This window comes from Chenopodium quinoa, unplaced genomic scaffold (genome assembly GCF_001683475.1).
Source record: "Chenopodium quinoa cultivar QQ74 unplaced genomic scaffold, ASM168347v1, whole genome shotgun sequence".
Classification (NCBI taxonomy): Eukaryota; Viridiplantae; Streptophyta; class Magnoliopsida; order Caryophyllales; family Amaranthaceae; genus Chenopodium; species Chenopodium quinoa.
Window position 1 is genome coordinate 425,596 of NW_018743448.1, and position 65,576 is coordinate 491,171.

Below are 65,576 nucleotides of genomic sequence, written 5' to 3' on the forward strand. Positions count from 1 at the left end.
CAAGGGTCGTTTTCTTCGCAGGGATGTTCATGGCGAAGTTGGAGGCAAATAAGTAAGCAAGTGTCCTAAAGCTATTTACACAACCAGTCGGCAGGTTGCCGAACCATTGCTGTGCGATTCCTTTGAGAGTCGCTGGGAAACACTTGCACCAAGTGGGATCATCCAACCCTTGAAGGTACATCAGGTTGGTGAATGCCATCAGATGGTCTTCTGGGTTAGTAGTGCCGTCATAGGCGCCTACTAGTACATTTTTTACTTTGGCCGGCTGAGCGGCTTCAGTAATTTCCTTGGAGAAGGCCGACGGCTGTTCACCAAGTCTAAGCAACCGTAGCTGCCAGTCCATAGGTTGGACGTTTTTTGCTGCAGGTCCACCAAACAGAGGTGGCTGCAAAAAATACTGTTGTTGCGGCACAAATGGTAAGTTTGGTACCGCCTGGTCGCTATGAAAGCCGGACTGACGGGAGGTGCCGCCTGACTGACTCTCATGATACGACTGAGTATGCCTCATCGAGGCATTTCGCAAACTGTCTTGAAAGTTTGAAGTAGAGGCCGACTCTGACAATCGGTCACTCTCCTTCTGCTCTAGCAGTAGCCGAGCATCTGTGAATGTTTGCTTCGACCCGTCCGCCTGAATATGACGAACAGGTTTCCTGTTTCCTGTAGGATAACGGAATTTTGTGAAATCAAGGGCAGGTGGCTCCCGCTTCCTAGATTTAGGATGAGGAGTCGCCTCTCGCCCTTGAACTGGCTTCCTTTTCAGTGAAGTGGAGGGTTTCTTGGCCGACTGCTCCTTGACTGGAACATCCGGCTTCTTGTTGATCAACTCTTGAATCTCTCCCCTGAAGTCCCTCATGAAGGTCATGAGTTCGTTCCTTGTGATGGGAGCAGACCCATCAGTCGGCTGTTGCCGAACAGGCGGTGCGCCTGCTGGCTCGCTTCCTGTTTGAAGATGCTCCCGTTCCCTCCTTTCGGTATGACGGGTACGTCGGGCCCTTAGGGTCCCGTCTGAAGCTGTATGAGCTTCAACTTCAAATTCACTTTCGGTATCATGGTCCGACTGAACTTGAGGGTCGTCTAGGGGACGCCTCTCTTCAGGAGTCGGTACAGACTTGGATGCCATCTCAGAAGTACTCTCCCCACAGGCGGCGCCAAATGTTTCGGGGTTTCCTGATGTCCTGCGGGAGAGTTACAATTCCGAGACTGGAACCGGACGCCTGTACCTGCAAAATAACGGAGACTCCTGTGAGCTCCGCCTCCAACGGTCAAGTTAGTACCTGATTAAGGAGTAATTAATGCGGAAATTAAAGTGATTAGGTCTCTCTAGGTGAGAGTGTTTAATGTAGGTAATCTGCTTTGTTAGCGAGATCAGCCGATTATTACTGTGTGTAATTAATGTGTTTTTTCGTAATGTTTTTGTGTTCTTTTTTGTAATCCCCCTTAATGAGGATTAAGGGAGGTATTTATAACCTTGGGAAACGTGCCCATCCTAGGTTTAGGTAAACCTAGGGCCGATTCGGCTTCCCTCGAAAATTGGGCCTGGGTGGCCGGTTTCTCCATTAGGCATGGAGTATGCCACATGTCGTGACATAACAGGTCCAAGGTGGACGAATAAGCGCATGCCACGTGGGAAGCCCTGGCTGTTCCAACTGGGGGACACTTGGCAGGACCTGATTGGTCCACGTGGCGCATTCCGATTGGTGGGAGCAAAATCCCCTAATCATTCACTACTCAGGTGGCTGTAGGTCATTTTTCAAGTAGTAACCTGATATAGCAGGTTCACTCCCTAAACATTGGTATTTTTTTTTCTTCATATTTTTAAATTTAACAATCTAATCATACATTTGTAAGCCAATGAGAACTCTAAATTTAAATTCTAAAACTAACTAAATTTTTGACTTGAAAGGAAATTATTTATTTATTTTTTCCTTTGCACTAGTTTGGTTCGTATTTTTTTTTTATTTATTTATTTTTTATTAGATGATCCATATACATTAACATCAGAGTAAAAAGAATGACTTACCAAATCAATTAATCAGGAATCAGATTGTTCTTCGAACAAGATGAGCATATTCATTGTGTGCCATTATATATCACATAGTAATTAGTTTGAATATTTGATTTATTATACACATTAAACTCAACAAAATTTATAATTAGCAAACTTTAGCAGAGAACATAGTACTAAAAATCCCTTATCGTCTCCTTAAAAAAAAAATCCCTCATCGTCGTATAAATTTGCAGTTGCGTGCGCTGATTAAAAAAAAATAAAAAAAAAAAACTACTTAAAATTCCAATTTTTTGTGATATGATCATGATCCTGAAAAAAGTTTAGAATTTTTTGTGATGTTGAAATTAGGATTTTTCAATAGCAGTTGTTTACTTATATTAGTACGTGGCTATATAATTTTCTAACTAAAAAGCCCAAAAACACAAAATTTAAAAAAAAAACCAAAAATATAAATAAAAAACCAAAAAAAAAATTGAACTAAACCAATTCAAAGGAGATGAATAAATAAAAATAAATAAATAAATAACTTCCTTCCAAATCAATAATTTAGCTAGTTATGGAATTAAATTATATAAATAGCCATTTTGGTAAATATTTTAATTAAATTAGCCATTTTGGTAAAAGATCCGTTGTTTTAATATTTTGTCACTACTATATATATATATATATATATATATATATATATATATATATATATATATATATATATTTTGACAAGAGCTAAAGTAGACTGAAAATAATTATTAAAGGAAGACAAACTAGAATTAGCTATTTATTCAAAAAAAAAAAAGACTTTGCTATAGTAGCCATTTTATTTTCATTTTTACAGAATAATTCAATTTTTATTTTATTTTATTTATTGTGGGAGCTTTCTTCACTTTTTATTTTACAAAATAATAACAGAGTATCGAAAATGCATTGGAGTATATATATAGCCGTTGTTAGAATTTTTTTTATATAATAGTCGATTTTTAATATTTATTATTATTATTATTATTATTATTATTATGGCTAGTTAATTAAAAATCATGTGAGGAAGTTTAGGGAGCTATAGGAAAGTTTAAAGTGTGCACTAACTTTTATGTCAGAAAGTTTAGGGAGCTCTACAAATTAACTTGTAAATGAAGGTCACAAGAGGTTACAGTGAGTAACTTGCAACTTTTGAAAGTTCAGTGAGCTAACTGTAACTTTTGGCTAAGTTTAGGGAGTAGTTGTGCTCTTTACTCATTCATTTAATGTATTTGGCGCCACATGAGCAATTGACATGTCAAGACTTATTTCATCTATACTAAATACTAAAAATCAATGCAATAATGCAAATTTATGATTGAGTTATAATTTGAATCATTAAATTTAAGAACGACATTTATGATTAAACTATCAATACCTCCTAATACTTATTGTGCTTAATAGAATGGATTAAACTACACATTGTAGCTTTCTAATTTGACCGTCTCCTTATTTCGCAACTTTGTATTAACTACTCAATATATTATTTCAATTAAATAAGCAAATATCAAATCATGTTTTAATTTGAACCACTTTATTTCACTATTGAAATTTTGTAATTGTTGATGGGCATCAAATATTCCCACCATAAATTTCTTAGTTTCCTTCCTCTAATATCTAATCAAATTGACAATTTTTTTTTTTTAAAAAAAAATAAGGATTTTTTTTTGAAAAATTACCTTTTAAAAACAACATTTTGTGAAAAACTACCTATTATAATATATATTGTAAAAAACTACCTATTTAAATTCGTAATGTTGTAAAAGACTACCATAGACCGGGAACTCACCGTTGGCTTTTTAATCCAGTGTTGACCAGACCATGTGGCCTTTCCTAACCCCCCTTGCTGCCCCATTTTTCACCCATAAGCTTTTCCGGCCACTCCCCTCCCTACCCCCACTACCATTTCTGGCAGCCCTTTCCCTACCAACCTCCCTTTACTGCTCATCCCTTCCCCGAACACCTCGAAACCTCTTCCCTTTCCCTCGCTTCTTGATTTCCGGCCACCCCTCAAACAAATTATCGATTTCCGACCAATTTCATCCCACCATGCATATCTCACCCTCTAAATCCCGCCCACCCTCCTTCGACCTCCTCGAAAACCAGAACCCTATTGGATTTCTGGATTTTGGGTTTTTTTTAGGTTTTTTGAATTATGGGTTTCAAAGACATTGAAGTGGGTTTCGAGGGTGGTTTCGGGGAAGAAGTGGAGGGACGGCTAGGGAAAAGGAGGGCTGCAAGAAGGGGTAAGGACGGCTATGGAAAAGGAGGGCTGCAGGGGGTGGGGATGGTCGGAAATTGGAAAAAGGAGGCAGAGGGGCAACAAGTGCGGCAGCCGGCAGGGGTGGGAGTAGTCGAAAACTGGACAAGGGAGGGGGAGGCGACGGCGAGGGGGTGGGGGTGGTCGAAAACTGGAAAAGGGAGGAGGAGGGGCAGCAAAGGGGTTAGTAAAGGACGCCACGTGGTCTGGTCAACGCTGGAGTAAAAAGTCAACGGCGAATTTTCGGCCTATGGTAGTCTTTTACAATATTTTGCATTTAAATAGGTAGTTTTTAACAACATATTTTATAATAGGTAGTTTTTCACAAAATATTGTTTTTAATAGGTAGTTTTTTACAAAAAAAATCCTAAAAATAACTATAATCAAAATATAAGCATTACCCGAGAGTTGAGACATTGTCCGATCCAAAAATTAGTTTTTACCAAAAATAATAATAATAATAAAAAAAAAACTTTTCAATTTAACACTTCCACAAAACCTTCTATCGATTTCGATGGTAATGAGTAATATTTTCATCTTGAAATTGCTTCCAGTAGAAAATTTAGTTTCATAGTCAATAAAATCATTTAAATTAAATCTCAAGTTTCTCCAAACACCGATAATTGGATACACATTGAGTCATTGTTGTGAATTTAGGTTTACTCAGTTAAAAATGAGAAGCAACAAAATCAGGAGAATTAGTTGTGAGGTAATATTTTTTTATTTTATTTTAATTGTAATATTTTGATTTTTTGAGTTCACTATGTGCTTAATGTAGTTGCCTTTTTTTTTTTTTTTTTTTTTAAGTGGAAACTAGAAAGTAAGAAAATTTAGTACCCCATATTTGCGCTTTGCAACAATAATGGGTTTTCAGAAGTTGGAATTTGAACCATTGCTAATCGAATTATTAACTTGGTTATCCTATTTTTACTCTAAATTATTAGCTTAATTATTGTTGGAATATACGAAATACTTGTATAATTAGTTTTGTATACTTGTATAGTTTTAGTAGCATAAGTATAGTAGTATACTAGTATAGGTTTAGTAGAATATAAATAATGTAATACTGTAATATTTTTGTATGCAATTTTTCATTCTACCAAAATAATATACTGACTTTCTCTCTCTTCCTCTCTTCTTCTCTTCCATTGTTTAAGCTCCATTAATGGCTTCCCTTTCTCTCTTCTCATTTCTTCCACCTTGAACTCCCAAATTTAACAATTATATATGTTTGTTGCTTCAAAAAAAAAAAAAAAAAAAAATAAAATTACATATGTTTGTTGATTTTTAAGTTTTTGGTGCACTATTTATTTGTTCAATTATGAAATTATTTTAGATTTTTTTTTCTCTTGTGCGCATTTTTTGTTTGATTATTTACAATCTAGATATTTCCTCAAAAAAAAAAAAAAATTACAATCTAGATAATGTAGTTTTGAGTTTTTGGTGTATATTGTATAATCTAATTAATATCTCATAAATAGAATTGCACTTTTTTTTATTAGAGCCTAATTTTTAGAATTAAAACAAGGCCCCTAATATGTTTAAGCCGACCCCTCTCTCTCTCTCTCTCTTTCTCTTTCTCTTCCATAGTAGTTGAACAAATTCCCTCTATTTTTTATAAGTGACATACTTTTCTTAAACAGTTAAACCTCATTTTAAGTGACAAATTTTTCCTTCTATGAAACATTTCACTATATATAATCTTCTATAAATATAACTAAAGTAATAACCGCTGACATCATCATTATCTAAGTCTTAATTTCTCATAAAAAAAATTTCTCCAAAAATTTTGGTAACGTCAATTTTTTCAAGATAAATAAAGGTTTAAAATTAGTAGGTTAATTGCATAATTCCCTAAAATATTTTTTGATTAAATTAAATTGACTAACTACACCATTTTCCATAGATTAAAAATAAAATTAAAAAAAAATGGTGGTTGGACTATTTCATTTTTCTAGAAATTTTTTTATTTATGGTGATTGTATGTTCTTAATTGGCCTGGGGTTTTCATTCTTTATTTTTTCTTCAAAACAATTAATGAAAGATAAACCAGTAAATAAATGCTGACATCTTAGAAATAAGTTTTAAATTTTATTTAAATTATGAGGTGTATAGTATAATATATGATTATAATACTTCGTATTTAACATCATATCTTTCGTTATAACTCAAGTTATCAAATAAGAAGGTAAACGGTTTATTATGTTTTTCTTAAATACGTATTACACACAGATAAGCAAAAAAAAAAAAAAGTATTGTTTAAATCGTGCATTGCACGGGACTAACGTAGTTTTTAATTAGGAAAATTTAACATAAACAAAGCAACCTTTGAGCGATTGTCCCATAATGGACCAACCTTTAAACCTTTCCAAATTAAACATAAGTTTCATTTTTTTCTCCCAAAATAACCCAAATGACCGGTAACTTGAAAAACCGATCATTTTTTAAATTTTCCTTTAATTATTATTTTTTTTAATTAAAAACCTCTATAAAAAAACAAAATAATTACAAGACAAAAAGAATTAACCCCTCTCCTTCCTCCAATCTCCCAAGTGAACCAGTCCCCACCACCACTGGAACCCCCTATAACTACCTCTTCCTCGCCGGAGCAAACCCCCTTCTCCGTTGGCCCCACTCCCCTTGCTTCCTTGTCGGCCCTTCCCTTTCCACCATAGAAAGCGATTTGGACAAATGGTTTGGTTTAGGGGTTGGACTGGTTCAGTTTTGGGGTGTGAATTCGCTGTCTGGGGTTAAAGATGTGAAAGATGGGATGATTCCGGAGAAAAAGGTGCGGTGGTGGTTACGGGGTGGGTATGGGATAGATTCGCGGTGTGGACAAGAGTTGGGTGGGGTAGGTGGGTTTCGGATCTTGGTGGTGGTGAGAGGATGGTTATGGCAGGCTTCGGGTAGGAAAAAAGTGGGTTCTTGGATTTAGGTGGTAGTGGGGTGGGTTGGTATGGTGGTTTCGTTGGTTGTTATGGTTGCTGGTGGTGTACATTGGTGGTGGTGCAGTGGGTGGAAGTAATGGTGGTGAAGGTTAAGGTGTAGGTGGCGATAATTACGGCGACATTGAAGGTGGCCAGCGGCGGGGGAATTGGTTGGGTGCCGACTGCTGGTAGGGGAAGTGGTGGCTGGTGGGGAGGGGGGCTAGCAGTGGTGGGAAAGGGTGATTTTGGTTTTTTGTTTTTGTTTTTTTTTTTTTTTTTTTTTGTAAAATTTATGAAAATTAAAAATAAAAAATAAATAAATAAAAAAAAACTTGGCCAATGACTTAATGACAAGTGGATTTTTACCTTGTATAACAGGTAAGGTGACCTGTTGGGTTCATTTTGGAGAAAAAAATAAAACTTGTGTTTAATTTGGGAAGATTTAAAGGTTGGTCCATTATGGGAGAATAGCTCAAAGGTTGGTTTGTTTATGTTAAATTTTTCTTTTAATTATATGATTATATCTATCCCTCTTTTTCTCTTTGGGAACATTTTACTATTAGTTCTCTCTTCTCATGGTCCTAAATCCTAATCCCTACACACTATAAATTAATTCTCTCTTCTCGTGTTCCTCACTCCTAAGTTTTTTTTTTTTTTCCAACAAATCTTTCCACCTCTACATCCTATATATATTTCCTAAAATTCCATATAGAAACTAGTGTGTCACTTTTAAGAAGTATATTTACAACATTTCACATGATTGTATATCTTTTTACATTTAAAAAATTCATAATGAATTTATCAATATTTCATTGAAAAGTGCTCCATGGAGTAGAAAAAAGTCGTGGAAATTTTTATTTTCAATTTAATCAATTTTTGTTATAGTATTCTTATATTAGTGAATAATAATTGCAAATAAACATGCTTAACTTAACTTGACAGTCTAGTCATGCTTTGACACACTATTTACAACCCAAACTTTGACAAGCTTTTATGATTTATAGATACGATAAAACATAGTCATGTTAGATTTTGTTCGAATCGTCTCAATGTAAATTTTATTAATATCCATTTTTTATAATTTTACAATGTTGATAATTTTTTTTTTCCTGGTATTTTCAATATTGATAATTACAATGTTGATAATTTGAGGTATTAATTGTTAAAAGTGCGTTGACAAGCGTGATAAAGTGGCAACTTAAAAAAAGGTAGTATATTCTTTTTTATTTATTACATTCACTCTACTTGGTGAGTGTAAGTAACGAATTAAAAAAAAAATATTCCTCTAGGTTTTGCCTTGGGAGGGTTTCGCTAGTCTTGGTACTAGGGTTTCTTGTTAATCAAGTTTTCTTCTCGATCTTGGGTCGAGTCGTAGGTTTGGAAGATTTTGCTTGGTGTTTCGAAGAGTGTTGGTAATTATGGGCGATAAGAATAATATTATTACGATTGGTGGTGCTGAGCATCTTTCTCCATTGATAAAAGAGAAGGCTGGAGGGGAGAGTAGTGCTTCGAAGAATAAAGATTGTGAAGATGGGGATGATGCGATCGTGTGGGAAGATATAGGAGAGGAGGACGAAGATGCGAGGGTCGAGCTTCCCCTAATAGGGAGGATATGGACTGAAAGAAAGGTCAATGTGAATGCTTTCATTGCTACAATAAAAGGAGTATGGCAACCCAAATATGGTGTTGATATTACGAGTATTGGAAAGAATTTGTTCTTATTCCACCATTGGCGTGATAAAAGTAGGGTAATAGATGATCAACCATGGCACTTTGACAAATATGCTTTGCTCCTTGGAGAAGCTTCGGACTCGGTAAAACCTTCTGACATTCAACTCTTTTATTTGCCAATGTGGGTGAGGGTGTACAATCTTCCTTTGAAGGGTAGGTTAAATGCAAATAATATTGAAAAAATTGGAGATAAATTGGGTATGTTTGTGAAATTAGACCATGAAGCTAGGGTGGGCATCGATAAATCGATAAGAATTCGAGTATTGGTGGATGTGAGGAAACCTTTAGCAAAACATGTGAAGCTAAAGCTAAGAGAGGGAATTGAGGAATTTTTTGAGGTAAAATATGAGAAGTCACCGCTATTTTGTTATTTCTGTGGACGTATAGGGCATGGTCTTAAAGATTGCGAAGGGTATAGGGAAGAGGAGGATTCAACAATTCACTACGGAGATTGGATGAAAGCTTCTCCGTGGAAGTATAGTCTGAAATATAAGGGGAAGAGGAGCTGGAGAGGGTCGGAGGAGCGCGAGAGCCTTGTTCATTACTAAGCCAAAACAGAAAGCTTCTTCTGAAGAAGGCTACGAGAAAATTAATGAGGTGACGCATAGGATGGAGGATGTTGGGTTGAACAATGAAGAGTATGGTGACGCTGGAAAGGTTGTGAGGGAGGAAGGAGAGGAGACAGTGAAGGGAGAGTGTGGTAACAAAAGTAGTGCAGCCATAATGATACCCTGTAGCGTGACTACAAGTGCTCCTAAACTGATGGCGAAGACAGAGGGGAAGGAGACAGAGAAGGATTTTTTATCTTTAGGGGTAATGTTGATGTTAATTCAATTCAGAATACAACCATTTGTGAAAAAGAAGTAGGGGCAGATGGAGGAGGGGATGCGAAAAGATGGAAAAGAAGGCAGAGGGACACAGACCATAGTATGAGTAGTGGGGTGAACATGGCAGGAGAAAAAAGAAAAGAGTGCGAAAGGAGTGGGGATGGGGAGGAGATGTTGTTGGGGAATGCAATACAAGAGAAAAAGAAGAAGGTAATTCATGTTTTTGCTGAAAGAGTGGCGAGCCTCACCAATAAGGCTCTCGGTGATAAATGAGCTACGTTCTAGCTTGGAACTGCAGGGGTTTGGGGAGCATCGCTGCAGTTAATGTGTTAAAACGCATTGTGTTTCTTGAGAATCCCCAAATTGTTTTCCTTTCGGAAACAAAACTGAAATCCTTTGAGATGGAAAAAATAAAGCAGAAAATAAAGTTCGGTGGTTGTTTTATAGTGGAATGTGAGGGGGAAGGCAGAAGAAGAAAGGGTGGACTAGCTTTGGAATGATTGTCTGGAGGTAACGGTGAAATCCTATTCGGTAAACCATATTGATGCATGGTTCGTTTCGAGGCTTCAAGGAAAGTGGCGCTTCTCTGGTATATATGGATACCCCGATGACAAAAATAAACACAAAACTGGGGTACTCATGGAAAGCCTAAGGGGTGTAGGGGAGGATCCATGGTTATGCGGAGGGGATTTAAATCTCATGCTTCATTCAGGCGAGAAGCAGGGTGGGCAAGAGTTTAATACGGAGGAGGCCGAAATATTGCGTAAGACCATGGATTGTTGCTGGTTGGAAGACCTTGGGTTTATAGGTCATAATATTACATGGTCTAATAATAGGGGTAGGGTGGAAAATATCCAAGAGAGGCTAGACAGATTCATGGAAAACAGAGCTTGGAGAGACACCTTTAAGGGATCCTTTGTGTCACACCTTATGAAGAGGAAATCCGACCATCTACCCATTCTTCTTTGTATTAAAGACGTGAACCCAAAGTAGAAAAAGAAAAAGAAGGAAAAACTGTATAGATTTGAAGTGATGTGGCTGAGGGATGAGACTTGTGCTAGTATCATTTCGCAGGCTTGGGAGCGTGAAGGTGACTTGTGCTCGAAAATTGCCTTTACATCTACAAGGCTTAGCGCTTGGAGTAGGGAGAAGTTTGGGGATTTCGTTAAGGAGATGAATGAAATTCTTAATGAATGCATGAAAGGCTCAAATGAAATTCTTAATGGGAGAGAATCAGACGGAGGAGGTGATAGCCCAAATGAGAGCCATTGATGAGCGCATGGACGAGCTAGAGAGGAGAGAAGAAATGTATTGGAAGCAGCGTAGTAGGCAAGAGTGGTTAAAGCATGGGGATAAAAAAACATCTTTTTTCCATCATAAGGCAAAGCAAAGAGAATCCTGAAATAACATATCCCAAATTAGAGATGAGGCTGGGAATGTGTACATGGAGGAGGAGCAGATTGCCGAGAGCTTTGTGAATTTTTTTGAAGACTTGTTTGCGAGAAGTAGCAGCATTGAAGTAGAGCCCGTGATTGAGAAGGTAGTCCCGACCATTGATGAAAGACAGTATGCAAGCTTGGCTGCCCCATTCGGTGCCGAGGAAGTACGAGTTGCACTCTTTCAAATGCATCCTACAAAGGCCCCCGGGCCCAACGGTATGTGCAATTTTTTTCCAAAAATTCTGGGATATAGTTGGGAATGATGTAATTAAGAGAGTGTTAGATATTTTAAATAACAATGGGGAAATAGGTTCTATTAATCAAACTCATATTGTTTTAATTCCAAAAAAAAAAGAGTGTGAGTCACCAGTGGATTTTAGACCTATCATCTTGTGTAATGTGCTGTACAAAATTGTGACTAAAGTGCTAGCTAACAGATTAAAATTAGTCCTCCCGTATATTATTCATGAGTCACAGAGTGGTTTTGTTCCGGGACGGCTAATCACTAATAATGTTTTGGTGGCCTATGAGTGCTTTCATTACCTCCGGAAGAAGAAGAAAGGGAAGAAGGGTTACCTTGGGCTCAAGCTTGATATGAGCAAGGCTTATGACAGGGTTGAATGAATTTTTTTACAGAAAATGATATTGAAGTTGGGCATGCCGGAAAGCTTTGTAGGTTTGGTGATTAATTGTGTGAGCACTACATCTTTTGATGTTCTTGTGAATAGGCAGCCTTCGAGGAAATTCAAGTCTACTCGGGGACTTTGACAAGGAGGCCCAATATCTCCCTTTTTGTTTATTTTGTGTGCAGAGGGCTTGTCGACATTGCTTTGGGATGTTGAAGAGAAGAAGCTCATTCATGGGGTGAAGATTGGGAGACATGTAAAACCGATTTCTCATCTTTTCTTTGCAGATGACAGCCTCCTTTTTGTGAGAGTGACGGAGGAAGAAGTGGAGAATGTTCTTGGGATTCTTTCTACTTATGAGATGGCTTCGGGGGAGAAATTGAATATGGATAAATCAGAGGTGTCTTTTAGCTGAAACATTGAGCAGGAACGGAAGAATATGCTTCAGATGAAGTTATCCTTTAACGCTGTCGAGAGACATGAAAAGTATCTTGGTTTACCAACGTACATTGGTGGATAAAAAAAAAACAGATTTTCCAAAATATTCAAGATCGAGTCTGGAAGAAACTCAGAGGGTGGAAAGAGAGGTATCTATCTCAATCCGGGAAAGAGGTACTAATTAAATCAACGCTCAAGCAATTCCGACTTATGCAATGCAATGTTTTTTTTATTCCGGCTAGTATTCTTGAGGTGGTGGAAAGACTATGTAGAAAAATTTTTTGGGGACAAAAGGGGGAGGAAAATAAGATTTGCTGGGTTGCTTGGGAGAAGTTGTATGTTTCTAAGGATCATGGGGGGCTTGGTTTTAGGAATTTGAAGAATTTTAATAAGGCCCTGTTGGCTAAACAGGCTTGGCGTATACTCACAAATGAAGATTCTCTTATGACTAAAGTTCTGAAAGGAAAATATTTTCCTAAGTCGTCTTTTAGGGAGGCAAAAATTAAGGCGAACTCGAGTTATACTTGGAGATCTATCCTAGGGGCTCGGGAGGTTGTATTGAAGGGTGCTAGAAAGAATATTGGAGACGGTGCTTCAACTGACATATGGCGGGATCCGTGGGTTCCAAACCTTCCTGATTTCAAGATAATATCGAGCCAAAGGGAGGAAAGCCAATGCCCTGTATATGTGCGGCAACTATGGGTTGATAGGGCTTGGGATGTTAATATCCTTAATACCCATTTCTCGGTGGAGGAAGTCATCATGATACGGAGGATTCCCATTCCTTTGTATGATAGTAAAGATGTGTGGATGTGGCATCACACTAAGGATGGTAGATTCTCAATTAGAAGCGCATATAACCTTGTCACGGTGGAACAAATGCAAGACACTGCCTCCTCATCAAATGTGGGAGCTATGCGTGACTGAAAAAAGGTATGGAAAGTGGAGGTTCCACAAAAACTTAAGCTGTTTGCGTGGAGATGATCTAGAGATGGAATTTCTTGTTGTGATAATCTAGTGTGGAGAGGTGTAAATACTGATTCAATGTGCCCCATGTGTGGTGAAGCAAGGGAGAATATTCTCCATATGTTGATACGATGCAATGAGGCCAAGATCATATGGTATACGTCTCCTTTGAGGTTGGATGTGGAAAAATTTCAAGGGGAGAACTTTGGAGAGTGGTGTTGCTCGGTTTGGAAGGCTATCAAAGACCTGAATTGGTGGGGGTTTTTTTGGTGTATTGCGTGGGGGGTGTGGCTAAGACGAAATAGATGGAATTTTGAGAAGAAGAGGATAGAAGGGGCTGATGTGATACGCAAAGCAGTAACTTTAGTGGGTGAGTATGAGTTAGCAAAGGAGGTAAGCAATGTGAGTATCCCTGCCATGAAGCTCGAGACTAGGTGGAAGCCGCCAATAGTGGGAACGATCAAAGTAAACTCTGATGCAGCTATCCTCTCGCCTAATGAGGTGGGTTTGGATGGAGTGATGAGAGATTATGTGGGAGATATGGTGGCTGCAACTTACCTCAAGATGGAAGGGGGTTTTGATGTGGATGTAGCGGAAGCGTTGGCTATGAGACATGCTTTACACATCGCAATGGAGGCGGGTTTCTTGCGGCTTTGCTTAGAGACAGATTGCATGAAATTATACAATCACTTGAAGAAAGGTGATGTTCCCCCTACTCCCTTTGGGAAGATTATCAATGATATTCTAGCACTAGTCCATTTGTGTGAGTGTGTGGCTTTCTCTTTTGTAAAAAAGGAGGGAAACCGGGTAGCTCATGGCTTAGCAAAGGCGTGTAACCAATTTTATAAACTTAGAGTATGGCTAGAGGAATATCCTAGTGATGTAACGGAGTTTGTTATGGCTGATTTAAGCCACGTTGAAGTTTAATAAAATGCTTTTGCTTTCGGTTAAAAAAAAATGTAACGAATTAAAATACATACTTTCTATTAAATATCTATTGAATATCTATACTTGAAATAATTATTAGCTCGTTTATGTAATTATTCTATAAATAATTAAAATAACAAATTTTTCACCAGGTATACCCCTAGGGTTTAACATAATTCACGAGATACCCCTTTCTTTTTTAAAACTCACCAAATGTCCTTGAGGTTTATGAATAATGTACCAAATATCCCTAATAAATCATGTATCTTAATTTTGCTATTTTTTTCCTTAGGAAATAATTTTTTCTAATTTTTAAAACCTAAAGTTAGTCAACTTATAGCTTCGTTCACCTACTAACCCACAATTTGCAAAGAAAGTCCTCTAATAGCAATATGAGATGCCTTGAATCAATGATAAAAATGAAATTAGTTGGCCAAAGTGTCTTTTAAACAAATGTAGGGCAACTGATTTTGAGTCAATTTATTTAGAAAAATTTGCCATGATTAATCCAAATTTGGCTCCGTCCGCCCAAAATAACCCCAACTTTACACTCCATCCGCCCAAAACAGTCCCAACTGGTCATCTAACTTGTTATTACAAGTTACCGGACACGTGTCATCCTACGATTGGTTAAAAAAATAAATAAAATAAAAAATAAATTAAAAAAAAAACCACCAGCCTTCAACCCAGCCACCCCCACTGCCACACAACGCCCAACCCAACCCTCTGCCTCCCAGACGTCGCCCGCCGCCCAGACACTCTCCCCCGGCGTCGGCGCTGGCCCCAACCACACTCTTTCTTCCCCTTGAACTACCATTTCCCAACCTAAAACCCCACAATAAAACCTTAAAAAACCCTCCCCTCCCCACGCCCGACCGCCCCTCCCCCCACTCTCGAAAGGGGGAGGGATGGTCGGGCGTGGGGAGGGTTTTTTAAGGTTGTTTTGTGCGGTTTTGGGTTAGGGATATGGTAGTTTAAGGAGAAAGGAAAGGGCTGACGGCCGGGAGAAGGATAGGGGCGGCGCCGACCGTGGGTAGATAGGTCCGGCGGCGGCAAGGGGAGGGGTAGGGGTGGGGCCGGCAGGAGGGCCTGAGGCGGTGCTCGGGGATTTGGTGGGTTTTTTTTTATTTGATTAATTAATAATAATAATAATAATAATAATACTAATATTAATGTTTTTTTACCAATCATTGAGTGACACGTGTACATTAAACCTAAAAAAATTACCAGTTTATCAGGTCACCAGTCACTTGGGCGGATGAAGTATAAACGCGAAACATCAGATCAGACCGAACCGAATTGGATCAAATCGGACTGAAGATTAGAAGTTTGAATTCAAGGCTTGGAGTCAAGAGTAGTTTTGCTAGGAGTCTAGGACCGCACTCGAACCATACTGATAAAACTGGTTTGATCCAAAACACAAACCAATGCAAGCTAGGTTTGACCGTTTTTTTTTCTTCTGTTGTTCAAGTTTTTTTTTATTATGAAATAGTACTTGTATCACATAATTTTATTTTATTTTAAATTTAGGAAAAAAAAACCCTAATTGTTTAACGTCTTTTTGAGATTATGATTAAAAAAAATACGGAATAACTCATATTATAAATTTATACCCAACATATTAAAGGTGAAATGAATCATTTAGAATTTTTTATAAGGTCAATTTTATAGTACTTTTAATTGAAATTGATAGGAGGCCGGGAAAATCATATTTTTCAAAGCAAAAACTAGTCTGGTTCTCTTCAATTCAGTCTGATCTAATCCAAATCTCCAATCCATACCAATTTTTTAATACCCCTATCAACCTATCTAGGATCTTGGATTGATTATTGTTCTATGTGATGCTTTAATGTCCCGTACTTTTGGGTATTTTAAAAAGTATTTAATTTATACAATATAAATATCTTATTTTAATTATTATAAATGATTACTTAACTAATTTTGCACCATGTACCTCAATAATTTGATGAAATTCATGGGGTACCCCTTTGCTTTTCAAATAATTGATAATAGATAAAACCGGTGCGATGCACGGTTTGTTTGTATTTTTTAAAATAAATCTAATATCATATCACCAATAAATAAAGCCGGTCTCACTGTCAGGCCACTAGACAGCTGTTTCGGGGTTTTTTATGTGTCCTACGGGAGAGTTACAACACCAAGACTGGACCCACGCGCCTGTACTTGCAAAACAACAGAGACTCCCGGGGGTGGGAGTTTCGCCTCCGACGATCAAGTTAGAACGTGTTCGGATGTAAAAAGTGTGGAATGTAAAGGGGGATCAGGCTCCTTTTAGGAGAGGAGTGATCATCCGGCTGTCTGAGACAGCCTGAATCATTGAGTGTTTCACTCTCTAGTTTGTGTGGATTGAATGTGTATTCAATTGAGTTCCCCTCTAACTGATGTAAATGATCAGTATTTATAGTGTCTTGGGATAGGTGCCTCTTAGGTTATTTAACCTAAGTTGATGGGCTTCCCACCGTTTTACGGTTTTATAGGGTTATGGGCTTAAAGCCTGTTTTCCCCTTTGAATGACACGTGTCATGCTCTAATTGGATCATTGAGCGCTGAGCTTAGGACCACGTGTCGCATTAGCATTGTTCCATTTGTCAAGGGTATTTTTACCCCGAACATTAGCCCCTCGGAAGGAGTAATCTCTCTTTTAAGAGGGATTGGTCCTTTCAAATATGAGACCCTTGCCTCTTTGGTCGGCATTTGTCTAGTTCAATAAAAGAGGGACTTGATTAACTTGGAAAATTTTGATACCTTGAACGGTATGACATTTTCAAAGTTAATCAATCATAATAATGATTGCCGCTAAAGTAGACAGATGTCGACTCTTATTGCTTTTAACCCCACTATATTGATAACCCTAGATCAGGTGGACTGTCGACTATCAAGTAGGGGGGTAAGCGCTCAATATTATCCGGCCATTGGCCTCTTTAGGTTGGAACAACGCTTAGCTGCTAAGTTTTTGGACTTAGCTTAATTTGTTAATCTAGATTATCCATTTGTATGATACTTGGAAAATAGCAGGCACCAAACGGAATATCTAACCAAGATAGCAGATGCCTGTAATCTTACAGGTGGTAGCTTTTAACTTTCTTGGTTTCCCCAACCTAAGTAGGAATAGTGGCCGAGTGCCGTCTGTTTATCAAAAGGACAGGCGGCTTCGTTTGCATCGTTTAGGTCCATTTTAGGTTATTTAGGTTAATCTTTGTCAATCTTTGTCACCTTGTTTTGAGTAAATAGAAGAAGTAGACGGCTGTTAGCCGCATGTTGTTTCCTCACATGTGCTAAGCTTTAGACTTAGCTTATTACTTAATTAGCAGCTAAGCATGGAACTTAGCTTATATCCTCAAATTTTTCTGACAATGTTTCCCCTGAGCAACGACAGTCGGCATCCGACTTAGATATTATAGGCTACCGCATGTTTTTAGAACAGTCAGTAGTCTTTGTTATCCTTGTCTCATTTGATCAATTCAAACGACTGCGAGCTTGTCTTTTTTGACAGTCGGTAGGGCCGTTTGTATTAGTTTATAAAGCAATGTGCCACCCAAATGAGAGATGCTCTTTGCGACGAATTCACCCAAATGGATGTCGCCGGACGCCTGCTCATGTTAGGGACAAACACATTGTCTTATAAATTAAGAATATATGGCCATAGGCCTCATTTTGATCGTCAGGCCATAGGCCTGACTAAGATCATCCGGCCGTTGGCCTCAAGTTGATCATCCGGCCATTGGCCTCAAGTTGCTCATCCGGCCATTGGCCTCATTTGGTTGTTCTAAAAGGAACAACACATAGCCGCCAAGTTGTTTAGACTTAGCTTATATCTACTCATGATGGAGTAGACGATTTCAAATATCATGCGGCCATCGGCCTTAGCATGCGGCCGTCGGCCTTATTAGGTTATCCTAAAAGGAACAACGCTTAGCTACCAAGTTTCAAGACTTAGCTTATTTCTACTCATGTTACAGTAGACCATTTCAAATATCATGAGCCCGTCGGCCTTAGCATGCGGCCGTCGGCCTTATTAGGTTGTCCTAAAAGGAATAACGCTTAGCTGTTAAGTTTTAAGACTTAGCTTATGTCTACTCATGTTGGAATAGAAAATTTCAAATATCATGCATCCGTCGGCCTTAGCATGCGGCTGTCGACCTTAGCATGCGGCCGTCGGCCTTATTAGGTTGTCCTAAAAGGAACAACGCTTAGCTGCTAAGTTTTATGACTTAGCTTATGTGTACTCATGTTGGAGTAGACGATTTCAAATATCATGCGGCCGTCGGCCTTAGCATGCGGCCATCGGCCTTAGCATGCGGTTGTCAACCTTAGCATGCAGCTGTCAGCCTTAGCATGCGGCCATCGGCCTTAGCATGCGGCTGTTGACCTTAGCATGCGGCCGTCGGTCTTATTAGGTTGTTAACATACCATTCGGCCATTGGAACAGACGATTATTTTTTTTTTTTGCCTTTATTTGCCCCTAGACGGATGTGCGCCTAGTTTCACAGGTAAATTGATTGACTTGGAAATTTTTGACAATTTAGAGAGTATGATTGGTTTCCAAGTCAATCAATCACTATGGTGATTGCCCTGAACCAGGCGGACAGTTGGCCATCGAGCAGGCGTATACCGACCCAGAGTGACCATGCCCCCTTTTTGCGAGTGGTACTGGACTATGAATGGCCGTCAGACATTCGGCTAGGCTTAAACCTATGTACATGCGGCAAGACTTCAAACTCTACCCATAGGAAAGAAAGCAAGAGAAATTGTTGAGGTACCCAGGCAGTTTGATGCACCTTTAGTGATGATGGCCCAGTCGGTTAAATCAAGCGGCAAGGCTAGACTTCAACCCATATACACACAGTCGTGCCGGATGCCTGTTTAGAGCTGGCTGGATGCTTGGCGCTTTCCTCATGCCTGCTGCATACGCAATAGCATGCTCTTTGGTGTAGCGCCGGCTGACCCTTTAAACTCAACAGGAGGCTCCCTCTAGCTTGATATGCATTGAAGAGCCAAATGTTCAGGCTTCTTCTTCCGCTGCCGGTTGGCTTGATATGCACAGAAGCAAAGGGAAGCGTTGTTGTTAGTCAATGTCGGTAAGGGACGGTAGTGTATTGCTTTTATCAAGCTATGTCTTTGTCGGCTGCTGCCAACAAGTGGCGGTTGGTATTGATTTGCCGCCTGGTATGGAGCTGCCTCCTGTCAGCTTATGTGCGGGGACTAAGGTGCCATTTACCAATGCCCAACTAAGAAGTGTCGGCTACTCGCGCTCAGGCGCCCACGAGGATTTGCTTGAAAGCCTACTCACGGTTATTCACCCTCGCCTATGTACAGCTGGCTTAGAGCCCTAGCCGGATGCCTTTCTTAGCCGGCTGGATGCTCAGGAGTTGGCTTGTTGCATCACCTAGTTCAAGCACTCACAGTCGGACTATTCGTGCCGTATGCTCGATGATTGGGTTGTTACATGCATCCCATAATTCAAACACTTATACAAGTGCACATATTTGAACAATACTCATGCCGTAATCTATCCCAAGCGGTTATTTTTCCATGCCTCTTGTTTTTAAGCTCGACCTCGAACTCTATTCGTTCGGCAAGGCATCCACCCATACGCATTCAGCAAGGCTACCAAGCCATACACTCGGCCAACTCATTGAATGTTGCCCGGCTGCTTCTCACAACGTGTGTTTGCTTGCCCTCCCTTCATGATCATCCAGGATTCAAGAATCTCCTGTCACACAGGTCTCTCGAATATTTTCCAGCTTCAAGAGCCGTCTCAGCCATGCGTGATAATGTCGGTTGCCCCCATTGAGTGCAATAGCATGCTCTTGGTAGGGAGAGTGCCACATGCCTCAAGCTATTTGACGAGCTATATGGTATGCTTACAAGGGAGCACTTGGACGACTATGGGTACCAAGCAACCCCTGCTCACACATGAACTGACCCATCAGACTCGGCATTGAGGCCGCCTGTATATTGCTGGGCTTCAATAGAATTTAGACCTTGTTTCATTAGTCGGCTTAATTGCCGCTTGTATGTCAACATGCTTGGGCACGCTGATCGATTGAGAGGCTAGTTGGATGTATAATGCCACTTACAATAATGCAGCTTGCTACCTGGCCTCCGTAATGTGAGTCGGCATATTTGCCGCTTGCATTTGGGAGTTGAGGGGCTTGCTGATTGCTTTTAATAGACCTGCTATATGTAGGCGAATGCTAGAATGCATTCGGCATATTACATAGCATTTTGTATGCATGGAATCTTTTTCCGGCATTCCAACCCATTCGAACAAGCTGAATGTCGAATGCTAGAATGATCATTTACGGGAGTATGGTTTCAACAAGAGTTGCTGCTCTCATGGGGCTTCACTCCCTAGTCAGTCAAAGTGTCGTGTGGCTAGCCTTTGATACTTACAATAATGATAATTTATTGGCTTGAACAACATCCATGACGCCTGTAGTACTTGAAATTTGGCCTCATGACGCCTGCTGTGCTTGACAGTTGGCCTCACAACGCCTGTAGCACTTAGCCATCTAATGCTTTCGTACCAAAAGGTTATTTCCTTGGAGAACACAGAAGGTTGTTCCCCAAGTTTTAGCAGACGGAGCTGCCTGTCCAGAGGTTGGACGCTTTGTACCACCTGCCCCCTGAAGATGGTCGGCTGCATGTAAGGTTCCCCATCAGCATGTATGGCTGTTGAGGCACATACAGAGCTGAATGGATCATCTGAGGGCCAGAGTAGGCGGACAGGCCGCCTGACTTACCCTCTCGGTTTGATTGTGAATACCTCATTAAGGTATTCTGAAAGCTGTCTGGGTAGGTCGACGTTGTAGCCGACTCAGACATTTAGGATGGGGAGGAGGCATCGGTCCTTGACTTCTTCTTATTAGCAGGCGGTACAGACTACTGTGAAGCCATCTTAGTAGTACTCTCCCCACAGACGGTGCCAAATGTTTCGGGGTTTTTTATGTGTCCTGCGCGAGAGTTACAACACTAAGACTGGACCCACGCGCCTGTACTTGCAAAACAACGGAGACTCCCGGGGGTGAGAGTTTCGCCTCCGACGATCAAGTTAGAACGTGTTCGGATGTCGGAATGTAAAGGGGGATCAGGCTCCTTTTAGGAGAGGAGTGATCATCCGGCTGTCTGAGACAGCCTCAATATCTGAGTGTTTCACTCTCTAGTTTGTGTGGATTGAATGTGTATTCAATTGAGTTCCCCTCTAACCGATGTAAATGATCAGTATTTATAGTGTCTTGGGACAGGTGCCTCTTAGGTTATTTAACCTAAGTTGATGGGCTTCCCACCGTTTTACGGTTTTATAGGGTTATGGGCTTAAAGCCCGTTTTCCCCTTTGAATGACACGTGTCATGCTCTAATTGGCTCATTGAGCGCTGAGCTTAGGGACACGTGTCGCATTAGCATTGGTCCAAAATACCCTTAACAACAGCGACACTTGGCATTTCAGTTTTTCGCCAAACGTTGCGCCACGTTGGAGATAAATAGGTATTATTGTGACACATGTGATGCTAAGTAAGCGCTTTTTGGATAGATTTTTTAAGATAAAATTGTTGTATAGAGTTTTATTATCGATAAAATTTTAATATTTTATATATATATAATTAATCATAACTTTTTATTAAATATCCTATAACTCAATTCTATTTCCATCATCAACTTCGTTTTAAAAAGTTCTTTAAAATAAGATCCATTTATAATATATTTAAATACAAACTTTTATACGTAGCTGGTCAAACCATGTCACCAACTATTACAAGAATTACTTCGTTAGTACTATAGGGGTTACTTGGTCAATGTTATAGTAGTTACTCAATCAGTGTTATAGATAGGGGTTACTTAGTCAGTGTTAGAGGTTACTCAGTTAGTATTATATGGGTTACTCAGTCAGTTTTAAAGGGATTACTTTATCCGGCCAGATGGTGTGGCTAGCCGCATATAAAATGCTTTCAATTCAGTAAAAATAATTTAAGTTCAATAAAAATAATTTCAAATCAATAATAACATAGATATCTATTTACAAACAAAACTACAAAAAGTACACTAGTTATAAATATAAGACATATGATATTGTATGTCTAAATATCCTACATTATCCGAACGAATTATTTGACCATATTTAACATTCAAGTAAAAAGGTTATCTTAAAATTTTATCAACTATTTGGGCATAGCTCGGGCTCAAAACTAGTATATATATAAAGGGGAGTTTTTTCCCAAGTTTTTAGAGAGCCACGTAGGACAAAATTTTCTTAACGCGCCATGTAAGATTATAAATTTTACTAATAGCCAATCAAATAAGATATTTGTAAATTCTTTTAGAATTAAATAATTCAAATACCACATAAGCAAAATTGGCGAATGAGATTTTAAAGTTTAAATTAATTAAATATAATATATTATCTTTTGAGATTAGGAATTTTATCTAAATATATAACGAATGAGAGAAAATTCACAATTTATTTTAAAATATAAATATTAAATGATATATTACGTACAACGAATAAAATAACAAATTTTATCACATAATAAATACAAAAAATATTTGTTTTAAAAAATATATATATACAGTGCATCGCACGAGCTTCATCTAGTACTTTTGTATTTATGTGATAAATTTTGTTATTTTATTCGTTGTACGTAGTATATCATTTAATATTTTTATTTTAAAATAAATTATGAATTTCTTTTCATTTGTTATCTATTTAGATAAAATTCCTAATTTCAAAAGATAATAATTTGTATTTAATGAATTTAAACTTTAAAAACCCATTCGCCAATTTTGTTTATGTGGCATTTGAATTATTTAATTCTAAAAGATTTTACAAGTCTCTTATTTAATTGGTTATAACTAACATTTATAATCCTACATGGCGCGTTAAGAAAATTTAATCCTACGTGGCTCTCTAAAAACTCGGGAAAAAACTCCCCTTTATATATATACTGGTTTTGTGCCTGGGCGATACCCAGATGGTTGATAAAATTTTAAGATAACATTTTTACTTGAATGTTAAATACAGTAAAATAATTTGTTATGATAATGTAGGATATTTAGACATACGATATCATATGCAATGTACTTTGTCTAGTTTTGTATGTAAATAGATATCTATGTTATTATTGTCTTGAAATTATTTTTATTAAACTTAAATTATTTTCACTGAACTGAAAGTATTTTTACCAAACTAAAATTATTTTTACTGATTAAAACATATTTTACTGATTCTCTAATATTTTTGTAAATAAATTAAATAACAATGCATTTTTTATGCAGCTAACCACAACTTTTGGCCGGACAAAGTAACCCCTATAAAACTGATCGAGTAACCCCTGTAATACTAACTGAGTAACCTCTAACACTGACTAAGTAACCCCGATCTATACCAATAATTGAGTAGCCACTATAACAATGACCAAGTAACCCCTATAACACTAACAAAGTAACTCTGATCTTGTAATGGTAGGTGACACGGTTTGGCCAGCTACATATAAAAGTTTGTGATTAAATATATTATAAATGGATCTTATTTTAAAGAACTTTTTAAAACGAATTTGATGATGGAAATAGAATTGAGTTATAAGATATTTATTTTAAGTTATGATTAATTTTGTATATATGAAATATTAGAATTTTATCGATAATAAAACTCTATGCAACAATTTTATCTTAAAAAATCTATCCATAAACTGCTTACTTAGCATCATATGTGTCACAATAATACCTATTTATCTCCTGCGTGGCGTGACACTTGGCAAAATGATGTGGATTTTAACCCCTTAACTTAATAAAGAATCTAAAACCACACAAGTAACACAAGCCCTCCGAATTTCCTAAAAAAATTGAACAATTTAAGAACAACGAACCAGATATGACTTTGAAGACGAATTCAATGCCTACTCAAACTACCTAGACCACTCCTGGAACTAAGTATTTTGATGAACAAAACTTAGACTACTCCTAGAACTAAGAATTGAACGTTCTAATTATCAAAACAACTCCTTCAATTAAAAACTAGCAAAGAAAAGTTTAAACAAAGTTAAACAAATTGTATTGAAATTAATTTGATTTTTCTATCTATCTAAAAGCCACGAAATTCCCTTTATTTATAGGCATAAGAGGCACCACTTCTACTCCTACAAGGACTAGGACAAACCCTTAACCTTGTGCTCCAAGCATCCTAACTAGAATAGAATAACTACTTCTAATTAGAATAGGAAAACTAATCCTAAACAAACTCTAATTAACTAAAAACTTTCCTAACAACCTTAGGCAGTTTATAGCAACTAAATAACAGAAATTAAAACTTATCCTAAGTGCTTAAACCAAGAAAAAGTCTTTCAAGTGAAAGGTAAAAACTTGCAAACAAAACTCGATCTAGAAAAAACTAAGTAAAAGAAATCATCCATTTCAACTTGCCGCCGTCTCACCACCACACGCGCCACCCCACGTGACACGCGCCTGAGCGGCGTGTAGCTGGTCTCATTCTGGTGCCGGGAAGCCGGCACGTGGGCCCCAGGTCGGCGCGTGGCCATCGGCATAGTCGCCGGAAGTAGACTGCTGCACATCTTCATCCTTGGTGTTCAAGCTTCCTTCTTTCCCAATTGATCTAGTGGGCCTTTCCTTGCCTATTTCTTTGTTTGGGCAGCCTATAATGAAGCTATTTGGACCTTCTAAAAGTGTATTAGACCCTTCAAAAGAATTAACCTCTTGATTCATATCACGAAAAATTGGAATGCCAAGTGTCGCTGTCTCATGGCCGGGCTACGAGACCGGCTTTATTTGTTAGTGATATGATATTAGATTGAATACGTTAATTAAATGAAAAAATTGTCAAGATTAATCCTAACTTTGCTCTGTCCGCCCAAAATGATCCCAACCTTTCGTTTATCAGGTGAAGTGAGATTAGTTCGGATCAATTCAAATCTTTTGTCAAGGCACAACAAAGTAAAGATAGGGGTCCAAAACCCATGATTGGCAAGATAGGTACTGTACTAGATGTCTAGATTAGACGATATAAACCCATAACAACGATAAATAAAGAAAGATAAGCAAAGCATATATTATACGACTTTAATAATTCATTCATATCTAATCAGACCCTGTGACAGTATTCGATCCTCCTACGCAACTGCATCTCTGCACACCAGATATTTCACAACACCACTACTATTACAACTTGTATAAAGTTAAGATAAAAAGCATAATCACCTCTTTTTCTTCAGTCTCTCTCAAATTTCTCTTTAAATATTCTTGATTACTTGATAGTTTCTTACAATCAATTGAGTGAAAATCTGAAATTAGGAGAGAAATTTTGAGGTTTTAACAATGGCGACTATGTCTGAAAAACCGATTATGTTGGTGGGAATTGATGATAGTGAGCAGAGTTTTTATGCATTGGAATGGGCAATTGATCATTTCTTTACCCCTTTTGCTCCTAATTTTCCTTTTAAGCTTCATCTTATTCATTCTAAACCTACCCCTGTTACTGCTATTGGATTTGCTGGTCCTGGTATGATTTCATTTTTATGTCCTTAAATCTGATCATTTTTAATTAATTTTGTTGATTTACAGCATTTTATAATTGTTATGGTTTGTGGGTTTTGTTCTTTTGTGTTTTTAACCATTCATTTCGTGTCGGGTTTGTGTCATGTTGGATTGTCTATCATCAGTGCATTGGCCTAACAGGAAGAAAAAACAAAAACAAAAAAAAAAAAACCAAACTGGGTTGTGGGGGGTTTGTGCCTAGCTTTTTAATTGATTTTGGCTAATATTAGATTGATGCTTGATTTGGGAGAAGGCTTTTGGATACTATCCCCTTGATTTTTGCGCACTATAAGAAATTAAGAATATAATATTACAATCATTTCATTTGAAGGAAGAATTTTGCATGATTCATGTGAAATTTGGAAGGATTTTGCATGATTCATGTGAAATTTGGAAGGGTTTTGAATTGCTAATTCTGTATTGATGTCAAAATTTGAAGGATAATTGAGGCTACATAGAGTATGAGTAAAAGCTACTGCCTAGGATGTGTATTAGTTGGAAGTTTTACTAAAAAGAACATAAAAGTATGATTATAAGATCTTGTATGTGTATTAAAAGAATATGTAACCGAACATTGGTTCTTAAGTGTAAGATCTAAGCTTTCGTGTCCTTGTGCTTAGCTTTTCATAAGAAAAAAAAAATTGTAGATTGATGTTGAGCTGATGCTTGAGTTTTAGGGACTAATGATTTCATGGTACCATAAGAAAAAAAAATTGTAATAAGGGTTTAAAATGATCCATTGTGAAAATTTGAAGGATGCAAAATTTGCCTGTTTGTGTCGATGTGTATGTGAGTGTTAGAACTTGTATAAAACATACTATACAAGTATAGCTTTTACTGTCATATGGTATTTTTTACCAATCTCAGATAGATTTTGCATGAAAGCCGAGAACTTTGAATGCTCAATTTCTGTAGTCAAAACTTGTATAAAACATTTTATGTATTCAACAAACTTGTCACCCAAATCACATAAAAGCTAACTTCGTAAAGGGTTGAATTCTATAGCATAATTTAAGGTAACTTGTTGTATACACTATACAAGACCTACTGTGGAGGGAATTATTTGCTATCTTAGCAGATTATTTCAATAGCTGGTATTAGAAGATGCTACATAGGATACATATTAAAGATTTCTGCATGTAGATTTTTGAGGATTACCTCGAGTATCAAGTCTCATGGTAGGTTGATAAAGATTTCAGTATACAAGTATAAAATAAGAAAAGGGTTGTGTTTCAGTAGCAGCTGGATTATTGAGGATTCAGGTATTTCGTTCCAAGATTAATAAGCTCTTCTTGTTTAATTTGTGGAACCTTAGGTTCATTACACTTGTTGAATTGGTCCCCGCAAAACTATGAGGCTAGGGCGGGATGAAAAATTAGAGGTAAATTTAGGTGCATGGATGCAAACTAGTGTCAAGTACATCTAATAAGTCATAAAAATAATATGCCAAGGATTTGGGCATCTTAATATGAACATCTTGCATTCTTGTCAAACTTTTGGGACGGTAGGTAGAGCCACAAAAAAAAAAAAAAAAAAATAATTCTCTTGGTAAACTGCATGCTCAAAAGGTACTGTATATATTAGGCCAGCTTTTTAGTTGAGGTTTCTGATCTTAAACAAGTATATCATATGGATGACATTTCATGGTTACTTTCTGTAAGTTCATGAGCTCATCAGAACACTTAGTCTTACAGAGTTCAATATACTGTCTTGTATGAGCTTGTGTCAGAATGTTGGAAAAAGAAATTATACCTCCTGTTTTTATGCCTAGTTGGTATTTTAACTTGTCATGGCTGTCGTTTGAGAAGAAATGGAGAATGCAACATGCATATAGAGATTCAAAGTCTTAGAAGAGGACTGTAAATATGCCTGATTTTATCTTTGCTGTGCAAATTGTTTATGTGCTTATTGCCTTGTGTATATCTGTCTTCTATTTTCAGAATAAGAATTGGTTTTCTGATATTATTAATTGCAGGAGGCTCCGAAATTCTGCCATATGTGGACACTGATCTGAAGAAAATAGCTGCCAGGGTCATAGAGAAGGCTAAAGAGTTGTGCCACTCTAAATCGGTATAGCAATCTAATTTTTTTTATAAGTAATTTATAGAGGGGCTATTGATGATTACAGTTTGGGATTTTGATTCTGCATTTTATCTCACCCTGCATTACATTATCTGTCCTAAATACTTATATAGTTTATGATATTTACTGTCAAGTTATGATGCATATTGAAACACAAGAAAGGTATTGATTAAATTTTAGGCACCACTTACCCAAGGCCAAAACATATAACTGATAGCCCTATATTCTACTATCACTTCCTTAAAAGAGAGGATTTGAACTCAGAAATCGTGTATTTAACCTACCTATTTTTAAATCAAGAAGATTGTAAGACAACATCTGGAAGGGAAAATATTATATATCTGGAAATAGCGTTTCATTAGCTTGGTTTTTATGACCAATGCTTTCATAGTTCTTTGCTGCATATATTTCCTAACGATCTGTAACCACCTGTCCTTATGTATCAAGTATCATATAATTATAAAACACTAATTTTACTTGGGCTTTGTTTAGTTTGATGGAAAGACATATTCAATGAACAATGTATAGGAAGTTAAGGAAACTGAATAGTTTCCTACTTTAAGTTAGGCCAAAATGGCCTAACTTAAAGTAATACACAGCAGCTCAAAGGCCTAACTTAAATTAGGAATCTCAGTTTCCTTAACTTTCTATACAATGATTCCTTTGTTTAGTTCCTTTGCAGTTCAGCAGTTGTGATGTCAGTCTTCACTACTTGTTAAATTTACAGTTACGCTCTTGATTCAATGTCAATTTTCTTTTATTCCAGGTGGATGATGTTACCGTAGAAGTTGTGGAGGGTGATGCTAGGAATGTGCTCTGTGAAGCTGTTGAGAAGCACCATGCTTCCATATTGGTTGTCGGTAGTCATGGCTATGGAGCAATTAAAAGGTAGGTGCTTACCTAAATGAATTTGTTAGGCCTTTAGTTGAAAAATATGCCAATTATGCAAATGTAAACGTATAAAATGTATGTAACACCATATATTCGTGGTTAGCCTGGAAAACTGTCCTACAATTGCACTGCCATAGTAATGGCACCTTTAAATCAAAGTTGTTAACCAACTATATTTTCCAAACAAGTGCAGTGAAAAGGCAGCTCCTGTCAATTAAGTTGATCATGAAGATTAACTGATAATAACTTTGATTTCGTTGCAGGGCTGTTCTGGGTAGCGTAAGTGATTACTGTGCTCATCACGCTCATTGCTCTGTAATGATCGTCAAGAGGCCTAAGGTTAAGCACTAAAATCCCTTCCAATGGATGGTGACATGCAAGCGTGAAATGCTATGAGAACTGCCCTTCTTTCATAATATTTATTTGTGTAATAATTATTCATAACTTATTTCCTTTGGAGTGTGATAAAGAGAATGATACACATATATTGAATGATTAAGTGATAAGCCTATGCCTAGCATGGGTAATTGGGAATCATTTAATATAGTAATTACTTGTAATTCACTCTCTCAAATTTCTCCCTTGTCAAGAAAAATAAATTAGGTAAAAACCTAATTAAGGGATACCGAATTCTTGTATTTATTCTTATTGTCTTATTAAAAAATAAATAAGGGTATTATCAAACAGTTATACCCTACCCTTTTTTCAGAACTTTCAAAATAGTTGCACAATTTTTTAATATGCTTATTTGAGTAAGATGCTAATTATACCTTGCTAATTATATTAAAAACTAAATGGACGTGCTAACATAAATTACCCAATTACTAAATGCTTTTTTTTTAGAGGATCTTGCTAGCGAACACATCAGGGTATTAGATAACCCTTTAAAATAGTTCATAAAATGGTATTAATATGGAAATGCATGTTAAAATCATGTGTCAATCAGTATAATTAATGTTTATTTCGAGTTAAAATTTCAACTTTTAGTCATATTATCCAACGCCTCGGCCCGGGGCGTTCGTTAGCTTTTGCCCTTTTTTTAGATAATCTAACCTGACTAATTCTAAATCTCACCACTATATATATATATATATATATATATATATATATATATATATATATATATTTTATTTTTTTTAATTTTTTTTTCAATTTTCTGTCATTTTCTTGATCAATTGACCAACATCGACAACATTCATTTATATCCATTTATCTCTATCAAGTGTTGCCTCACTGACTCACTCCTATTGAAGTTGGGGGTCTATGAATTTTTAGCAAACAAAAACCACCAACTTAGTAGTTTTTGTAAAATGAAACATTGAAGTACTTTTTCAATGTTGGCTTAAGTTTTCCGGTATTAACTTCTTATTTTTCCTTTTTATTTGGTTTCTAATCCCCCCCCCCCTCTATTGTTTATATATTAATACCTCATAATTCGATCATTAAATCTCCCCAAATTTCCTCATGTATACATTTTCACCAAATCATCCTAAAAGAAAATTTAGGGTTTTGGTTTTCAATTTCCCAATCTTTTCCTTTTTACTAATGATTCCACTCCCCCCTCTCTCTTCCTTTTCTTCTTTTAAATTTTTTTCCTCTCTCTCTCTTCCTCTTTTTTTTTTTTTTTGTGTGTGTGTAGTGTAGCACAGCCCTCCTTGTTCTACAAGACTAACCCTTTTTTCTTCCTTTAGCCATTGAAAAAAGAGAGAAGCTTTAACTCAATTTACCGCTTCAAAAATGGATTGAAATTCGTATTAAGGGGAATAATGAGATGAAATATTTGTTAAGGACATTGATTATATCATCATTATCATTATTAGTTACTGTTTATAGTTTGTATAATCCCTTGATTAACTCATTTAGGTTGATACTTAAAGATATCCTTAATTACCTCTTAGCTTGTGTACCTAGTCAAATACTCAAATGTATCTAGTCGTATTTTATTGCCTACACATGTATAATATATACTCATATATAATCACATTAATATGAGAGTGATGGATAGCTTAAGTGGTTAGAGCTCCCCACCCGTTTTCAGGTGATCTTGGGATCGATTTTTATCTCTCGTCCTTGTGGCTCTCTAAACACCAAAAAAAAAATAACACACACACACACATATATATAATCACAAACACACACACACACATATATATATATATATATAATCACATCAATATAATTTAATAAAGTTTTCTCTCATTCTCTTCAAGCTTTATTTCCAAACTATATTATTTTTCAAATAACTATATCAATATCCTGTATTTCAAATACTTCGTAAAGTGCCAAATAAGGTTATTAGGCGTTCTTTAAATGGTTTCAGTACCCGCGGGATTATTAACCGTTCCTTTTTTAGAAAATGTTAATAAATTCCAAAATCCATTTCGGCGTCCAGTAGCTACCACTGTCTTTTTGGTTGGTACAGTAGTAGCCCTTTGGATGGGTATTGGAGCAACATTACCTATTGATAAATCCCTAACTTTAGGTCTTTTTTAAATTGATTCAATTCTGAAATAATACGACGTGTGTATCTAGGGAATAGTCGCTTCGAAGTGAGTTTTCCCTGGATACACCTATTCAATTCATTTTTTTTTTCATTTTTTTTTATTAATCAATTACGAAATGCTTTTTTAGAGTGCCATATATTTGTTTTACGTCTTCAATACGAAAATGCTCTATTTTAATAAGATCTTCTTGGCTGTTATTCAATAGGTCCGATAATGTGTGTATATTAGATTTTTTTAGGCAATTGTAGATCCTAGGTGGCAATTCTAATTGATCAATAAAAGTAAATTTCAATGCTTTTTTTTTGTTCTTCTGTATTTCAGTCAATCTATTATGAAAGGTAAAAAAGGGGAAAGAAACTTTGGGCTAATTGTCCTCTAAATCTAAGTTTTCTTCTTTTGCATGTAAAAAAGGAATCAATAAATCAATTAAATTCCAGGAGGCTTCATAAAGTGCTTCTTTTGGAGTTAAACTGTCATTTGTCCACATTTCGAGAAAAAGTATTTCTTGTTTTTCATTCCCATTTCCATAAGAATGAATACTATGATTCACGTTTCGAACAGGCATGAATAGAGCATCTATTGGATAACTTCCGTCTTGAAAGTTATGTGGCGCTTTTATATGATATCCGCGATTTCTCTCAAGTTGTAATCCAATACACAAGTCAATTGGTTCCGTCAAGCTAGCTATATGCCGTGTATTATCAACTATTTCTACATAAGGCGGCAAGATGATGTCTTGTGTAGTTACACATCTGGGGCCCCTAACACAAATAGACACCTCACAAGTTGCACATAGATTACTTCTCAATACTATTTCTTTCAAATTCATGAAAATTTCATGTACTGATTCTTGAATACCCAATATAGCAGAGTATTCGTGTGGTATTTTTTTTCAGATTTTGCACGTGTGATACATGTTCCTTCTATTTCGCCAAGCATCGCAATGCCTATTGTATCAGCTTGACCTTTCATAAGTGGAGAGAGAATAAAGCGACCATAATAAAGACATTTACTATTTGTTCTTGATTCAACACACTTCCACTGAAGTGTCCAAGTAGATACTCTTATTTTCTCTCGAACCATAGTAATATTTTACAAAATTGATCATATCTTTGAATCATTCATTTCTCTTGAAATATCTTCAATTCTGATTTCTACACACGTCTTTTTTTAGGAGACCTACAGCCGTTAAGGGGCATAGGGGTTACGTCTCGTACAAAACTTAACAGTATACCGCTTCTATGAATAGCCCGTAATGTTGCATCTCTTCCTAGACCAGGACCCTTTATCATGACTTCGGCTCGTTGCATAACTTGCTCTAACACCATACGAATAGCATTTCCTACTGCAGTTTGAGCCGCAAACGGTGTCCCTCTTTTTGTACCCCTTTAAGGATATATCCATTTCATGTCAAAACAAATCCTTCCGTTTTTTTATATCAATCAAATCTTTTAGCAATTCTTTCTAGATAGTTCCTTTTAGTTTTTAGTATAGTAGTTATCCTTGTCGTTGTTTGTGTTTTGGGTTAGAACAAATTACTATAATTCGTCCCCGTCTGCGGATCAGCTGGCATTTTTCACAAATTTGACGAACAGAAGCTCTTATTTTCATATTTTTTTATCCCGTTGTTTTTATTTTGAATCTAATTCTGGGAAGAAAATAGGTTTTTGACTATTTTGAATCTCGAATTATATTCTTATAGAAAGGAGTGTTGAAGTTGAAAAACTATCTAATCGTTCGAATCCTTGTTGCGGAGTCTATAAATTATACGACCTTTAGTTGAATCATAACGACTTATTTCAATCTTAACTTTATCTCCCGGTAGGATTCGTGTAGAACTACGTCGTATCCTTCCTGAAACATAATCGAGAATAAGATCTTCATTATCTAAACGAACCCATAACATACCATTAGGAAGTGATTCGGTAATCTAACCTTCATGAATCCATTTTCGTCGCACTTGTAGCTAGCTAATGCTTTTTAATTAGGCTTAGGCTGTTTGAGGGAAATAAGAGTGAAGGATTGCAAACAATAACTTACATATTTGCAGGACTGCACACAGGAAAAATAGGAAGTCAATGCTAGACAATGTTAGTCAATAATGAAAAAGTACATCAAACACTGGCGAATACAGGGAGGGTTCAAGTGGGTTCATTGAACCCACAGATTCTATGAAAAAATAAATTGAAAGTTTTTTTTTTTAAAACAAAAAATAAAAAAAAATAAAAAAAGTTTAAATAGAGTATATTCATAGTATAGATCAATGTGTTAGTGTGCAACCTAGTGATACTTTTTAGTATTTTCATAGTATAGAGCAATGTGTTAGTGCACGACACTTGATGCCACGAAAGCTCCTCGGTTCCTCGCTGCTCTACGCCTCTACGCCACACCTAGAGACCCACGGACCATGGTACTTTACTCCTCCTCACTACTCTACTTCAACATTTCAATTTATCTATTTTATATTTAATTGATAATTGTTGTTTTGCTAATTAGAAATATTATAATTGAATAATTGATTGTAAATTTGTGGAGTTAGATACTTAGATTCTTGGTTGTTGACTTGTTGCCTTGTTGGGTTTTTAATCGATGATTGTTGTAAAATTAATTTGATGTCTTGATTGCCATTTTGTATGTTATTGATTTATCGTATGAATGTTGCTAGATTTATTGTATGGATGATATGTATGTTTCTCGTGGAAATTAAAATTGAAACGCGTCTTTGCCAAAGTTTCAAATCTTCATCAATTTCGAATAGAAATGTTTTTAAGTGTCATTGATTTACAACTCCAAAAGCTCAATAATAGATTTGATGAGGAAAATATGGAGTCACTTATTTGTATGGCATGCTTAAATCTCGAAGATCAATTCATTTGCGGCATTTGATAAGCAAAAGTTGATGAGACTTGCTGATTTATATCCCAATGAGTTTCCAACAAATGATATGACAATAATTGCACTTTGTCATGAACTTGGATTTTTTTTATTTTTTTTATTAATGATATGCGCAAAGATGCAAGGTTTGGAGACTTAAAGGATACTAATGAGTTTTCTTTGATGTTTAATTTGTTGAAACAAATAAGCATACTTCTTACAAATTGGTTTATCTGTTTGTAAGACCAGTATGATCCTTCCGGTGGCGGCTACAAGTGTGGAACGAGTGTTTTCATCAATGACTTATGTAAAAAATAAGCTGCGGAATAGTATGGGCTGTCAACTGATGAATGATAGTTAGTCACTTTTCTTGAGAGAGACTTATTTGCTAGAGTTACTAATGATGATGTATTGACACACTTTCAAAGTATGAAAACTCGGAGAATTCTTAGGTATTTTTTTTTTTCCTTTTTTTTTTATGTTTCTACGTGTAATCCATTTGTAGTCTGAAATCTAAACTTATGTATTGAATCTTTAATTGATATATTTTCATTCCTTTTTATTTTTTGATTCCGAACCCACACTTCAGAATTCTTGGATATGCCACTGACGTCAAGGTTTCATCTTGCAAAAACAATAAATTGGTGGTTTTTGTCTGCCAAATTTTTTTTAAAGTTTTTCCCCCGTAAAATGATGCTTTTAAAAGGTAATTACAAAATAATGAAATTAGTCAAAGTCAAACCTAACTTTGAATCCGTTGAAATCAAGACAATAGGATAATAACAACGAAAAATTGTCATGAATAATTTGACATTTGGCCGGTCTTCCTAATATAATATGACATTTTAATTTTATTAAAATAATACTCCCTCCATGTTTAAATAAGTGAAACGTCTCCCTTGTGCATGTATAATATAAAATTTTGACTGATAATAGCATTAATTATCAATAAGCAAAAACTATAACAACTGAATATTAGTAAACTAATCATTGAACGATTCCAACAAGTATCCACAAGACTATATTTATTCTCATATATAAATCATAAATGTTAGTAAAAGTGAATTAAATGAATAGTGCAAAAAGTCAAAACGTTTCATTATTTTAATACGGAGAAAGTATGTACTCGACCTTTAGCTAGTCTTTCTAAAAAAAAGCATAAAATATATTAGAAATTGACTTTTGAAAACTATATATATTGTACTGATATTTTGAGACTATCACGTGATTACTTTTAATCTTATAATCACCAATATTGGTCAAACTAATGTATTGGTATGTAAACAAATAATGCAAATGTGCAATAGTTAAAAGGAAAAACTTTATGGGGATAATAATTGTTTCGATATAAACAATGTGGACCAAAGAGGATCCTTAGTCTAGTGGGCTGAAGACGGGGTTCGGTCCAATTGACTTTGGGCCGAGAGTTTCCAGCATAGCAAAACACGTTAACTGGCCTCGGGGGTTGTCCGAGGAACGCCCCTCCGATGCCTAAGTCATTCCTTTAATATCAATGGAGAGTATTAATGCTATGTAAGAGAATAATTACTAATTGCTTGATGCTAATTTTAGATACCTGTTTATGATAGAAGGTGGACTATTTATACCCATGGGTAGAAAATAGCATGGGGCCCTTAGGAGAGCGCATGAACTCCCTTAATGGACTTATGCATGCCTTTGGACTGATTTGCTGATATTAAACATGACTTAGACACATTGAGCTTGGTGGCCCAATTGAGAAGTAAGGCCCAAAGTGGTTTGGCATCCGAAGAATAATTAACTGAGATAAAAGTCATAAAACTATGTGCTAAAAAAAACTATTGCACTTAGAAACATTGGGAACAATGTGATTAGCAGTTTCCTTTTATAAAAGTATTAAACCAATTAATGTGAGAAACCTCTAGATCGTTAGGCAACAGGTAAGCAAAATCCCCTACTAATAAAATCAGGAAAAGTCCAGAATTATAAAGTGCATATATTTTAACAAGGTTGAATAAGAAAAACTATTATTTGTCGGGTATTTATTTATGCATAACTTTGACAGTTAATAAAGCTTGTGTTTTAGGTTTGGAATTGACTTTTTGATGATTGTATATATAGGAGCTACGGAGGTTCTGTCTTTTATGGAGGCTGATCTAAAGAAAAATGCTGCCAGGATTATAGACAAGGCTAAACTCGAAATCGGTAATTATTCATGAACTTGCTATTGTATTTGCAATGGTTTTGTTGTTTTCATCGCCATGTACTTTGATATAATTAAGCTAAGAAGGCTATATTGAGAAAAGCTTTAGATAGGAAATGACTGGTAGTCTTCCTTAATTCCTTTAAATGACTATCACTATGCTAGTTTTTTATTTGCTGATTTTGATTCATTTTTAATTTCAAAATTAATTATCAATCATCAATTTAATATTTAACATTCTTTTATAAATTTCAAATAATTTTTGTATTGTTTTTATAAATTTTTTAATTAATTTACAAAATTCAGTTTTCATTATTACTAAAATTAAAAAATAATTCATAAGTTAACTATAAAAATATTAAAAATAAATTTATATATAAGAAAAAACATTTAAAATTAATTTTGACATAAAAAATAAGCCAATAAAAAATTAGTATAATGGTACTACCATAGAATTTTTAGTTTTGTTTATCTTATTTTTATGAACTGAAATTAATTTGAGTGATTATTTAATATTTCTTCTTTAAAGTTATTTATTATTATTAAATTAAATCTATTTTGATTGGATGAGCATACATTTATTCGAACATTATAGAATAGTACTGTCTGCCTGAAATTATATTTGGATCAGAAAATGTTGCTGTTCAGACAATATTTTGTGAGTCTGGCTGATTTATACTTGAGGCAGTTTGAACTTATCGAACTTGCTTACACTTCAGGTTCATGACGTTGCTGTTAAAGTTGTAGAAGGTGATGCTAGGAATGTTCTATGTGAGGCTGTTGAGAAGAACAACGCGGCTATTTTGGTTGTGGGTAATCACGGTTACGGAGCAATTAAGAGGTAATTTATTATTTTTCCTCAAAAAAAAAAGAGGTAATTTATTAGTTCTTACATGTGTGATAAGGTATTATTTAACCATTTTTTTAATCTTATTTTTAGTATACTAACATGCTTTGTTAGTTAGCTATAGAAAAATGGCACTATGGCAGCACATTTTTCTGTTTTTTTCCCCGGGAGTGTTACAACCTCCTCTGCAATATGTCTGCTGGGCCTGAATTACAAAAGTCCAAGCCAGATTTTTTTTTTTACTACCTCGTTATCTGCAACTTTGGTATTTTTTATGTTTCATAAATAATACCCTCAAGTTACATGTAACCACTGACGGAGGTAGTATTATTCTTCTGAAACTCTATTACCCTTTGATTTAGTTAAAATATCCCAAAAAATCCCAAAATGCCGCTGCATGCACTAAAAATATCCTCAAATTGCTCCGGGATTGGATTAAAAAGTACATACGATCCTAGGAAGTGTTTTTGTCATTGTTCTTAGATTTAAAGTATAATCCTTAGGACCGTTTTGTCATTGCTTCATGTTAGTATATAGTTCTCTGTATGTCAATTTTTAAGCTAATATGAAACGGGCCTTGGCAAATAACTTCTCTACCTTATAAAGTGGAATCATCTCCGATGCGGAACACTTACAAATTACAATAGGTTTCACTACTGGAAATTGTTACAAGTTCCTCTAATATTTGGTAGAGGGGTTTTTAATGATTTTACATTTCAATGAGGCAAATAAATTATAAGGCATATTCTAAAGCCAATTGATGTTAGAAAGAAAAGATTGTTTTGTAGGAAAGTAGGAAACTGGCTCCTGTAGAATGAATACAACCAGATTGTGAAGAGCTATGCTGACAATAACTTAAATTTTATTACAGGGCATTCCTAGGCAGTGTGAGTGACTACTGCGCTCGCCATGCTCACTGCTCAGTAATGATCATCAAGAAGCCAAAGACTACCACTGGAAGCAAGAGCTAATATCACTTCTGAAACTGTAAGCTAATCAATGGTGCAGTTACTGCAGTGGAAGCAACCATTGGCCCCCTTTTTCTTTTATTTATTTATTTATTAATTTTTTTTTCCCTTCTTTTTAGGATGTTTAATGAAGAATTGAAGATTGAACTGGACAGTGATGCATAATCGTTCCGGTTGTAGTTAAGTACTTGCTTGTGATTGTTAAATATGAACGTTTCTGTGTACAGCTTGTGGTTGAGCCCCGAGTTTAAACTTTTGGTCACATTAGCCTTGTACTCCATCTGTAAAAGTGGTTACATTTTGTTTTTTAAGGTTAAAGTTTGAAGTATTTCACTAGAATTTCTTGCTCATACAATCATATAGCATCATCATGCAGTAATTTGATTCTCAAACTTTCACTATGGTTCTCAGGAATGTAAATTTAATGAAATAATGTTAAAGAAGTCTTCATGTTGGTTTATGTAACCAACCCCATTTGTGGGATTAAGGCGCTCATCAAGCCAAAGAAGAATGAAATATAAATCGAGATGAATCTAACATTATTTCATATGATTATATTTATAAATTAACAAAACTAGTCAAAGTGGAGTATATGGTAAAAGTTTTTTTTTTCTTTTTTTTTGAAGGGAAAGATAAAATATCATTAATTGAAAGTCATACGACATTTACAATAAGCATTATAGAAAAGTAAAATACAATCTAAATTGATCAAGTAAAAATCCTCTTTAAAGAAACTATGATGATGAGAAACTAGATCTAACGATGAAGCAAAGTCCCCGATTGTTCGCTGAATTATGTAGCCTTCTGTGAGGGAGTCCATCTTCTTGACATAATTTTGGGAAGAAAATTCATTGCTTGACCATGTCGATCGCATCCTCAATTCTAACGCCAATTGCAAAATTGTACGAATAACATCCCATGAATCCAATCTTTCAAATAAAACCCTAAAAATAAATTTCAATCTTCCATAAGGGAAGAGAAGAAAGACAAACACCAAACTCTCACAAAAGGAGAGAACAAACCCAAAAATTGGGAAGAAAACTCTCATAAAGAGAGAGTAAGGAGGATTATTAATGACTAAAAAATAAAGGAAATAAAGAAAGAAATGGGGCTTACCATCATCATCTCGATGATGATGGTAGCCCCTTACGACTGCCAAAGATTTTAGGGTTTTTTTTAGAGAGGGAGAGAGGAAGAGGCGAGTGAAAGTTTTTAGGTAGGCTTTCTTTTGAATAGTGTAAAAGTTAAAGTATTGTATTTAAAAAAAAATGGAGGAAGTATGAGTATTAATGATGTAAAGATGTTGGCTCTTTCAAAAAAAAATAAATAAATAAATAAAATTGTTAGCAAAGTTTGAAAGTAATTATATTGTAGAATAATTCAGAAAAATTTATAATACGGGGTAGTATACTTACATTGTTTATTGATTATAATTAGTGTGACAAGCTTGACTTTGACTTTTTTTTTTTATTTATTTAATTTTTCTAATATGAGGGAGACTTTCGACTTAATCTAATGTATGTATAGTTCAAATTTAGTTGAACTATACCAACTCGAGTTGCATTTTCCACACCATCATTGTTATATATATATATATATATATATATATATATATATATATATTGTTACTCAATAAACGGACTCAAAATCAAATGATATGATTTTAACCTTTTTTTTTTTTTAGGAATATGATTTTAACTTTAACTAACTCGACTCGGAAACCAATGAATTAATTACTCAGCTCCTTGTTGATCACTATTTCATGATATCTCATTTGATTAGAATCAAACTTGATCCAATCACAACCCTCAATCCATCAGAATCCAAATTGATTTATATACTTGTATTTATTACCTAATTATAAACTAGTCAAGCTTTACTTGATAAAACATAATCCAATCAAAGAAGATATCAATCAAACAGAGCCCAAAATGAAGGATACACTTGTATTTATTACTTAAATTATAATCCAGTCAAACTTTACTTAATTGACTCAGTATTGATCCAACCAAACGGAATCCAAAATGAAGGATACACTTGTATTTATTATCTACATTATGATCTAGTCAAACTCTACTTGACTCAAAATTGACCAAAAACGACTAGTTCACGACGTCTATAAAACTAGTGAATTAATTACTTATTGTTGATTACTATTTCATGATATCTAAATTGATATTAGAATCAAACTTGATCCAATCACAAACCTCAATCCATCAGAATCCAACATGATTTATATATTTGTATATATTACCTAATTATAATTTAGTCAAGCTTTACTTGATCAAACATAATTCAATCAATCAAACAGAATCCAAAATAAAGGATACACTTGTAAATATCACCTAAATTATGATCTAGTCAAACTTTACTTGACTTAATCAGAATCCAAAATGAAGGATACACTTGTATTTATTACCTAAATTATAATCCAGTCAAACTCCATTTGACTCACAATTGACCAGAAACGACTCGTTCACGCCGTCTATAGTACCGTCAAGACCATCATTATATACCGATAAAAGGACAAGATAATTAATTAATGAGGAAGAAATGAATGATTAAAGTTGACCCAAAGTAACATAAAGAATTAATAATGGTTGAACCAAGAATTAACCAAACACACACAAACACACTAACCGTTGGTTAGAAATATATATCATGTGAACATCCTTCTGTCTTTACAAAAGCTTGCAAGCGAGACAATCCTACGGAAGGTACGCACCACGTAACCTTACAGCTTGGATAGAGAGAGCGAATACAGTTAACCCAGAAAGAAAACCCAAAAACAAGACATTCATTCCCAATTTCAGAGGCCAACTTTAAGTAGATAAACACACCCAATAATTATTATTGATTTATTTCCTTTGTGTGATCATTTTTCTGGGTCTATAAAAACCCAGATTTTTGATCCACAATTGGGTGTTTTTTCAGAGAGAAATTTTGTGGGGTTTTCATAAATTAATTGATTATACTCATGGTGAGGTCAGAAATTAATAGTGATCAAGCAATTGATTTGAATGTTGAACCTGAGGAATCATGTATTTCTTGTTCAATTTGTCTTGATGTGGTGACCAATGGTGGGGAAAGATCCAGTGCTAAACTTAAATGTGGCCATGAATTTCATCTGGGTAATCATCAATTAGCTCTTTTTTGATTTCTTTTATTTGAATTTATACCCAATTATTTAATTTTTATTTGGATTGTTTTTATTTATTTATTTATTTATCAATTATAAAATTTGAGAATTTGAGTTTATGGGCTTTAATTTGTGTTTTTAGTTGTAAAATTTGATGTTTTTCTGTTTGTAAATTGAATTTGCTTTGATGGTTTTAGTTCATTTGTGGTTATGTATAATCAATTATGATGTGACATTAGTTGAAGATAGATTCTGGTGGAATTTGTTTATTTCAAATTTTGCATGTGTAAGTAGCATCTTTGGCACTCATACAAGTTTCATTTCTTGCGTTTGCATCACATTATATCTTGGTAAATCCTTGGAATAGGTGTAAGACGAAATTGTGCAAGTAATAAGTGTACAGCCCCTAAATCAAAGCCTTGCATGCCCTGGAAGGCGTGTTTTTTGGGCTGTAGTATGAAATTATAGACCTGTAAATATGTTAGGAGTTGAATTCTTAGGGCTAGTCCCAAAAAAACATTTTTCCGGATTAAAGTGTCAAGTAGGGTCTTAGTAGAACATGTGTATCATGGTGAATTGTCATATGGTTATGCCTTTCAAAGATTTAGTTGGAAAAGGACCAGTTTATTCGTTTCCCTAGCCAATCATGTAGATATGTATCGAAAAACAAAACACGTGTTCGTATCTTTTGTGTAATGGCAATAAAGGCATGCGTCATGCATTGTAAGAAGTATATATTTTCGGATAATGGATCACAAAAGATACAGTTGTTGCTACATTTCGGTCTATAACTAAAAGAGGGGAACGGGAACTTTTCATTGTGAATGGATTCCTGAATTTCAGTTATATAAACCATGATACATGAGTGTGAAGGGTCTTAGCTCTAATTTGGATAGAGCCTCTGATACTGGGTTTATTTATTCATCAAGTCTGACTTTATTTTACCTAAATTTTGAAGCTGATATAACTTGTGTTGAAATATATTTATGAACACATTGTGAGGTGTAATCTGCAGTTTTATGTTTGAGTTTTCTAGAACACTTTCTTCAATTCAGTGGGTAATACAGTAGGTATTAATGAAATTATGCAATGTTTACCTGGTCCAGTGTTTTGGAAAATCCCTGACAGGGTTAATTTTTATACATTTTTCTCTAGATATCATCAGCGTATGGTGCTCCTGTAATTAATATATAAAGCCTTGTCAATGTTATAGTGGTTGGGGGTAGATCGTTATGTAAACTAATAATAGCTGTATTTATATTGGTTTATTCTTATTTTTGTTGTGTTGTACTCGGATGCTGTCTTTTAAGTGTACAATTAAGTAGCAAACGCAAGCTTAACACTGGTTGTTGCCCTGTTGACATACTTCATTTTTAAGGACACCATTGATTCTGTTTTTCCTGGACATGCTGTGTCGTATAGTGAATCATTTGATTCTTGTAAAAATTAACAATCTATCTTTTTTTATACTCTCTTTCAGCATCATTTGATTCTTGTAAAAAATTACCTTCTTTCTTTTTTTATACTCTTTTTCAGCTTGAGGCATTAATGCATGATATCATGACAATGCATTTAGTGAGGAAGTTGTATTATTTGGATTTTGTTTGTTGTACTATCACTATGTGACTATGTCGTTGCTAGGGAATTTGATATTGTTGGCCATTGGCATCCTCATCAATGTGTAATGCTAGGAATTACTTATCCTGAAAAGGAAGAAATCTCTGTTTATGGGTATAATGACACTCTTTAGAAGCTTATAAAGTTATAATTAGGCCATTTTGGAGTTTTAGACGGTCTTGATGATGGAAGAACTTTCTGAATAGGTTGATTTTGTTTAATAATTATCCTGGATGGTATTTATTCTGTCATATAGTCCTCTCACTGCAGTCTTTCAAACTAACTTCATCTACATGTTTGGGGTACTTTGTTTAGAAATGCAAATTACCTGGTTCTTTTTTAAATTGTTAATCTTTTGAAAATTTAACCTCTTTCTGATGTGGCAAATATTTTCATAAACGTGGGAGTATAAGGAAAAGGGTGGTCTCCTTGAGCTGTTCTGTGTAACTATAATATTGTTGATCTTTCTTCTTGATGGGGATAGGTGAGGGTCATGAGGCAATAATATTATTAACCCTTGTAGTTCACAATGTTGCAGTTTCAAAATAAATTTTTAACTGTAAGATAGAATGTCTTGTTTTTTTCTTTTTAAATTATCGTGGTTGACGGAGATGCTTTGATCTGATCATGCTGCGGAGCTGCTATAAATGGTATGGGATCACTGGCAGCTTCTTTAATATGTTATCTTAAACTTAAAGTGTTACTCATCTTCTAGTTATAAGTGTAAATTGGATTCAGATGACAGATGTCTGAGAGGTCTCTAGAAGAGTTTGTATTCTCGTAGCCGATAAAAGAGCATTACTTTCAAATTATAATTGAGTGAATATTATGCATGTATCTGGGACAAACGAGAAAGTTGATTTATAAAATTTCTGGGACGGGGGTAGTGGTACAGAAGCAAAATTTTCCTACTTACATTTCATATTTTGTGATAGTGGACGTGAAACCACCAATGATTTTGGTCAGTCCGTTGGTTCATACCACCAATGATTCCTGTTATACCTTTCCCAAACCTTTTGTATGTTGTCTGCAAGCTTTTAACCAGTGAACCAAGGGCTTGTTAAATCAGAAATAAACTGCTTATTCTGAATACATTAGCCACACGTCCATCTTTTACTTGAGAAATGGCCACTGCCATCTTATAATGCTCTGGTCTACAGTTACAGATGTATGTTAACCCCTCATTGTTGTTAGCTTGTAACATCCTTTGTTTGTTGCTATATTTTTAGTTTTCATTGCCTTGGAGTTCTAGAGTTTCTTAAATATTCAACTTTATCATTTTATTATTACCCTTCTTCAATACTATTTTGCATAGCTGTGGATAAGCTCACATTGCATTTTTCTCTTCTTGATTTTGTATGCAAAGTATACATGATGTTCTCACGGCATAACAGGATTTTCAACAATCATAATTTTCTTAAGTGTAGCTTTTGTATATGTTCCTTGGTGTCTCATATATAAGACCTCTTTATTATTTATCCAAACTATAAAGAATAATTTCCAGTTAAGGAAACCCTAAAATAATGTATCTATGATATTATCGTGATATCGTCCAACTGTAGGGAAGATCCCTAGTTTGATTTGTCTCAAATCATAAACCTTGTTATGTTTCTTGACAATCTCTTGTTTTCATATTACTACTTTTGTGTGCACTAGAGGCATAGTCACGTAATGGTGTATACAAGTTTTGATAAGCCCATTAAATGCTTTACTTGCCAACCAATTCAAATTGTTGAAACACTTTCAGATATCATTGAATTCCAACATAAAGTAGTAGTGAAAAGAATTGCACAGAACATGCACAGAAAATTGATGTTGTAAGAATTCTTTCTGATTTCTTTAATAGTTGACTCCCATATAATGTCCTTCGTCATGATCTGTGATACAGACTGCATTGGTTCTGCATTTAACATGAAGGGAATGATGCAATGCCCAAACTGCCGGGAAATTGAGAACGGTCGATGGTTATATGCTAGTGGTTCCACCAATTCATCCCCAGAACCAGTAATGGATGATGCGAATGTGGATAACTATCCTTTCTACTTCACCTTTGCTGAAATGGTAATTAAAGATCCTTTTTCTTGTTATATAGTACAGCTTTATACATTATGAATCAGTATCTAACATAATTTGAATGGAAAACTAACTAAAATAGAATTTGAACTTTGGCTATGGATTATTTTGTCGACAATGATCTCTATTTTGTTAATGGTTTCTATTAAATTAATTTGATTATGAAAATTCAAAATTAATTTGTTTTTAACATCTTTAAGATTAATTACAATGTGAACATGTCAATATAATATGTTTGGGGTAACTACATACTATAAAGGATCTTTAATTTGAAAGAACATTTATTTTTATTTTTTTTGAGGAAAACTTTTAGTAATAAATAATGCTATCTTTGTCAAGCAAATTTGGTGGATAAAATAGTATAATATCAGATCAGATTTAAGCATGTAAGACATGCATTTGTGTTAGGGTAGATACTGATAAAAGAGTAAACATAATGCCATGGATATTATAAAATATCTCCTTAATATTCAATGCGATAAAGATCGGCTTTTATAGAAGAAGATGCATCGAGAACTGAGTGGTCCCTTTACCTTCTGTACACTTTTGGGTGGATTTGGGTCACATGAACCATATGTATTTGGGTTGATACTGATGTGGAAGCAAACTTTACTGTTATAGATCAGTTCTAGAAGACTCCTAAATTTTCAATTTGATGAAGGATTGGCTTTTTATAGAAGAAGAACGTACATCGAAAACTTAGTGGCTCCTTTACCTTCTGGATACTTTTGGGTGGATTTGGATAGCATAAACTATATCTGTATAACTGATAAGGTTCTAGCTCAAAATAAATACGCAGTTACATCAATGTCAAAATCACCCTATACCTCTAAAGCATTATCATTCTAAGGTGATGCCGCCAAGGCTAATTGAGTGTATGCTGGCTTATCTCTTAAATAAAAGAGGCCATTTCATTAGACCCTTGATCCGGACTGTTTAGTTCATCTCTTACATCACAATGGATGAGAATTGTAGACATTTTAGTTGATCATTTCTATTCACCCCATTTTCATCCAAAACCAATAGATGGATCTTTCAATACCTTTGAAAATGGGCAGACATTTTTGCAAAGTAAAGAATACTTTTAAGTTCTAATACGAAACAGCTGATCTTCTTCTTTAGATTACTTTGGTATAAGTTGAGCTGACTAGATGTTGAGTGCATTCTTTGTTTGCTTGTAGAAATATGTAAAATTCACTAATTTAAAATGTCAAATATATATGTTCTTTAGAATGACCTCACTATATTGATCTTCAAACTTCAGAGTAAGTAATCTTGCTTTTCTAGATTTGTTAAGAGTTCTGCATTTTTAATTTTCCCTCAAAACACCTTATTCTCCCTATATATGACCTATAACAAACCTTTGGAAACTCTATCTGTAATCTATGGAAGTTATTATCATAGGTGTGTTTGCAGAAAAAGTTAATGCAGTAGAATTGAAAGTTTATCGTACAAGATAAGAGAAGTTGTGTTTACAGTTGTTTATAAAGCTTCTGATAGCTGTAGGCATTTACTTTTTTTATAGGCGTTATTTATTTATTTATTTATTTATTTATTTTAATTTATTAATTTTTATGTTTTTATTTTTTTCTCTGGTTTGATTTTGTAGTTGGTAAATGGATGCTGTATCTGATGCAGTGATGCTTCTTTATTAAGCTGTTGCCTCTTTTTTTTTTTTTTTTTTTTTTTTGACGGGGCCTTATGCTATTCTTCGTAACCTTCTCTTGCCAAAAACCTGCTGTAGAATTACGCATGCTGATAATATTTTCTAAGAAACAGTTAAAGACAAACGTATATAATTCCCACATTTTTTGTTTGCTGCAGCCTTATAGAGTTCACATTTGTCCATTTCGTGGATTCACTCAAGTTCATCCGTCTTCCCAGTAAGCACTTTTTCACTCCTTAGCCTGTGAGGTTGTTTTTATCTGAATATGCTTCTTATCTTTCGATTTCACCTGAAAATATATAATAGCATTAGTGTTGGATTATACTAACATTTGACTAAATAAATGAAGCTAGGGATGCCATACAGATGAAGACTTCTGATTAATTTTGCATTTCGATAAACATGTGATGTGTGGTAAAGAAGCACTTTATGTGGGCTTTAATCTCGTAGGGTCTTGTGTAATGTTGGTTTACTTTGTTAATGTCACGTTTTTTTAAAAAAATGTTAACTTCATTTTCATTTTGGGTGCCTCAAAATATTTCAATGCTTTCCTCGTTTAAATTTTAATAATAATGCACAAATTCACCGTGTATCTGTTCTGCATCTGTATCAGCATGGCATGAGAGACACAGGTTATGGATGAACCTTTGTCTACAATACTAAATTACTAAGTATCATTGGTCTCTTTAGTGCCAAAATATTTTTCAAAATTCAGATGCAGTGTTTGTTTTTGAAAACCTAAGATCTAAAGATTGACCAAATGAATGGGATATTAGAAATTTTTATTTTTCTGTCTTGTCATTTTAGATGCTAAAACTTTTATAACCACCATGTGTTAGTATCTTTGGTATAATTTCAACACTTGTTTTTCGTCTTCAAGCAACAAATTAAAGTACTACTGTTACAAATAGAAAATTGATGTCAACATCAACATTATCCTATTACCTCTAAGGTGCTGGGTTATGTTGAATACCATCTTAAGATTCTTAACGAATTCATGTTTCATGCTATGAGAACCCAGCTTTATTTATGTTAACAAGAAATTGAGAAATTGATGCATGGATGAGAATCTTCTGCTTTCATATTGTGACTACATTTTGAAGTATATATGGCATGTGTAATAACTAACAAGTATTTATTCAGAGTCTCTTGCTTCATTTTTGTTGGACGATATCATAGGTGAAAAACCTAGATTAATTTGTCACCCTTTGCAATGTTAATATTTTTTTATCTTAAACCTTTACTAACATATAGTGTTCTGTAAAGTGGAACAATCATCATTATTATTGGCCATGTCCGTTATGAGCACCATGCAACTATCTGAGAACTTAGCAACTTATATCCTGCACGTTTTAGGTCTCTTCAGCATCCCTCTCTGGACACAAGTGAGAACATGTATTGCCCTAACATTAATGACTTCAGTGATTTATCTAGGCATAATCTTTTAGTTGCCAAGTTTCATCTGTGATTGAGATCCGTCATCGAGAGAGAGAGAGAGAGGGGTGGCGGTTTTGATAAGTTAAACACATTTGTTGAATCGAGATTAGTTTGTCTTCATTCCTCAAATCTTAGGTCTGCTCTAGGCTTCTATTAACCTCATGGCTGTTGTCTGGCTATTTTTCAGCGACTTTAGTGTTTAGTCTATTGAAAGTCATAGTTGGTGTTGATGGTGATTAATTGTCCCTCTAACCTAGCTCTTCTTGGAGATTTAAGTGAGATTTTTCACCTGAACCACAGTAAATTGGAAGTTTTGATCTGCGTGTGTCATAACTCCATAACGACCTATGCTTCTTTGGCTATCCCTGAATTTATTTTCCTTGAGTATGCCATATGTTGCATGGACCCAGAGGGTCCCAGACACTAGTGTTCAATAAGGGTCCATATCATCTGAGCGGAGGTCCCAGACACTAGTCTTCAATAAGGGTCCATATCATTATCTGAGCGGAAATATTCATTCGTTTTGGCCCAACTCCAAAATTAGAAATATATGGAATATGTAAAGATCCCCTTTCCAAACTAGCAGGCATCTGTTTTGTGAGTACTATTAGAGTGTGGAAACTGTGAAGGCAGGGGGAAAAGACAGAAGGAAAAGAAAGCAAAAACTTCCCTTTATAAATGCAAGGTTAGTTTGGAACACAGCAACATGGATTCATGTCCATTGGTAAATACTGTTCTGGAGATCAGAAGCGAAGATTATTGGAGATTTATTTTCTATTGTTTAAACAATTGAGATAAATATAATTCTTCATATCCATTCATAAAAGAAGTTAAATTTAATATATTGTCTCTATATGGATTTTGTAATATATTAATGTGAAATGTTCTTATGTGATAGGTCAAGCCTTGGAGTTATGAGCACATTAGCTCCGATGGTCACTCATCAGCATCCTGGAGCAGGCAGTCCTCATCCTCATCCTCACCCTCCTCCTCACCCGCACCCTCACCCTCATGGATGGGTCCAATTTCAACATTCTTCATATCTGCATCCTAACCAAGCCTCTGGTCTGCCCATGCCCATTAGTAGCAATGCTGGAAGATTCGACACCCAAAGAAGCATGCCTAGATATGTGCCTTCAGGACTAGGATATGAGCCTAATCCCAATTTCCCGCATTATCCAGAAGGTTCTCCCCCAAATTATTCCCATGCTTGGAGCATAGATAATGTTCCTCATTTTCCATTGCCATAATGGGTTAATATGTATATATAAAAATTCTCGCCTCAAGCTCGGCATGAATTCTGGTGACAAATATGGTCTTTGGTGGATTTTGCTATGATCTATTGTCGATATGCGTAGATCATGAATGCTGATGACCCTTTTGTGGCTTTTTAATCATGAGCTGAACTGTTGTAAATCTGGAACATGATCAATTTACCCCATGATTTTGTACATTTTGTTGGAAGTTATTATGATCATGCTGGATGAAAACTGAAAGGTAAGTAAAGTCCACTCTGTTGGCAATTGTATTAAATGAGGTTTGCTCATCAGAAACAGGACATAATTGTCTGTACCTCAGGCGTCTTGAATGTGAGAAGATACTTGATCCAGGATTCATGGTCATGTATACTGTTTTTAGATGTTGAAAAAGTTGTCGCATTTCTTAAACTGTAATATTATGCGTCGATTTCCTAACATGCTCTGACATCAATGGAGCGATTGAAGTTTGATTGTGGTCGAAGGGGAAGGAGGCAGGAGGATTGTGGTCGAAGGGGAGGGAGGTGGGAGGGAATGACCATGGTGTGGGAGGGTTTGGGCAATGTGACTTATTATTTCTAGTTAGAGATTGATTAGCTGGTACCCGGATTTCATTGATCGGAAAATTGTCATTTTGAAATTCTTTACTTGATAACTTGCTGAAATGGAAAGGCAAAACTTTTAACATCCTGAATTCTAGGCAAATTATTGGAGTCAAGTTGTAATTAAATAAATTAATGGAGAAATTGGTAATATTGATTGAAACATAAATGCAGGTGATTGATTTTAGTGCTGGATATTTGACAATTAAACCTCCATGATGATTGATCTTAAAAAAAATAGTGATGAAGCTTATGGACTTGAAATGCTTTTCATTCTCTCCTTTATTTAATGCCAAAATTTTTAAATTAATACTTAAATAACAAAAGTTGATTTTAAAAAATTATGTATAGTGCAAACCATTTTATTTATTATTTAAATTGTAAATTTGTAATTACTTGAATGTATCATTGTATGCATAATTCTAGCCAAAATTAACTCTACAAACTATCTATTATATAATAAATTATTTTGTCATTGTTATTAAAGCTTTTGCTTTATTTTATTTTGTAAATTGATGTGGTTTTATGTGATAGCTTTTTTTAAATAGAATTTTCCGTGATTTTGTCTAATGTGTCATTAAGTTATATTTTTGTCATTCATTATGCAATGTAAATGATCAACTAATTTAGTTAGTTAAAGTGTTAAGGGGTGGTACTCAACTTTAGATCAAATTTTATCTACATTATTTATCCTTGTAGTAGAATCTTTCGAAATGTTGTATGTTTTGTATCTCAATTATTGTCTACTTTAGCAACTGAAAGAGAGCTTCATCATTTGTCCAATGTTAATGATGTTTTTGAGTAGGTTTTGTTCACTACAAATCTTTTGTTACTAAACAAATATCTTTTGTTGTTAGGAAAGTCTGTTAGCTGTATTATGTTGTTATTAGAAATAAGTTTAGTTTTTCTATCATATCTTGTTTCTTAGGTAGAATAGATTATGTTTCTGACATTACTACTATATATACTTGTATATTGTATCATGCTTGATGTGTATCTATGTCCACATGGTAGGTATTAGAGAGATCCTATTTTCATTATTTCTTATTGAGAAAAGAAAATAACAACATTTTATAAACCTTTGCATTGCTAGCAACTCTGGAAACACATGGTTTAATTTTAGCTAGTCTAAATTAATTCAAATAATTTTGTACAAGCACATCAAATTAGTAAAAAGATGTTTATTCTCCTTTTATTTATCTTTGAGTGCCCATACCTATTACGGAGTAACTTTGAAGGAATTCTAAGCCTACACAATAATGTAACCTTAAAGGTTTTTCTAATGTATAAATTCGATCTCAACAACTAGTCAACCGCCTTTTCCCTTATTCTCTAACTCTTTTTTATACGGAAGATTTTCTATACAACAGTTGCACCATGTCACTTTCGCGAGTCAACTCTTTCACAAATTCTAAAAATAACATCTACAACTTGCTTATCCCACTTCCTAGAGTTCCTACCTCTCACAATCTAAGTGACACCATGTCCAAGAAACTTAAAAAATATGAAATTCATGCTATGAAAACCTCCATTTTTATTTAAATCTTGATTAATTGAGCAAGAGTATTCATCTTATCATTAATGTGATAGAAATACATACTAACCAAACATAGGCTGCTATGAAAACCTCCATTTTTATTTAAATCTTGATTAATTGAGCAAGAGTATTCATCTTATCATTAATGTGATAGAAATACATACTAACCAAACATAGGCTATTTATTTATTACAAGGACCTCAACTAGAAAACTTTTCACCCATATCATTAGGAGCAGTTCCAACAATGGTGAGCTTATTTTCTGCTTGGCTTTCCTCATCATCTATGGTAACATTTTCTCCTCTCAGATATCCCGCGTACCATTTCTGAGACAACTTAGGATATCTAGACCGAATTGGGTCATCGAAATCAACATAGTACAGACCAAAGCCTTTTTTATAGGTAAATAACAGCTCAAACAAGTCCAAGAATGACCAGACAAAGTAGGCTTTTGTATTCGATCCATTTCTGCAAAAAGACACGAATATTGATCATTGATAACGTTTTGGTTTCCCATCATCGAAGATATAAAGGATTCATATACAGATGAATATGTCTTCACCACATTTTGCAAGGACAGCTACTTGTTATATGAAGCAGGATATTTCTCAGACAATTGTAACAGTTCGAACTAACTAGAATCAAGTTTACCTCACTGCATCAAGCATAGCGCCGATAAGAATTTGCAAATACTCTATCCTGGATGGGTCATTTACTGATACATTATGGTCAGTCAGTTGACCTATGGCAATTAAAAAAAAATTAGAATGTAGATAAAAATTAGCGCGTAAATCTCTATTAAGAGAAGACGAGGAAACAACCATTCTCATGAATATAAATAGGAGGATTGTCATATACGTTCTTGAAGTACTCCAATCCTCCTTTTAGACCCCATGGTAGAGTAGGAATTTTATCCTAAAAGGCGAAGGGAGAAAAGTATAAATTAGAGAAAGAAAAATACAGAATGTAAATCCAATCGCTGCAAGGCCTAAAACTTAATCCTCACCACTTTACGTATATCAGACGTCTGATTATAAACTGCAAAAATAGAAAGAGTATTAGCCTTGCTCACCAAAGAAGCCGATATTTTGTATGCAGTATAGGTTTTTCATCAAGTAATTGGTAGATATGAAATTAAAAATAAGACATACATATCCATTCTGCTGCCATATCAGCAATGTAATCTCTAGGTTCCGGCTTAAGGTTTGTGTGTTTGTTCGAAACTACATTGTAGAAATTCACCCCAATAAAGTCGAATGATCCTTTAACCAATTTTGACTGGTTTTTGGTGAAAGCAGGAAGTCTATTTCCAGCATTTTTCTTCACAATTTCTGGATAATCTCCATATGTCAAAGGATCCATGTACCTTATAGGCCGAAACAAAACATAAAATAACTTTTCTTGGTTAGCCTGACGTAGAACAATGAGAAGAATTGCAAAAAAGGTATAAAAACAAGAATTGTCTGCAAATTGATATAGGTATTTCATTGATGGATTTCACTATAAAACTGATTTTTAGCTTATCAAAATAATTATGTATTGAAACTAATTTTTACACAGTATGAAGTATTGTTGAGCAGGGCTGGCCTAACAATATATAACACGAGATAACATTATAAACTTACAGGCCAATAAAGAAATCATATGCTCTCTGTGCCGCCAATGCATCTTCTGTTGTATTACTTGCCGGAATAAAATGATACAGATACAAACTGAACCCAAGTAAGCCGTGTTGTTTGGCCTGCACTCAAGGTGCAAAAGAACAATGCAACTATAAGCATCTGGTCATTATGCGTGCAAACTAGCCCCAAATACAAAGATTCTGAAAACGAATGAGAAATGTATGACTGTATGAGGAATTCAGGATGGTAGATATGCTGTCAATATAGGTATATATGTAGGCTAAGCCTGACAAAAAATTGATAAAATAGCAGGAAGTTTTTACCAGTGCAAACAAAAACATAAAACTTTCACACCAAACTCGCATGTGTACATCATACCACAAAAAATGTGTACATCTAAAACTATATGCTTACCTTATACTTCTCCCTGTAGAGCCTAGCAGTTGAAGCATGAGCAAGCAGAATATTATGAGCAACAATATAGGGTTCTGTTGAAGAGTTTCCTTTCATGCAATAACTTCTGATAGAGGGAGAACATCTACCAGGAGGGGAATCCCCGGTATCATAACCACCCATAACAAATATATTTGCCTCATTGATGGTTGTCCAATATGGAACCCTATCACCAAATTCTCTAAAGCAAACATCAGCATATGCTGTGAAGTCTTCGCTGTTTGGGCAGCATCGATGTCAGAAGCTTAAACAACAGAATATGTCGGTGGAAAAATAAGGAAAAGAGCGTACATACATTATCCGTGGACTTATGAACCCTCCATATTCATCCTCGAGTACTTGAGGTGTATCCAAGTGCAGCAATGTAACATGTGGTTGGATTCCTACAATGCAATATTTGAAATAATAACTATGATAACCAAATTAATTTAATGAAGCTATTTTCTTCGTATTTTCTCTTTGCAACTTTAAACACTGTCGATAAGATGAGACTTTTACCATGGCTGACAAGTTCATTGATGAGGTTATTGTAGTATTCCACACCCTCGGGGTTAACAGGTCCTCTGCCATCTGGAAGAAAAACAAGCAAGATATCAACTTACAAATTTAAGGTTCAATTACATTCATAAGTTCTGATTACTCGTCAGGTGTGAAAATTTTACCAGGTATTAGTCTTGACCATGAGATAGAGAAATGATAGGCATCTAATCCTGTTTCCGCCATCAGTTGAACATCCTCCTGAGTAATTTATCATTATTATGTTATTTAACAAGGAAAAAAAAAAATTTAGCCTTTTATTTCAATATCTCAATCCAGAGAAAAACTATGGGTGATAAAATTTTCCAATACCTTGTACTTGTGATACTGATCTGCTGCTACATCTCCATTTGTATCATCGAATCTCCCTGATTTGTTCGCAAAAACATAACATGAGAATCTAGGAATGCTGGAGAAATTATGCTTGTTTGTAAAGATACATATTACTTGACAAGGTAAAACCATATTGTCTATATACTTCGTATCTAACATGGGATCTTCTGCTCAAGCGATAAAGTATAAAAGTATCAATCTCAAATTTAACTTTACCAAAAGGGTTTATGCACATAAACAAAATCATCCGAACTAATGGTGTTCTTGACTACCACCAACCTTGTTAAGCTAGCCATAATATGGAAGCACTTAAAATATTTGTGTTTTACATGTGTTTTTTAGATGGTACCATTGACATGGAATAATTTTATTTTAATACTCTAATTCTCGATATCTATACTAATACTTTATAACAGGAATATATGCATTACTTCAATACTTTTTCTTTCTGGTGCACATCTTTCTCTTTATTTCCAACAAAAATCAAACATGGGATTTTCCTTCAACTGGGATTAAGAGTCCCATTCCCACCCTAAACTCCCAAATACCGTACACCCCCTGAGTGATTAGCTTGGAGCTTGTTTATATTAGAATTTGAGCATTAAAAAATAGGAGCTAATTTGGATATACTTTGCTTGTGTCATCAATAGTAGGTACGGAGTATGTTATAAGGATATATAGTTTGTCACGTTTCCTGAAATAGATTGTTACATGCATGAGTTTTATAACATGTTACTTGTATGACTTAAGCTTCATTTAATTCATCTAAATTTGTCTGAAATTATACTTTTTTTTTAATACTACCTTAACTTATTTTTGTAAATAAGATGAAACAAATAGGCCATAACTGATGAGATGCTATAAGAGAAATAATAATACAATAACTCTTATACTTGCTCTTATACAATAACTCTTATAATAATAATAATAATAAAAAAAGAAAAAAGAAAAAACCCTCTTATAAAATGGTATTTTGGTAAAATCATGCCAATATCTTAATTATGGTAATGTATCACGATAATGTGACAATTGATTTCATTTTTCTTATTTCATTCATTTTTTTCTAGCAAGAACAAAGGTAGTGTTGAGTACGTAACATATATAGATCACAAACATTAATCAAAACAGATCAAATGAAAGTACAAAAAGTGCAGAGTAAGTAATAAAATACGGAAGGAGTAACAATCAACAAGGGGTAATTCCATGTTCCTCATTGTGAGGAACAAGTTTTGTTCTTCATGGATATATGTCAAGCTCACAGAGTTCCACTCATGACACATACGCGGTCCCCACTAGTGAAAAACATCACATTATTTTCCAAAATGCCATTACGAGGAATAAAAGTGTTTCTCATAATGAGGAACTGGGGCTCCCTCATCAACAAGTCAATCATCAAGACATTGAAATTTATTTGTAAAAATGAATATCAATTTCCAGTTTTTGATTTGTCGAAAGGAATGGTGTTATACGGTTATACCACATGGTTTTAGGTGATTTTGATTTTTTTTTTTTTTTCGTCAATTGATTATACGGAACTCTTTACCAACAGAAAACAACACAGGAGACTAAATTATGAATATCAAATTACAATCATAAAATAAATAAATAAGTTAATAATTTAGATAAGTAGAAATACCAGAATGAGCAAAAGCATCAAAGATACTAGCTTTCCTTCCATCTTCAAATGCTGCTCCCTCCACCTTCACATATTTAATTCATCCAAAAAACGATATTAAATTACAAAAATAAAATTATATAATCTAAAATCAAAACTCACCAGATAATAAGGAAAATAAATCGAAAGTTGAGAATTATTATACATTTTTTTTTTTCCTTAAAAAAAGAGAGTAAAAGCTAGCGAAACCTGGTAAGAAGAGGTGCCAGCGCCAAAGATGAAATGAGGTGGGAAGTCATAGCGGTTATACACTTTGGCGGCAACTCCAACTGATTTTCCCGCTAAATATATGAGAAGATAACAGATTTGGAGAAGAGAGAAATATAAGCTTATCCTCTTCATTTTTCAGCTTCCACTCACTTCTAATCTTTAATTATGAAACTTTATTTTCATATTTATTCCCTAGAAAAGAGTTTCAGAAAGTCAACAATAGTTAGTGACCTTTTCTAGTCAATTTTCCACGTGGAAATGTTTATTTTTAAATTACTTGCATTTTTTGTACTTTTTATTATACTCATTTGAAGGAAAATGATTAGAGTTGGTAACAAATTAATCTGTCAAAATTATTAAAGGAAAATAACGTAATATGCAAGAGACTTAATAGGGGAAACTTTAGAAAAAAAATAAGCATTAGTTACACTGATTTAGCGTGTTTTTATCGTGAATTCCTAAATTTATACTTCCTTCATTTTCGAAATAATGACCCTTATTGGCCAAAATTTAGTTCCAAAATGAACATCCTATTTGCATTAAAATATTCTCCAATTTACAACAATATTTGTGTAAAGTTAGCTTTTGTAAATTTTGTTTTTCCTTGTACTTTTATTACTCTCTCGTTACTTTTTTGCAAACCCCATGTGAATTTCACATTCCACTGTACTTTAAATATTTCCTCTTTCACTTTTTTAATTCCCGTGAATTTTGCCCATAAGGGTCATTCTTTCGGAGACGGAGAGGTACTATTTTAAGAAGTCTATTTAATGCTTATATATAGCACTAAAACTCCCTTTGTATTCAGGGCTTGTTCTGTTCACCTTATTTTCACTTATTTCAAATAAGTTCAAAGTTCAAATAAGTTCAGTTAAAATAATAAAAATAAATTTTTTGATAAGGGTTACTCAAGTTCATATTACAATTAAAATAAGTTTTAATAAGATCTAATAAATCTAGATAAGTTCAGTTAAGTTAAGATAAGTCAAAATTGGGTGAATAGAACACACCTTTAAATAAATATTTCACTTCTCCAGACACAAAATTTTAAAAGAAATAGTAGAAAAGGCATTAATTTATGATTGAAGTGGGAACAAACTCTTAAATGGAACTGATTCACGCTAATTAATTGTAAACCACTAATATTAGAGACACGTTTAATTAATAAAATAAAGGTCGCGCACTATATTAAAATAAAGGTTATTTTGTTGAAATAAAAGTCATTTTCGTATTATAAAGGCTATAAGAGTTACTTTTTTAATGAAGTTTTTTTATATATTGGTCAATAAGTTTTAATAAGATCTAATAAGTATAGATAAGTTCAAATAAGTTAAAATAAGTGAAAATCGGGTGAATAGAACACACCTTTAAATAATTATTTCACTTCTCCAGACACAAAATTTTAGAAGAAATAGTAGAAAAGGCATTAATTTATGATTGAAGTGGGAACAAACTCTTAAATGGAACTGATTCATGCTAGTTTATTGTAAACCACTAATATTAGAGATACTATGATTGTTTAATTGATAAAATAAAGGTCGCGTACTATATTAAAATAAAGGTTATTTTGTTGAAATAAAAGTCATTGTCGTATTATAAAGGCTATAAGAGTTGCTTTTTTTAATGAAATTTTAGTAAATAATCACAACTTTAAATTATTTTTTAATAATCCAAACTTTGATATGAATTTGCTCCAAATGATCCCAACCCGTCATCTACTTGTTATAACATAAATAATAAAAATTTAAAAAAAAGTCATTTTTTTAAGAAAATTTAAAAAAATTACTCGTATTAATTAAAAAAAAAATTAAGAAAACCATCCCGCTAGGCCACCAGCCCCAACCACCTTCTCCGCTGCCCAGCCCGCCAGCCTGAGTGCCTGACCCCTGCCCCCAACTCCGGCCGCTCGCACATCTCCTCCACCCGCGCCGGCGTTGTGCCGCCCCTCTCTCTCTGAACCACCAACCCTCCTACCCCACGAAACCCTTTAAAATCAACGGCCCACTATCGAATCAGCCGTCGTGTTTCTTTTCTACTCCCTCATTTTCCTGCCATGCGCCGCCCAACGTCAGTTTCTTCCATCACCGCCGCTATTCTTCTCCACTCCATCGAGTCATCGATGTTTCTCGGTCCGAGGAGATTGCTGATAATGTTATGGCTCTTGTTATTAGGCTTTTGCGACGGTGGCATGTGGTTTGGGCGCCGATAATTGGTCGGGTTTTGGTTACGGTGGTTGTGATAGAGGCGGGTGTTAAGCTGGGGAGGTTGGGTGGTGGAGGTGGTTAGGTTGGAGTTGGTGGCTCAAGGGACGTAGGGTAGTGGAGGGGGTTGGGTCATTGGTAGGTGATGATGGCTGGCGTGACAATAATTTGCTTTTTTTTTTTTATTATTATTATTATTATTATTATTATTATTATTATTATTATTATTATTTAGATTATTTAGTTTTAAATTAATTAATAAGTGTTAATTTTTTTGAACAATAATTAAGTGTTAATTAGTAACAAATAATCATGTTTTTTAAATTAAATTTAAATTAAATTTTATTTTTGACCAATCACGGGTGACACGTATAACTAAAATCTAAAAAAAAAAAATACCTAATCAACAGGTTACTAGTCACTTGGGACCATTTGGAGCAAATTTATATCAAAGTTCGGATTATTAAAAAATAATTCAAAGTTGGGATTATTTTAAGCGAATGAGGTAAAGTTGGGATTATTCTTGTCAATTTTCACCCAATTTTTAATAAGGTTATGCTATTAAAAATAAGGTTACTATGTTAAAGTTAGGGTCACTATGTTCAATGTAATGTCAAGTGCATGTGTATAAGACTCAAGTCCACAATAATATTATTGTGGATTAAGTCCACGCAAGTTTTTTCTTGAAGTGGGGTGGGTTGAAATAAAATAAATTATATGAAAAAGCAAGAGTGAATATAAGTGGCGATGCGAGAAAATATGAAAAAATGTTAAAATGTGATATGAGGGTCGGGGATCACTAGTGGGGAGGAAAGTGAGAAAGCCCCAGTTTATCATATTGATAAATAAAATTCGTTTATCAAGTGGCAAAATCGTAAATATATCAACAAAAAAGTCTAATCAACATGATATTTTCGTAATTAGATCAACAATTGTTGGGTCCATATTTAATAATAAGTTGTTGATTTATTTACAGTTTGTTAATTTATCAAGGTTATAAATTGTATTTTCTCGAAGAAAATACTAAAATTATGTTTTATTGCAACTATAGATTATAAAAGATACATATTAGTATAAGTATAGTGTAGACACCTGATCGTGTCTCCCCAAACACCAAACCCAATGATAAGTGCCTTTCACGTTTTGATTGACAAGTTTGGCAAAGTATTGAAAGGTCGCGCAAATTATCCTTAAGCCTTGACCATTTTTCTAACCTTACCCAAAATGTTTTTAATCCAAAAACATTCATTTTGTATCCTTAAATCCAAAAACATTCATTTCACGTCATTAAAACGTTCATATCGTGCCCATGACCATAAAAACGTCCAACCTAATTATTTTAGTCCATTTTCTCAGTACAATAACTGTTTGGTTGGATGGGGCTTGAATAGAGTTTTCCAACGATATATTATAAGCCCATATCTGACTTAAAACGAGTGAGATATGGCCAAAATACTAAACCGAGCTCAAACCAAGCCTATGCCCACCTTTAGTACGACCCAATGATTATAAGGAGTCCAAATATTTTATTTAGGCCCCATATGATCATATTATTAGCTAGAATCTTCTAGAAGGTTCTAATCTATCTTTCCCGAAAAGATAAAGATCAAGAGTTTGAGATTAAATAAAACTCTTATGATAATCATTAATTTTTCAAAAGACATTCGGATATATTTTGCAGAGATAACCCATCAGAACCCAAACTCCGTGCGAACTTTTCTATCTTATGAACCATCGCACAACGACAAGTTCATCGCTTTGCGATAACCCTATCGTGATGCGACAAGGGCCATCGCGACGCGACAAGAAGTTTTATCACAGTCAAAACTTCTGATCTTTTTTCGATCATTCAAATCTCTTTTTTCCCTATAAATAGAGGTCGTTTTCCTCAATTTCAGAACACACAACAATCATCGACACACAAGAATTCGATTAGTAACTCGATTTAACAAGAATTCAATTGAGAAGAAACCAAAGTTTCCTAAACCCATGTTCTTAGCCTAAATACATCCTAGATACATCCCAATCATTCACCATACTTACTTTGCATGATTCGAGTACTCCAAACCATACTCGGCATTGTCTTCGACCTCGACGTGAAAGGTTGATATTTCTGAGGGTTTGGATCAAAAATCATATTTCTATTCCCAATTAACTATTTACTTATTGATTTTACTTTCTTAAGGTTTACTAACGTGTGTTATTTTGTAGCAAGAAAGTCGAAGCATCAAAGTGAGTAATTTAATTACTTTTTAATAGAAATCATGGCTAATAAGATATTTAATAATTAGATTTAGGTTTAACATGATTTTAATTCAAGTGATAACCAATATTAGATTTAATTGTGCATTAATAATCAACCAACATATGTAATACCCCGTATTTTTATACGTATATTAAATTAAAGTATTATTTTATGGCGTATTTAAATTATTTAAAATGAATTATTTATGGTATTTTAATAATTCAAAGGTTTTATTTTATTTAAACATCCATTTTATTTATTTATTTGTTTAATAAATATTTTATTTTATCATTTAAAAACTTTGGGGCATATTTAAATTTTAAAAGGAAGTTTTAAAGTCAATGGAGTTTTAAAGAAAGTCAAATGTCAATTTGAATGGGAATATGAATCATTCAGGGCAAAAGGGGGAAATTAAGATAGTAGGGTTTGAGAGGGAGTATAAATACTCATCTTATGAGCAAATTAGACTTTGCCCAAGGTGGAGAATACCCAAAGGTAAACTCTCTTTCTCTCTCCTCTTATTTTCTTCCCTCTCCTTAATTTTTCCCCCTCCATCACAAACACTCACACATACGCACCTCACGGTGGTCGGCCACCACCACCGCAGCCACCCACTGGCCGACCACTGCCACTAGCGCGCGTTGACAGCAGCCAGCCACCGGCGAGAGGCGTGGCAGCATCCCCCTGCCGTGTGTGTGCGTGCGCAAGCCTTAAAAAAAACTTCTCTTTTTTGTTTTTAATTCAATCTAGCTTTGATTAATTATTGATTTTGGGTGTGTGTGATGATTTTATGATGTTTTACTAATGATTAATATGTATATAATTTTCAAAATTTGATTTTTGAATTAAAAAGCCCCAAATTGTTAACCCTAGGTTTCTAAAATTGATGTTTATTGATGGAAACTGATCGTGGTTGATTAAAACTATTGAAATTAATGTTTTTAAACTAAATTACAGCAAGTTTAAGAGTTTTTGTAATGATGAAATTTTTATGTAGAGGCTAGAATTATGTTTCTTGAAAGGATTTTTAATTACCCATTAATTGGGAATAAAAGTAGGTGATTTTAATTAATTTTCAGCATGTTTTAGAAGGTTTAAAAGTGTTTTAAAGAGTGTATATATTGCTGAAAATTTATTATGAATAGGTATTAATGTCTCTTTGTAATTTTGGGTTGTAGGAGACTTCCAAGTGAGTGATTTTGTATAGTCGTGACGATTTTGAGATTATATTCGAGGTACGTTCGCGTACTCGGTAATTATTTAAGTGTGTAAAAGCATGCTAGGATTTGTTTAATTAATTCCAAGGTAGTATCATGATAGGTATTGTTTGGAATTATTGGTTGGATTGATTTTGGTGATTGATTTGCGAAGCATGAATTATTTGAGGTGAATTCTTGATTGGAATTAATTTGTTGGCATATTGAATATGGAGCACACTTTTATTATTGGCATGATCAAGAGCATGTTTAATTAAACTAAATGTTTAATTTGGTTTGGATTGAAAAGGGAATTTTATTATGGCTCATATAATTTTTATTGATGCTATAAGCATGAGGAAGGAACTATTTAAGAGTCTTAGTACACGAGGATTAAATTATAATTTGGTGCCTAAGTGCATTTAAGGTGTTCTAAACACCAAGGGATAGGATTTATGGTGCATTATGCACTTAAGGTGTTATTTAACGCCAAGGTAGTTTAAAAAGGGTTCAAAATTAAATTAAATGTGGTCACTAATTATTCAAGAGTTAAATTGGTATGTTTGATTGCTTGAATGAATTATGTATGTTGGTTTTTTTTTCTTTATGATTTGAGAGTTTATCTCCAAGTCTAAAATATGTAAATAACGTAAAGTGAAAGAGGTTACGCACCAAAACTCTTAGAACGTTTATACCTTGAGTATGAATATATGGGGGGAGTTATGCGACTTTATATTTTACCATAACTTCTACTGGGAGTACATGACGCTGCATTTTCCTTTTTATTATTATGCGCAGGAATTCCGCCACTTACGAGTGGTTCTTTTATATTGGCACGGTTAGCTCCCGTGTTAGTATCCCTTTAATAGGGTAAGTTAGGGGGGAAACCCGTACGATGTGTAATCAAAATTAAATAAGCAATGGAAATGTCTATTGAATGAAATGTGTATTGTATGCTTGTAAACAAGTGCAGCAAGGTAAGTTGTGTGATGCTAGGATATATGCATGTTAGTGTGAATCGTTTATGCTTATGTACTCAGCATTGCTAATTGTGTGTATTGTATGTTTGTTGGCCTTGTCTTTATCTTGGCCCTACAACGACCCATTTCTAATGCCGAGTAGTGGGAACAAAGTAAAGAGAAGCTTTTCAAGTGATGGAGCATTTTCATGATGGGCATGAGTGAAGAGCGAATCTTGTTTAGTTTCCAAATTTTATGATGTGTTTAATTTGCTTTAATTATTATATATTTGCTTGTGAGACTAATGTAATGATTTTAATATTTGTTTGGGTTTTGGAAAAGGCCTACAATGGTTCCAAGTTGTAGGTTGACTTCGTTTGACTTTGGTTTGACTTTACTTTTGTTTGGTTTGACTTTTAAAGTTGACTTGTTTTGAATGGTTTTAAAGAGAGTCTTCCGCTGTGTGTCTTTGATAATTGCCTTAGCTGTTTTCATGGTGGCAATAATGTCTTAGAATTTCCTAATTCGTATTTTAGAAAAGGCAAATAGATATTTTAAAGGAAAGGAATTTGTAGGATGTTACTATTAGGTTTCGTAGCTTCCAACGCTACGCGGAAGAGAAACCCGCCCAAGAACCGCTCACTAATTAAAGCAACTAAACATGCAATCACATAATTAACAACATAAGAGAGAGAAAGAGAAAAGACATTCTTACCCTTGACGCGTTGTTCGCTCGATTCATGAACTCTTACTTCAAAGCTCGAGCCTCGCAAGTGTGACGGCCTCCTACGGCTCACACCCTCGAACCGACCCTAACAGTCTTAATCCCGAAGGTTAGTGGGGACTTGACCAAACAAAACTATTACGAACTTAAAGGTTTTCTCACTTTTCAAGGAGATGCCTTTTTGAGTTCAACTCAAGTAATTTTTCCCAAACCCAAAACTTGGGTATTTATAGGGAATGGAGACTTGATCTCCCTTCTCCCATCAATGTGGGAGATTTGCATTTTCCTCTATTTTATTTTAATCAAAAACAAAATAAAAATGCAAGGTAATTAACAAGCTCCAAGTGTCACATGGAGGGAGAGAGTAGGTGAGGACCACCAAAGGGGGGACCAACTCACCTTTCTCCCTAAGCCAAACACCAACCTCTTTGGTCCCCTCCCTTGACCGACTGACCAAGCCACATGGCTGGCTGACAGCCTGCCTTGGCTGCCACCTGGCGCCTAGCACCAAGGCTGGGCAGCCCAGCCAGCCAGCACGCCTATGCATGCGTGCAGCTAGCAAGCCACGCATGCGGGCTGATGCCTAGGCGTTGCTATGTGCGATGCTGCTGCTAGGTGCCCCAACGCTGGCACGCAAGCACAACATGCAGCGATGGCAGGCCCAGCTTGGCTAGCAAGCACGCACGGTGCTATGTGCTGCTTGCTTGCGATAGCGAGGCCCAGCAAGCACTTGCGTGCTGCTAGCCTTGCGATGCTTGTGGGTTGTGCTTGGCCATGCCCAGCATGTTGCGATGGCTGGTGCTGCTATGCTAGCAAGCACGCCCAGCCATGCTTGCACAGCCACAGCACGCACACACGCATGGCACGTATCTTGCGATGCTTGGGCCATGCGATGTGTGTGTGCTACGCGATGCTAGGAACGCATGACACGCATGGGTTGGTGACCTCGCCTAGCCTAGCACTCGCATGGCTAGGCCAATGCGAGGCTATGGCTTGGCTCGAACTTGTTGCTTGCTTGATTCCACATCTCGTCGAATTTTAAATTCGACTCGACTTGCGACGCTCGGTCTATATATATTGTAATAACGATTGCACATTAAAAATTAATGGGAATTTCTACATGGTGGCCTCAAGGATTCCATTTTTCTACGTGGAAGACAAACTTTTTTCCAACTCTCTTAAGTGGCACCAAGGTTTTGAGAAATTAAGCATAGTGCCCATTTTTTCATTTTTTGGCTAACTTTTTTAGTTTTTGGTTAACCATAAGTAATTAAAAAACAATTTAAAACATTAAAAAAAAAAACCACCAGCCACCCACCCACGGTAGCCGGCACCTGCCGTACCCACTGCCCCCACGCCAGCGCGCCCTAACCCCCCACCCCCGGCGCCGGCGCTCCCAGAACCCCATCCCTCGGCGTCGGCGCCACCCCGACCTCCCTCTCTTCCCTTTCCCTAACCAATCCGGTAACCCCAACCCCCACCAATTGTAAACCCCTAAAAGAAGCCAGAAAAGTCCGGCTGCCCCCCCCCCCACACGAAACCCTGGCGTCGACCTTTTCGAGGTGTGGGGAAGAGGCGGCCGGACTTTTTCGGCGAATTTTTGGGGCTTTCGAAGGGTGGAGGTAGGGTTACGGGATTGGTTAGGGTCGAGTTTTGACTTACGAGGGTGGGGGCTGAGGTAACAATGGTTGGGGAAGGGGAAGGGAGGGAGGTCGCGGTGGCGGTGGCGCCGGCACCCGGGGGAGGTTGAGGGGTTTGGGGAGTGCCGGCACCGGCGACAGGCGGCAGTGGGGTTCGGCTGATGGCTAGGTGGGTGGCTGAGTGGTGGTTTTAATTTTTTTGATTTATTTTTTAAAAAAAATTACTCATGGTTAACTAAAAAATAAAAAAGTTAACCATAAGACCTAAAAAAGGGCACTATGCTTAATTTTTCTAAACCTTGGTTCCACTTAAGAGAGTTGGAAAAAAGTTCATCTTCCACGTAGAAAAATTGAATTCATGAGGCCACCATGTAGAATTTCCC

At 35.2% G+C, this 65,576-nt stretch overlaps 4 protein-coding genes and 1 long non-coding RNA gene across 6 annotated transcripts; 4 read left to right on the top strand and 1 right to left on the bottom strand.

Annotated features, from left to right (window-relative positions):
- Positions 1 to 13,309: 13,309 nt before the first annotated feature.
- Positions 13,310 to 14,158, top strand: LOC110739312. The gene has a single exon (XM_021919780.1). It carries the CDS (start codon positions 13,310 to 13,312, stop codon positions 14,156 to 14,158), a length of 849 nt encoding a protein of 282 aa, XP_021775472.1.
- An 11,116-nt stretch (positions 14,159 to 25,274) lies between these two features.
- LOC110739233 (universal stress protein PHOS34-like) lies at positions 25,275 to 29,407 on the top strand. The gene is made up of 4 exons (XM_021919690.1): positions 25,275 to 25,688; positions 27,699 to 27,793; positions 28,572 to 28,693; positions 28,960 to 29,407. Exons 1-4 carry the CDS (start codon positions 25,505 to 25,507, stop codon positions 29,045 to 29,047), a joined length of 489 nt encoding a protein of 162 aa, XP_021775382.1. The 5' UTR covers positions 25,275 to 25,504; the 3' UTR covers positions 29,048 to 29,407.
- Positions 29,408 to 36,041: 6,634 nt separating this feature from the next.
- On the top strand, positions 36,042 to 38,692 carry LOC110739188. The gene is made up of 4 exons (XR_002514748.1): positions 36,042 to 36,258; positions 36,976 to 37,097; positions 37,975 to 38,090; positions 38,191 to 38,692. It is a non-coding gene; the product is annotated as an uncharacterized LOC110739188 (long non-coding RNA).
- A 2,059-nt stretch (positions 38,693 to 40,751) lies between these two features.
- Positions 40,752 to 49,676, top strand: LOC110739234 (E3 ubiquitin-protein ligase RFI2-like). Its single transcript, XM_021919691.1, has 4 exons — positions 40,752 to 41,202; positions 44,716 to 44,888; positions 46,725 to 46,783; positions 48,902 to 49,676. Exons 1-4 carry the CDS (start codon positions 41,049 to 41,051, stop codon positions 49,251 to 49,253), a joined length of 738 nt encoding a protein of 245 aa, XP_021775383.1. The 5' UTR covers positions 40,752 to 41,048; the 3' UTR covers positions 49,254 to 49,676.
- A 1,699-nt stretch (positions 49,677 to 51,375) lies between these two features.
- LOC110739235 (putative beta-glucosidase 5) lies at positions 51,376 to 56,395 on the bottom strand. 2 transcript variants are annotated; one of them, XM_021919694.1, is made up of 14 exons: positions 56,208 to 56,395; positions 55,980 to 56,043; positions 54,323 to 54,378; positions 54,136 to 54,211; positions 53,972 to 54,043; positions 53,769 to 53,856; positions 53,435 to 53,690; positions 53,024 to 53,139; positions 52,550 to 52,764; positions 52,405 to 52,436; positions 52,220 to 52,313; positions 52,050 to 52,140; positions 51,567 to 51,866; positions 51,376 to 51,465 (listed from the first exon to the last, which is right to left on the bottom strand). In XM_021919694.1, exons 1-13 carry the CDS (start codon positions 56,358 to 56,360, stop codon positions 51,599 to 51,601), a joined length of 1,581 nt encoding a protein of 526 aa, XP_021775386.1. In that variant the 5' UTR covers positions 56,361 to 56,395; the 3' UTR covers positions 51,376 to 51,465; positions 51,567 to 51,598. The 2 variants fall into 2 exon arrangements, with proteins under 2 accessions (XP_021775386.1, XP_021775385.1); XM_021919693.1 differs by lacking the exon at positions 51,376 to 51,465 and having other exon boundaries at positions 51,477 to 51,866.
- Positions 56,396 to 65,576: the final 9,181 nt, after the last annotated feature.

Coding starts and splice junctions, on each gene's coding strand:
- LOC110739312 (XM_021919780.1), top strand. CDS start 13,310: ATGTGCCCCATGTGTGGTGAAGCAAGGGAGAATATTCTCCATATGTTG.
- LOC110739233 (XM_021919690.1), top strand. CDS start 25,505: ATGGCGACTATGTCTGAAAAACCGATTATGTTGGTGGGAATTGATGAT. Junction 25,689..27,698: donor TATTGGATTTGCTGGTCCTG/GTATGATTTCAT, acceptor TATTAATTGCAG/GAGGCTCCGAAATTCTGCCA. Junction 28,694..28,959: donor GGCTATGGAGCAATTAAAAG/GTAGGTGCTTAC, acceptor ATTTCGTTGCAG/GGCTGTTCTGGGTAGCGTAA.
- LOC110739234 (XM_021919691.1), top strand. CDS start 41,049: ATGGTGAGGTCAGAAATTAATAGTGATCAAGCAATTGATTTGAATGTT. Junction 41,203..44,715: donor TGGCCATGAATTTCATCTGG/GTAATCATCAAT, acceptor TCTGTGATACAG/ACTGCATTGGTTCTGCATTT. Junction 44,889..46,724: donor ACTTCACCTTTGCTGAAATG/GTAATTAAAGAT, acceptor TGTTTGCTGCAG/CCTTATAGAGTTCACATTTG.
- LOC110739235 (XM_021919694.1), bottom strand. CDS start 56,360: ATGAAGAGGATAAGCTTATATTTCTCTCTTCTCCAAATCTGTTATCTT. Junction 56,044..56,207: donor CTGGCACCTCTTCTTACCAG/GTTTCGCTAGCT, acceptor AAATATGTGAAG/GTGGAGGGAGCAGCATTTGA. Junction 51,867..52,049: donor GCTATGCTTGATGCAGTGAG/GTAAACTTGATT, acceptor GTCTTTTTGCAG/AAATGGATCGAATACAAAAG.